We start from the raw sequence: 71916 nt of genomic DNA on the forward strand, positions 1-71916 counted from the left end.
TCCAACTGGATTACATAGAAAATTGAAGGCCAGCCTAGGCTACAGAGCAAGAACTTGTACCAGAAAGAAAGAAAGAAAGAAAGAAAGAAAGAAAGAAAGAAAGAAAGAAAGAAAGAAAGAAAGAAAGAAAGAAAGAAAGAAAGAAAGAAAGGAAGAAAGAAAGAAAGAGAAAAAAGAAAGAAAAGAAAACAGATCATTAAAGTTCAAACAACAAAAGGTAGAAATTACAAATGACAAATGTATAAATGTCAATTATAAGACTAAAATGTAAAGGTATAATAAAACAAATAAAAAGTGAGGCAGGTCCAATTATCATGTTAAAATAATAAGCAACTTTAAACTGATGCCTCATTACTGCACATGAATAGTTAAATAAGCCACTTTAAAAAAAAAAACTCACTGCTTTCTCTGAAAATAGGAATTTCATATAAGCCCAAGAGATTAGGGCATGACTTTATATCAGAGACTAATCACAGAGGAAATCAGTGACTTGAAATAACCTTTATGTTTTTATTAACATTTATCTATTTACACATTTTGTGTGTGTGTGCCTCGGGGCACACATGGACGTGGGACACGTCCATGGTGTGGGGCACACAGCTGAGGGATATCAGTCTACTCCTTCTGCCATACGGACTTCTGGGGTCTCAGATTCAAGTCATCAGGCTGGGCAGCCCGTGCTTTTATCCACTGAGCCATTTTGATAGCCTGAGTGACCTTTATTTATTATAACAGCAGTCGACAAGACACAGAGGATCTAGAAGCCTGAAAGGAACACTTCTGCCTCACGCTTCCTCGTTTTCCCACTGAAAAGCAACCGATACCTAAGCCTTCCTCAGACTTGAAGACCCTGAGGTAAAAAGGTCACCTCACCACACATCTCACACTGGCTGTTGTAGAGCGCCTCTGTGTCTCTCCGGAAGGATCCAGACCATTTGCATAAAATCGAGGGGTAAAGCTGGGTTCTGCTCTGTTTCTGTGAGTCAATAGATCACCTTTGGGAGTAGCCACGAGGGCCAGTTGGGTTCCAAATTCTATTTCTGTTTAATAGAGAGGCTGAATGGTGCTGGAAGTGGTATTATATAATGACTGCATTTCTCGAACTCAAGTCGTAAGCATAGACATGAATGTATGCCATTATAAGTTGTATGATGTTTTCATTAATATCAACAAGCTGTTTCTACAAGCCCATGCTATATTTATTCTTAAAGGGGGAAAATGACTCATATAAATGACTTGCTGTTATCAGGAGAGCTGTTGAACTGCTTACAGCTTCTGTCATGGGAATTCCAAACCTGTAATCCACGGGCAGAAAACCCTCCTTTCTCAGGACCTGTCTGGTCGAATAGGAAAGTACTTGTAATGGCAAACTACACATTCAGTCTTCTCTCTCTCTCTCTCTCTCTCTCTCTCTCCCCTATCCCCTCCATCCTTCCCTCTCTTCCCCTCCTCCCTCTGCTTCTCTCCTTTTCTCATCTCTCTGTCTCTGTCTCTTCTTTGTCTCTCCATCTCTGTCTCTGTCCTCTCTCTCTCCTTCTTCTTCTCTCTCCCTCTCTCTGAGTCAGGCTCTTATGTAGCCCAGGCTGGTACTGACCTTTCTCATACAAAGGTCAACCTCAGATATACAAGAGGATATCCTTGAACTTCTCACCTTCACTCTACCAATTGGACTGCAATCTCCTTTATTTTTAAAGTTAGTAGTTAGTTAGTTAGTTAGTTAGTTGGTTGGTTACTTGATTAATGATACATGTTTGTGTAACTGTGTGTGTACATACAAACACATATATGGTGATTGTGTCTGTGCACATGAATAAACGCAAGAAGAGGTCTTCGGGTGACTCCTCTATCTCTCTCCACTTGTTCTATTGAGGCAGGCCCTTTCCTAGATTTTGAGTCTGAAATTTGCTCTGCTATAATGGAAGCCAGCAAGACCAGATGATTCTTACATGTACACACACACACACACACACACACACACACACACACACATACAAACATAAACACACCTACCTCAGAGATGGGGTTATAGGCATGTGCAAGACATCCAGCTTTTTACAAGGATACGGGTTCTGAACTCCAGTTTTCATGATTTAGAACGACTGTGTTTAACTGCTGAGCCATCTTGCCAGCCTTTTATTTCTTGCTTTTTGAGGGTTTTATTCTTGTTTTTTTGTTTTGTTTTGTTTTGAGGTAAGATCTCGTGCATCCCAGACAGGCCTTAATCTTTATATAAGCTTTGAAAGTTTTTATTTTTAATTTTAGTTTTAATTTTAATTTAACTTATTATCGATGTGTGCCTATGAAGAGTACGTCTGAGCACAGGCTCACGAATGCCACAGTAAGAATGTAGAAGTCAGAGGACAACTTTCAGGAGTCAGTTCTCTCCTTTCACCATGGGTTCCAGAGATGGAACTTGAGTTGACAGGGGCTTAGGAATCCAACTCATTAGGCTTGGACTGAGTCATTTCATCAGCATTTTTTTTTCTTATTGTTTGTTTTGGTTTTCGTTTTAGTTCATTTTAATTTAGCTGGCCTGTATCTCTTGAGTTCATTTGTATATAATATTTCTTTTCATTTTTCATTTTACTGTGAGTTGGTTTTCATATTGAATTTTCTAAAGATTTGTGTGTGTGTGTGTGTGTGTGTGCATACATGCGCATCTTTGTGCAGCTCATGTACTTTAAGCACACGCACAAAGGCTAGAAGAGGCAATCATGTGTCCTCATCTATATCTCTCTATTTCTATGAGGCAGAGTCTCTCCCTGAACACCAGCACATGGAATGGCTCCACCCACACTTAGAGCATGTTTCCTGAGTGCCGAACTTTCATCCCCATGGTAGTACAGCAATTCTTCTTGACTACTGAGCCATCTCTCCATCCTTGTTTCAAAGGCTTTACGCTACCTCTTTGCTGTTTCCTGGGCTCCTTTTATTTCATTTGGCTCCCTTATTTTTTCCTGTGACACCCACCAATCCCATTCCAAATACTTGAATTTAATGCCTACAAATCTAAAATCAAGGGTTCTAGTTCCAGCTTACTGCCATCTTCTGCTGCCCTTGACCTTGACCTATGTTCTTTGATGAGAACAAGAAACAAGAAAGCTTTGCTGTAATGCTTATGTTAATTATCATAATGAAAGAAAAACAAAAATATCCAAATTTTAAAGAGTGTGTAAAAGGAAAGACTGAAATATCCTATAGTGTAATAGTGTAATTATTCATTTGGGTATTTTTTTCATATGTTAAGCAAAAAAAAAAAAAAAAAAAAACACAATCCTAGAATATTCTTTCTTGACTTAAAAATGTAGTATTCTTGTCTGACGAACAGTATAAATTCCATCGAGCAGATTTGGGGTGGAGGGTTGAGACAAGGTTTCTCTGTATAACATTGGCTGTCCTGGACTCTTTTTATAGATTAGGCTGGCCTTGAATCCTCAGAGATCTGCCTTCCTCTCCTGCCTCTGCCTCTGCCTCTGCCTCTGCCTCTGCCTCTGCCTCTGCCTCTGCCTCTGCCTCTGCCTCTGCCTCTGCCTCTGCCTCTGCCTCTGCCTCTGCCTCTGCCTCTGCCTCTGCCTCTGCCTCTGCCTCTGCCTCTGCCTCTGCCTCTGCCTCTGCCTCTGCCTCTGCCTCTGCCTCTGCAGTGCTTGGATTAAAGGCATGTGCCACCACACCAGCTCATGGCACAGATTTTTTTTTTTTTTCAGTTTTTCAAAACAGGGTTTTTCTGTTTAGCCTTGGCTGTCCTAGACTCTCTTTGTAGACCAGGCTGACCTTGAACTCTCAGAAATCCACCTTCCTCTGCCTCTCTGAGTGCTGGGATTACAGCCATGTGCCACTGTGCCCAGCTCATAGTACAGATTTTGACTGTGTCTTTTCTGATGTTTCTAGAGACTAAATAGTGCCCAGAAAAAAGTAGTAAAGATCTCCTGAATGAACGGACATGACCTTTCTCCTGTCGGGATGACTTAGACATTTCACAAGGCCAGAAATGTGGTTCATTCTGTTGTCCCAGTACCAGAGTGCCTGCACATTGCAGCCACTTAGACATATTTGTTGCCAGGCATGGTAGACACAGCACTCAAAAGGAAAGGCAGGAAGATTAGAAGTTCAAGGGCAGCCTGTGATATATGAGACCTTATCTCAAAAAACAAAAAGCAAAAAAAGCAAAAGCTCTCAGTAAAGCTGCCTAGTTCTTTTTAACCATATCTATACTGTGTTTACTGGTTACTTTCCCAGATGCTATGACAAAACTGCCAACGAAAGCCTCTTTAAAGGGGAAAGTTTTATTTTGGCTTATGAGTCAAGGGGATATGGTCCACCATGGTGAGAAGACATGGCAGGAGGAATAGGGGTATGCTGATCTTACTGCAACTACCGTGAGGAAGCAGAGAGGGATGCTGGTGCTGAACTGGCCTTCTCTTCTTATGCAGTTCAGGACACCAGCCCACAGAGTGGCCACACCCACGTTTAGATGCAGTGGCTCTTCCCGCTCCCCCTAACCTAATCTAGGAAATGCCTCACAGACTTGGCCAGAGACTCATCTCCCAGGTGATTTTAGAGCCTTTCAAGTTAGCAATCAATAATATAAAGTGTCGATATAGACACGTAATGAACCATCCTCCTATTGATGTAAAAAGTCCCCTGCAAATACCAGCCAAGTGGTCATCTTTATATATATGCCCTTGCTTAAAGACTTTGTCAGGTAAGAGCCTCAACAGAGGAAATCATTAATCTGCTTTAAATGTGCTCAAAGTCCTTTCCCAGGATACTTCTATAACTTTACAGCATTTGCGATTAGTTTTCCCACCTGCATGAGAGCTGTTACCTCTAATTGTCAGATGGTCTCCTGTCCATATCCACCTAAGGAAGCCACAACTAGCTAGGGGCAGCCTAAACAACAAAATTCATACAAGAAAAACTTGGACAAACAGGCAGGTACCTGTGTCCCTGCTGATGAATGTCTTCTGATGTACACAGTAGCTTCCCAATGCAAAAAGCTTGTCAACACAGCCACCATTCTGCTCGTTTAACTTTTTACACACTATTTAATTAGGTTCTGTTATATATGGAAACTAACACAGACCAAGGTTTTGGGCAGGCAGCCGTCAGCCAGATGAAATTGGTCTCCACCAGCTTGGAAATTAGGTTTGTTGACCTTCTACCAAAGGCTCTTTTGCTGACTATGTAGATTGCTGCAAGGCCTCTTCCTTCGCATATCCCAGTCACTGGTTCTTCTTCTGTGAAAAGCACAACTCCAGTTTCCTTCCTTGAATGGGGAAGTTGTCTGAGGCAGTTCCTTTTGAGCACACAACAGGCAAGATTCATCTTTTGAAAAGGGTTTCTTTTTAGTCAGCAGGCCCGTGAGCAGCCTTTTTCTTATGTGAGGGAGAGTCCAGCAAGGAAGCGCACGATGCTTGTAAACTCTCCTGCTTCAACCTTCTGAGTGCTGGAATTAACTACAGGTCAGCACCACCATGCTCCCAGGCAGAAGCAGTCTTAAGAGAGACAGAGGAGAGTCACGTAAAGATAAACATCGTGGAGAGGCAGCAGGCCCAGAGAGGACCTTCACTGTTAGTCCTGTTCTGGTCCTTCCTTTCTTCCTTGATTTCTTTCAAGTGTGATTGCACGCATGCGTGTGTGTGTGTGTGTGTGTGTGTGTGTGCATTTCTGTGCTCAGGTACTTAGGCATGTGTGCTCAGAGACCACAGGGCAACCATCATTATCATTCCTTAGAAACACAGTCCACCTTATTTTGAGACACAGGCTCTCACTGACTTGGAACTCAAACTTTGCTAAGCTGACAGAAAACCCAGCCCAAGGGATCTACTTTGCCTTCACCCCGCCCCATCTCTTGAGCATGCACTACCATGCCTAGCTTTCTCAGGGGGGTTCTGGGGATCAAATTCAAGTTCCTCAGGATCAAGCGTTTCAGTGTCTGAGCCATCTCTCCAGCCTCCTGGTGTGTGTATGTTTCGTTGGTTTTTTGGTTTTTTTTCTTTTTTTGTGTGTTTGAGAGAAAATCTCATGCTCAACACACTCCTGCCTCAAGCTCCCAAGTTATGTGATTATAGGTACGTCCCACCTGGTTCTTTCTTAATCTTTCAAGGTCAGAAATCTCTGGAAAAGCCAGAGCCTCTTTAGATTTTCTGCATCAATGCCTGCACCTACCTATCTTAGCCTATTATTCCCCCTATCTGTTCAGGAATCCTGTGGGCACACCTCAAACCTGAATGTCTCAGAGCTCCAGAGACATCATGCTAAGCCTTCCTAGTGTATGAAAGCACACATGAGCTTCAACATCCATGAATTCAGCTCCTGGGGTTGGATAGAGATCCTATCCCTGAAACTCAGAGGTACTGGTACATTTCAATGTAGTATAGGTTACAGCTGAATCTCCCTGTGGGCTCTCACCACCCGCAGAAAACAGGAACGCTCTCCTTGGGGGCTGTGGACAAAACCTTCAAAACATGTCAGGTGACATATCTCATAGTTTTCAAAGAGGAAAATACCAAAGTCAAAGGTGAAGGAGAGCCTTTATAAGTGACAGCGCGGAGGTGGTCAGGATGGCTGCCTGCTGTTGACATAGCAGTAGTACTCGTTTGAGCTCTCCATTTCATAGACGTTCTCCTCAATGGTGTAGATATTTTCCTCTGGCCAAACCCTGCCTGCTCCTGCATTCGTCAGCCCCACTGGAGGGAAGTTGGCCAGTGTGATGAGGCTGTAAAAATAAAATGCAGAAGTTGATAGAAGAATTTGCCCAAGACAACAGAGAATAGAGTTCAGAGGGTAGGCGTCACTGATGACAGCAGCCGAATGACTGGATACTCGCTGTCAGAAACCCAGACGGTAATTTGGGCAAAAATCAAAGACATGTAAATTTTCTTAGGAATTTTTTTTTTTAATTTTTCTTAATTTTCTTAGGAAACGGTAGGTCGCTATTCTTAGAAGTCACAGGCTGAAGTGTTTGGGAGGTGTCAAGATGCCTGAATCATACTGACAAGTAGTTAAGAGAAAGCCCTACACTTACTGAGAATTAGACAACACGGGTATTCCAGGTGCCAAGCAGGAGGTGAAGGTGAAGGGCTCCAGTGTCCCTTGCACTGTTGTTTTAACCCTCTGTGTGCTCCAACAGTTTCAAAAGGAGAAGTGTGAATGTGTTATAGACTTAATCGGACTTGAGTAGGAATTCTTTCTTTCCTCCCATCATCATGGCTTGGGTGAACTCATTTTTTTGTTCATGGTTGTTTGCTTGGTTGTTCGTTTGGTTTGAGGTTTTGCATGGTTTTTCGTACTATTTGGCACATAGAGTATACAAAATATGGGCTTCGTGATAACCTTTTCTAGCTGTATATTCTGTGATCTACCTGTAGTCACACACCTAATCTTCATCTCTTGTGCCCCTTCTCCTCTTCCCAAATAGTCTTCCGTCTGTTTTCATGCCATTCATATACACATGCAATATTTAGTTCAAGACAGTTACACGCTGTCTTGTGCATCTGTAGATTACAGCAGTGAACAAAATACATGTATCCATAGATGTCATGTGTTAGTAAGCCTCGAGCCTCAAGTGTTCTCACATCTAGAAAAAGAAATAGCAAGAGCGCTGCAGCAGGGCTGCTGCGGGGAGCATTAGATCATTCATTTATTAGAGCTGATTATTGAAATTTATCGGACACTGTGCTAGAGTTACAATAGTCAGCATAGCATTCTAGGTCATAGTTTGCTGTCGGTTTATAGCGGCAGGTAGAGCTTAATACTGAACACATCATTTCACAGATACTGAGTTGATGCCTGTCAGAATTACCTATGGATATCATGTTTTCCATTTCACTTCTATTGAAGAATAATGACCCTGATAAATTAAACCATATATTTGGATTTACATGACTTTTCACTTTATATTATTTTGTCCTTGGAACATTCTGAATGTTGTTGACATCTTATCTAAGATGTGATTACTATAGAATTCAGCAGATAATATTTTCCCTTGAAATACATTGCAGTTTTTCAGGTATCGACTCTTACTGAAACTGTAAACTCTCTCTCTCTCTCTCTCTCTCTCTCTCTCTCTCTCTCTCTGTGTGTGTGTGTGTGTGTGTGTGTGTGTGTGTATTTGTGTGATGAGAACAATACCACCTCAGGCTCCAGATCCTGATTTATTTGCTCTAGGTATCAGCAAGATTTAGTTGCTCTAGATATGTCCTGTATTAGCAAGATTAGTCCCCGGGTCATGCTAATATGCTGCCAGAATAGGAAATGCCTGGGCTGGGCAATAAAAGCCCTGACCATAGCTGCCTTTGAGGGTCTCTCTCTCTCTCTCTCTCTCTCTCTCTTTCTCTCTCTCCCTCCCTCCCTCCCTTTCTCCCTCCTCTCTCTCATTTTGCTAGCACCATAGAAATAGTAAACACTCAGTGAAAGGTTCAGTTCATTGGAAACTAGAAATAAGTATTTGATAATAATAAGGAGGCAAATTATGCATCTCAGCTTTAGAAATGAGGAAGCTAAATGTTCGAGGGGGGCAACTATTGAATTTTCCCTTCATAAACAGAGAAAACCTAACCTGAGGTATCAAAGCTCCAACTAAGACTTTCTCAGAGAAAAAAAAATAAAACCACATTGTTCCCTTTTCCCTTTTTTCCAATACCCCTTTCCCTCTTCTATTATTCTTACCTCAAATTCTGTGTCTTCTTTTTCTTATAAGAATACCCTGTATAATGGGGGTAGGAAAATCAATTAGATAAATTTTCTAAGATAACTGTGATAAGAAATAAAGTGGACTGGTTGGAGGTGAGAGTTGCTAGTGAAATTTGATCTTGCCTTAGAACAAATTAAATCAAACTACCAGTAATATCTTAGGATTATGTTAAGAAATAATGATAATGTATAACTCTTATTTAACAAATATGAGGCTTTTTCTGTGTGTGTAGCAGTTTGGTAGGCACAAAGGACACACAGTTGGAGTTGTGAGCTCTGACTCCACCAAGCATGCATCTTAGTGAGAAAAGAAGGAGGGAAGGAGGGAAGAGTGGAGAGAGGGAAGAAATGACAAAAAATTCAGATTGCAATGCGTTATCAAAGAAAATCAACACTATATACTAGCATAAAACTAGAGAAGGCTAGAAGAGGGCATTAGGACATGATGATTGAGGTCTGTTCTGGAAGAAAAAAATTAATCACTTATATCAAGAGCTAGGGAAAAAATTAGAGGAACATAGAACCCTCAGGAAAGGTTCTGCTTGGTGTCAAAACCAAAATCATGACTACAACAAGAAAGTGGCCCCCAATAAAATCTGAGAGGTAAAACTATATAACTATATAATCAGTTATAATCCTGTAATCACAGCCCTTGGGATGTGGAGGCAGGAGGATCAAGAGTTCAAGGTGAGCAATCAGTACATGAGACCTGGTCTCAACAAAACAAACTAACTAAACAACAGCAAAAATAATCTGTAGAATATAAGACAGGAAAACCTCTATAATATCATTGATATTATAGTATCAGTATGTTACTGATACTGATCAGTATGTTCACAGTATGAACCTACCCGACTACTGTGTAGAGAACTGATTAGAAGGAGAAATAAAGAAAATGGTTGACCAAACAAGGTGCAGAATAATGAAGCAATTTGAGATGTATTCTGTACACAGACTGAATCTGAAGTTGATTACATATAAAGACATTGATGTCCGGGATGACTTCTGCATTACTGGCATAAGCAACCAGAGAGATGGCAGTGAAATGACGTAGAAGTCCAGGGCTGGAAAGTTGGGTCCTGGGAGAGGAGCACAGAAGCAGGAGCCTTGTTTCTGACATATGAATTTATGAACCTCCAAAATAGAGTATCGACTGGACAGGGAGATGAGCTACATCAACATTTTAACAATTAAAAAGATTAAGGAGAATAAATAAGTCCATAGAATATATGTTACAAACTAGAAGGTTTACAAAGAAAAGAAAAAGCCCAAATCTGAAGGAATTTCAGCTTCTAAACACCAGGCAGACGAATAAATATCTACATAATGAGAAGTACTGACCATTCGAATACAATGAATGATATTTCCAAAGCCATTTTAGAACAAAGTATGGAGTTTACTTGGGACATTATCACACAAAGATTAACCACAATAAAGACAAAGCTATCTGGGTTTATTAGAAAAAGGAAAAAAAATTTTGGCTTGACAAACATTATATCTATGGCACTTCAAGGATAGAAGTGAGATTAGCTGTTGGGGGGCCGTGACTCCAGCGGCCTGCTTTGATATTTAAATCTCTGCAGAGAGATGGCTTTTAGGAGGCCTTTACTAATAGCAGAGGAGAACTTACAAGTCCATCTCCTTTTGTTTGTGACAGCAGGTGGGATAGCTTGTGAGGGTCACACCTCTTCCTCAGGTTCCTTGTGCAAATTAACCTATTGTTCTGAGATGTTTTACTGGCTAAAAGTAACTCCTGACAATTAAAGTGGTCAGAAGACTGGAGGTAGAGGAGGAGGCAGAGACTTGAGGCTTGCTGCTGGCACTGCTTGCTGCAGCATCCTGCCTTTTGCTGTGGCTGTTATATGTATGTTATAATTTCCTCTACCATCATTTCATGGCGTCTAGATTTTATATTCACATGACCAGTCTCAAGTGTTTAAATTGAGTCTCTGGGCAAACCCATGTGAATATGTCTGGTATTGTTTCTTTTTTGGAAAAAAAATCCATTTACCAAAAAGTGGAGAAAACAATCAGGAGAAGTAAGGCTGATTTCATTGCCTATACCCATTAACTAACTGATGTATTTGGGTGTGTTGCTCAAACTGGCAACATGCTAGTTGCCCAGCCAAGTATCAATTGTATCTACTATATTTGATATTGTATGTCATAGGTATAGGGCCTGACCTCCTTAAAGCCCTTGACAACTTCAGTTCACAGTCAGGGGGACACAAGTCATCCTGGTTGTTCCCAGATGGTCCTAGCTTTACCATTGGAAGCTCCATATTTTAGGAACTTCCTTCAGTCCTGGGAAAATCTGAGAAGGCTGATCTCCCTCCAGAGATAGTCCCTGTTCTGTGTTAAGGAGAAAGTCTGCTATAGTGCATTATACTCTGGTTAATGCCTTCTCCTCTGCTCTTAGAGAAAAGAAGTATATGACAATTATGAAAGGCTTTGGGCTGATGGGAACAGTGGGATCTTGAGTGTCATAATGGTGTCCAAGTGCAGTAACCAAAGTGAAAAAAAAAAAAAACTATTTTTCTGAGACAGGTTCTAAAACTCACTGTGTGGTTAAGGATGACTTTGTACTTCTGATCCTCTGGTCTACCTCTAGCTCAGTGGTTCTCAACCTTTTTAATGCTGCGAAACTTTGAAACAGTTCCTCATGTTATAGCGACCACAACCATAAAATTATTTTGTTACTACTTCGTAACTGTAATTTTGCTACTTTTATGAGTCATAATGCAAATATCTGATATGATCTGACTACAGGTTGAGAACTGCTGTCCTAGAGAGTTCTGGGATTTCAGAAGTATGCCACCACTCCTAGTTTTACCAGCCTCTAGGGCTTCCTGCATGCTATGAAATAATAACTGTACTACATGCCAAGTTGTTTGTTTGAATGAAGACAATATGTATACTAGAGAAAACCTAGCTTCGGTATACAGTCATGGTTCAGTGTTACAGAGACATGCATGAGAAAGCAACATAGAAACCCACACAGAGAGGTAGTATTGTTGGGTTTCCCAATAAGCATACACTTACTTGTAACTTAAATAGTGTAGCTTTTTCAATTAGTTAAATACAGAAAAGGGAGGTGAGAAGAGAAGACAGGGGAGAAGAAACAAGGGGAGGGGATCAGAGGAAAGAAGAAGGGAGGGAATGGAAAGGAGAGGAGATGGAAGGACAGGAGAGGAGAAAAGAGGGGACGAGAGGGGAAAGAAGAGGAGGGGAGTGTTGGAAAGGGGAGGGCCAGATGCTGACACTCATAACCAAACCTTGGGCAGAGTGCAGGGAATCATATGGAAGAAGGGGGAGTTAGTAAGACCTGGAGAGGACAGGAGCGCCACAAGGACCAAATATAGCTGGGCACAGGGGTCTTTTCTGAGAATGATTCTCCAACCAAGGGTCATGCATGGATATAACCTAGAACCCCTGCTCAGATGTAGCCCATGGCAGCTTAGTATTCAAGTGGGTTTCCCTAGTAAGACAACAGGACTGTCTCTGACATGAACTCAGTGGTGGGCTCTTTGACCTCCCACTCCCCCACGAGGGAGGAGCAGCCTTGCTAAGCCACAGAGGAGGACATTGCAGCCAGTCCTGATGAGGCCTGATAAACTAGGGTCAGATGGAAGGGGAGGAGGACCTCCCCTATCAGTGGACTTAGAGAGCGGCAGGGAGGAAATGAGGGAGGGAGGGTGGGGTTGGGAGGGAATGAGGGGAAGGGGCTACAGCTGGGATGCAAAATGAATAAACTGTAATTAATATTAAAAAATAAAAATTAAAAAAAACAAAAAGAAAACAAACAAACAAAGACCTGGAGGGAACAGAAACTCCACAAGGAGAACAACACAATCAAAACACCTGGGCTCAGGGGAGCCAGCAGAGACCGATACTCCAACTAAGGACCATGCATGGAGAAGACATAGAACCCCTGTTCAAAGGAAGCTCATTGGCTGCTCAGTTTCCAAGTGGGTTCCCTAGTAAGGGGTACGGGGGCTGTCTCTGACATGAACTCAGTGGCCAGCTCTTTGATCACCTTCCCCTGAGTAGGGAGCAGGCTTATCAGGCCACAAAGGAAGATGATGCAGCCAGCCTTGATGAGACTTGATAAGCTAGGGTCAGATAGAAGGGGAGGAGGTCCTCCCCTATCAGGGGACTAGGGAAGGGGCTAAAGGGAGAAAAAGGAGGGTGGGTGGGACTGGGAGGAGACTAGGGAGGGGGTTGCAACAAGGGTACAAAGTGAATAAATTGTAATAAATAAATATATAAATAAAATTAAATTTTAAAAAAGATTGTATTTCTATCTATGTATGCACTGGTTCCTATAGTAACAGTTCTTTATCAGAAAGAAAAAATAAGCAACATCTAGCAACTCACATTTAAGGACTAAAACAGCAAAGATAAGTGCCAGGGCCAACCCAGCAGAGACTCCCACTCCAATGTAGACAGCAGTTCTGATGGTTTCTCCGGAGTCTTCCATTTCATCAGCTAAGGTGGAAATCTTCTGGAGGAAAGAAAGCAGAATTCAAGTTTGTGATATCCAGAAATTGGTCATATGCTCAGCCAGTCTCATGATTCAAGGGTCATACCACTATTTTTTATGGCTTCTTGGGATGGCAGGAATGATGAACCCACCCTTGATCTGTCTCCTTCCAGACAAGCCTCAGCCACCAAAGAAATGAAATGCATTAGCTTAATTTTTGTAGTTAACAGGGAAGTAAAAGCATTCCCTTCAGTGCTGTAGGTGTAAAAGTCACTGTTTACCCTACCTGTCCCCATCCCAAAGGATGCTTTATAGTAGAACCCAACTGCTTCAAAATCGTGTTCAGATGGAGGGAGTTTCAGAATGGCCTACATATGATGTCTTTCAAATAAACCTCCATTCACACAGAGAAAGTGGTATTGGCAAGAGCTAGGACTTTGCAACTACGCAGTCCTGGGTTCAAATCTCACATCTCCAAGAGCTTAGTGACCCTGTGCAGGTATTGAGAAAATTATCAAAGAGCCTGTTCCTTAATGAGAGCTCAGTCAATGGTAAGCGCTACTGCTGTTTCTCTTGTTTCTGATGCCATAGAGTCACACACATCCTTGTATTTTAAAATTTAAGTCCACATTTCACCTTCAAAGACAATGATAGTAGAGATACTTTTAAAATAAATAAGGCCAACCTGTCACAGTGATGAACATCCATAACCCGGGAAACTCAGGACGCTAAGTCAGGAAAGCAGCAAATTTGAGGCCAGCTTGAACTACAAAAACCTAAAGCACCCATGCCTCTATGGGAAGCCTAATTAGAATCCATACGTTATGAACAACAACGACAAAAAGAAGACACATACTTGGGAGGAGACATGAGAGGGATCTAGGAGGAGTTGGGAGGGGGATGAAGTGAATATTGTCGAAATTCACTGTATGCATGTACAAAATAATCTAAGAATAAATAAAAACTACATTGAAAATCAATCAACAACACTAAACAATACATCTTGGAGGTTATGTCCTCGGTTTAACCAACACACATTCCTTCTGCAGAAGCAGGAATCTGGCGTACGAAGCACCATAGGCTAAGCACTTGTGGCGGACAGAAGTTCTTAGACATGATCATGTCTCAAAGAGAGGAAAGATAAGCACACGATGCCAGGCCCAGATCATGAGCAGACAAACAAGAGATCACGTTAATTGAATGCAGGCTTCAAGACGTGGCCCTACATGATGGTTTTTACTATTGTTGTCTCTTGACTATTGGTGTTTGTATGCATGTGCAAATGTGTGCATCCAGATAGTGGTACGTGTCACAGGAATGGTGATCCAAGGACTACTGTCAGGAGTCAGCTCCTTCCTTCTATCATGAGTTCCAAGAGTCACAGTCAGATAGTCAGGCTCTGTGGCAAGTGCTTTTACCCATTGAGACACCTCAAAATCCAGTCATCAAAGAATTTTCAAGTTGCTAATGCTGGTAAGCTTTTTAGTGTTTCTCTCTCTCTCTCTCTCTCTCTAGGTCAGTATATAAATTCTTGGCTGTGGGCATTTCTAAAGGGTGTCTTGTTACAGAAAAAAAAAATGACTGTAGAAAAAACAAATACAAAATGTAAACTGGCCACCCCAGCACTGTGGAGGTGGAGGCAGGAAGATTGGGAGTTCAAGATCATCCTTAGCTACACACTGAGTTTAAGACCAGCCTGGGCTACAATGACAGCTTGTCTCAAAAGCACAGCCAAACCGAAGTGGAAAATCTGAAAAGGAAGTCAAGGAGCCTTCCACGGTGATGCACAGTGGTGACATTTGCAAAGAGAGATGAACGTTCATTTCTTGGGGCTTTTCCACACTCATCAAGTGCCAGGAGCTTCACACCCATATCGTGCTTTTATCAGTGACAGGCCTGTGTGGTCAGGCCTGTCATTGTCCACACATGAAAGCCACAGAATGTGAAGCCAAGGAGGGTAAAAGCTTTCCCACAGAAGGGATGGCATGGAGAAAGAAGTCTACAGCCAAGCACAATGTTAGCATACACACGAAAGGTACTTACTGTTTGATTTTTATCAACGAGGGTCCCCAGAGTCTGTGTCTCTGCAACACACACACAAACAAAAAAGAGGAAGTAGACAATAGTTAAGAATGTTTTTTTTTTTCCTAACTCCAAATCAAAGAAAAACACTAAACACACCGGTAACCCTGTTTACTACTAATTCTTCTCCACATGCTTCACAATAATTAGAAGACCAACTAAAGACACTGAATGTATACAAACAAATCTCAGGGTGAAGTCCTTTCATATAGATAATGAACCCTACTACCTGTTAGGTCTCAAACCAGGGACAAATGGCTGAGGTGCCTATTAACATATCAAAAGAGATCTGACCTCCAGGTTCTCCCAGAATCCCTGAGTTCCTACCTGGCATATCCAGCTCCTACCCTGAACTCTCCAGCCATGGGGCTGGGCTGTCCTTCCAGTGGTTCTTCCCAGGATAAGTCAGCCATTCGGGCTACCCTGGTCCTTTTTCACCCTTTTACCTCCTGGCCTCTTGGTCTGTTGGTCTCCCAGCTCACCCTTCTCTTCTCCCCCATCTCCTCACATGTCTTAGCTCAAGGTCATGTTCACTCTGGACTCTCCCAGATGTCTCTGCCTCTTGCTGTGCACCGTACCTAGCAGTCATGTCCTCCTTTTATTTCCCTTTTTCATCCATTGGGAGACTTATAATAGGTATGTTCTTGGTTTTGTCCAGAGGTCCTAATGAGTTCTACAGCAAGTCAGTAACATTGAAAATGTCCAGTCATCAAAGAGCCAGCCACTGAGTTCATGTCAGAGACAGCCCTGTTCCCCTTACTAGGGAGCCCATTTTGAGACTAGGCTGCCATGGGCTACATCTATGCAAGGGTTCTATGTTATGAAGACATAAAACTCTTGAAAAAGTTTTACATTTACTTATTGCCAAGTATTTAATTGTTTCCAAATGAAAACAATAGCTACAGTTTACCAGGAGTCAAGCATTTTACCAAACACTTTTAATGAACTATCTAGTTCAGTATTAAAAAGAACTATCCCAAAATCTCAAACTTCGTGGAAAATAAATGACTGAGTAATGAATCCATCAAGACTGAGTGATAAATTGGTTATCAAAGAAATTGGGAGGGAACTTAACAAATTCCTTGAATTGAATGAAAGTGAAAATTACAGTATATCACAACCTGCAAAGTATAAAGAATGCAGTTATAAGAGGAAAGGTTATAACTATGTAAAGGTCTATATTTTAAAAAACAGAGAAACCCTTAGATAATAATGTAATGATGTGCCTCAAGGTCTTAGTAACAAGAACAATTAAACCCAAAAAAATAGCATATGGAAACAGTAGATACTAAGAAAGAAAGTAATGAAATAGAAACAGGAGGACCAGTAAAAAAAATAATAATAATAATCAATAGAAACATAAACAAATCAGCAGACTCTTAGCCAAATTATCCAAAAGAAAGAAAAAAGTTAGAGATGAAAATGGAGACATTCCAACAACTAAAAATGGTATTTAGAAAATCATTATGACATACTTAAAAAACATATATTCCACTAAACTGAAAATCTAAAAGCACGGATTGGTTTCCAAATACATTTGACCTAACAAAATTAAACAAAGAAATCTAAACATTTCCAGTGATTTATAACAAACAATAAAATTGAAGCAATAATTTGTTAAACTCTTCCAACTAAATAGAGACCAGATGTGTTCACTGCTAAATTCCACCAGACCTTAAAAAATTAACTCCATGTCCCTCACATGACTTCATGAAATACAAATGGAGGAAATGCTGTCAAACTCATTATATAGGGCCAATATTGATTACCCTGATACCGAAACTAGCTAAGGATATAACAACAAAAAGAAAAGGTCATTCTTTCTGATAAAAATTAGTGCAAAAGTAATTATCAACAAAATATCTGCAAACCTTCCAGAACAACCATCCAGGGCAACACAGTAAAACCCTGTGTCAAAAATAACAATAACAACAAACAAACAACTTGCAAATCAAATCACTCACAAAAAGATTTGTATCATGATCAAAATGGCTTCATCAACAGAGGCAGAGATGGTTCAACATAGGCAAATCAGTAGTTGTAATAAATCCCATAAATAGATGAAATGGCTTCTCTGGGCTTTTGGCTAAGACTGAGTTTACATTGTAGGGAATGGAGTAAGCCCTGAGTATATGTGTACTGTTAACATGGATCTGGGCATGTCAAGGGCTCCAATGCCTCAGCCCCATAAGAGCCCCATGGCCAAGCCTTCCCTGGGTGAGCCTTGGGGATGGCAAAGCCTTCCTCAGGATCCAAGTATAAATATCGACCCTGTGTTCAGAAAATGTCCACAGTAGCTTTCCCCCAGCCTGATGTCCACAGCCTGAGGACTGCCTCCCCTCCAGAGCCTGTTCCTACTGAGATGAGCTGAACCTGCCTCCTTGTGCAGCTACATGCAATAACCCCACCTTCCTGCTCAACTCTATGTAATTAATATGCTGAGCTTCCCAGGTGCTGAGGCTTCCGCATCCAAGACCCCAGTCCACTCAGTCCCAGCTTTTCTTTGTGTCTGTGTGTTTGTCTTTTCTTCATTTTCTCAGTGAGGTCAAGTCCCTGGAGCTGTGCAACGACATGGCATGGCATAAAAAGAGTCAAGGACAAAAAATGAGACGGTCATTTCAGTAGGCTCAGGAAGGACCTATGAGAAAGTTTAATATGTCTTTATGATAAAAAGTTGAGCTAGGAATAGAAGAAAAATACTTCAGGATAGGGGCTGAGGAATGGGCCGGTCAATTGATAGAGAACTTGCCTAGCATACACAGAAACTCCATGTTTGATCACTAGCACTGCATAAATTAAGCATAATGACCCTGTGATCCCAGAGCTTGGGAGACAGGTGGATCAGGAGTTCAAGGTCATCACTAACTACAGCAAGTTTGATAACAGCCTGGGCTCTATGTGACTGTTTCAAAAAAAAATTTTTTTAAGGAACATACCTCAAATATAAAGTTTATATACAACAATCCTACAACCAATGTTGTAATAAATGGAAAAAGAGTAAAATAAAACAAACAAACAAAAAAACTTTCCACTAAAATCAGGAACTTGGCAGGGGTGTCTTCTTTCTCTATTCTTATTCAATATAAGTTTTGAAGTGTTAGCTAGCAAAATAAGAAAAGAGAAAGGCATAAAAGGAATATAAATAGAAAAAGGAGTCAGCAGCATTTCTATTTGCAGATGACACAATCATGTACATAGGAAACACTAAAGACTGGAGCAGACACTATCCATGTGGGTTCCCTAGTAAGAGGGAAAGAGATAGTCTGAGATGAACTCGGTTGCCTGCTCCTTGATCACTTCTCCCTGAGGCAACCTAGACAACCCACAGAGGAAGAGGATCCAGGCAGTCCTGATGGTATCAGATTAGGCTAGGGTCAGACAGTAGGGGAGGAGGACTTCCCCTCTCAGTGGACTGGGGGAGAGAGATAGGGGAAGAAGAGGGGCGGACTGTGAGACAGGGTGGGAGATTAGGGAGGGGGCTACAACTGGGATACAAAGCGAATACACTATAATTAATAATAATAGCATTAATAATAATGGAAAAAAGAATTCTTAAATTCCAGTCATGTCATGGTATTGCATAAGATCTGCAGGCAAAGAACACTCAGTAGAGAAATCACAACTCCTTTTAGTTATTGCCATCATTTTTGTTGAGGTCTGTGGCGGGTTAAATAGATATGGCCCCATAGACTCAGGTGTTTGAATGCTTGGCCCATAGGGAATGGCACTGTTAGGTGTGGCCTTGTTGGAGTAGGTGTGGCCTTGTTTGAGGAAGTGTGTCACTGTGGGGGGTGGGCTTTGAGGTTTTTATGCTCAAGCTATGCCCGTGTGGCACAGTCTTCTGCTGCTGCCTTCCACTCAAGATAAAGAACTTTCACTCAGCTCCTTCTCCAGCACCATGTCTGCCTTCATACTGCCATCCTTTCTGCCATGATGATAATGGACTAAACCTTGGGAACTGGAAGCCAACCCCAATTAAATGTTTTCTTCATCAGAGCTGCCATGATGGTGGTGTCTCTACAGAGCAATAGAAACCCTAACTAAGAGAAGATCTAGAAAAGTGTATTTAGACTCTCAGCTCAGGGCTCCCTGAGGGCCCCATCAAGACCTCTCCTCCTTCTCCAAGCATCCAGCAATAGAGCCCCAAGTACTAACAAGAGGAGGATAGACTAAACCTCTGAAACTGTAAGCCAGCCCCAATGAACTCTTCATAAGAGTTGCTGTAGTCATGATGTCTCTTCACAGCAATAAAACCATAACTTTAAAAAAAAAAGACTGGAGCAGAAAACTATTAAGAGTTGATGCTTAGCTATACAATCAGTACATAAAACTCATAGCTTTTTTTATATGCCAATAAAAAAAAACACGATGAGAAATCAAGAAAACACGTCAGTCCCATAGCTGCAAAATAAAATACTGTTGGGTGTGGTTGCACACACCTTTAACCCCAGAATTTGGAAGGCAGAGGTAGGCAAATCTCTGTGAGTTTGAAGCTGCCTTGATTTAAACTATGAGTTCTAGGACAGCCAGAGCTACATAGTAAAACCCTGTTTAAAAAAAAAAAAAAAACTAATATAGAGGCTACAGAGGTGGCCCAGTGGTCAAGGGCACTTGTGGCTCTTGTAGAGGACCTAGATTTGGTTCCCAGTACCCACATGCTCACAATCTTCTATAACTCTAGTCCTAAAGGATCTGGAGCCCTCTTCTAGCCTCTGTGGGCACCAGTCATGCAAGCAGTATACTTACAGATATGCCTGCAAAACATTCACACACACAAAATAAATATAAACAACTTTTTAAAAAAATAAAAAGGCGCCGCCTCAAGTCCACGCTCGCACCCGGAGTGCCGTTAGCTCGCATCCAAGGCCTCCCTGATGCTCATTTGGGTCCCTCATACTACTTATTTGGTCAATTTCATCTTCTCCTACTTCCATCAGGCACAAAATACTGGCCACAGGACTTCCTACCTGACCCTTCAACAGGCTTGTCCACAGCTCCTCAGGAACTCTAGCTCTGCATTCCTGGTGTCTGACCCTCATTCTTCTCGCTGCTGCATGGGCTGTTTTCCATTGTAGCGGCACTGCCAGTCCTGCCCTCCCCCCGCCCCACCCCAGTATGACTTATCCCCATATCCTATCCACTCTCCACTCCCCCATCCCTTGGTGACTCATCCCGAGCTTAAATTCTTAGGAATAAAATAAAATAAAATAAATTCTTAGGAATAAAACTCACCAAAGAAGTAAAGGAGCTCTATACTCAAACATTTTAGAAGAAAATTTTTAAAACACCAGAACTCAGAAAACCTTCTCAGAGATCAGCAGAATGTGAAAATGTCTATCATACCAAAACCAGTAAACACATTCCACACAATCTCCACTGCAATCCCAAGGAGCATTCTTCTCAGAAATGGGAAAAATCCCCAAACTCATAATGACCTCTGATAGAAGAGCAATCCTGATCTAAAGTCGTAAACAGAGATGCGGTGACAAGCAGCATCAAACTCATACAAAGCAGATACGCACCGAAAGACAAAGCTGCAGGACTGCAGGCATCTGCTTTTTAGACAAACATCTCTAATACATGCACAGAGGCGGGGAGACAACAGCCTCCTCATTGGAAGGGACTGGGCAAATAGAATTTCTATGTGCGAAAAGACAAAATTAGACCTTTGTTTCTTACTCAGTACAAAAATCAATTAAAAAATGGGTCAAAGGACTTCAGATAAGAAGTGAGTCTCCGTGAAGTAATGAGATCTAGCTTGAGAACAACCAAGAAAATTGGGAACACTGGGAACTTTTCACTAATTGCCAAAGTGCAGAATACACCCTCCTCCCTCTGCCCTCCTTCTCCCGGGACTCAAACCTCACAGACAGACAGTTGCTGGAAAAACTCCAAGGACAAAGAGATACAGGCAGTCCTTGGAACATTCACACCGACCGTTGCTGGAAAAGCCCCCAAGGACACAGGCGGGTGTGGGCAATCCTTGGAGAAACTGCAACGCGGGCAGCTTAGTCCTGGTACCCTGGCCCAAGCACGGAGCTAGAGCCAAAATAGCCACCAATGAAAAACTGTCCTGTTGCTATTTCCAAAGTTGCCTACAAAAACCCAAAGATTTTTTTCCTCGAGGTCACCTCTCCTTACGGTGTAGGAGACCCCAACATGTTGGTTTCGATAAACCTCTCGCTGTTTGCATAGATCCTGGTCTCTGTGCCTCACTCAAGGGCCTTTCCCGGTAACAGACAACTCCCACGAGTCTTACTGTAAATCTTCAAAACTTACAGAATAGTTCCAGATACCAGCATAGGCCAAATTTCCTCAAAGAGTCCCAATCACGGTAACAAAACAAAAACTGACAGATAAGATTGTTGAAATTAACAAGCTTCTATAATGAAGGGACAGCCTAAAGAATTAGAGAAAAATCTTTGCTACCTATGTATTTCACAGAGTGTTTATACATAGAACACATAAAAAAAAAACCCTCAAAAATTAGATACCAAAAGAACAAACAACATAACCAAGAATGGGCTAATGTCTGTTCACTACCTGGAAAGACAGTACAGGGCCAATAAAAAGGAAAAATTCGTCAACATCCTTTCAGTTGGAGAAATAAAAATTAAAATGGCATAGGGACTTGTTCATGTATTTTATTATTTAAATTATTTATGTATTGTGTGTGTGTGTCACTTGAGCTCATACCATGGTATGTGTGTGGATATCAGAGGACTATTTGTATGCTTCAGATCTCTCTTTCCAACATGTGGGTGGGATCCAGGAACCAAACGCATCACTTGGTGGCAGGGTGCTGACCTCATATTGATATTCTCTGTTACTCTAGTCAGCATGGCTGTCATTAAGAAAATAAATAAGGCCATGTGTGGAGGCCCACACTTTAATTCCGGCACTCAGGAGGCAGGGTCAGACAGATCTCTGAGTTTGAGGCTGACCTGGTCTATAGAACAAGTTTCAGAACAGCCAAGGCTACACAGTAAAATCCTGTCTCAAACAAACAAACAAATACATACATACATACATACATACATACACAACAAATAAACAAATGCTAGCAAGGATAAGGAGAAAAGGTAACCCCTTATACTGCTGATGATCATGTAAAGTAATGGAAATCAGTAAAGAAGTTCCTCAAAAATAGATGGATGGATGGATGGATGGATGGATGGATGGATGGATGGATGGATGGATATCTCTGTCTCTGTCTCTCTGTCTGTCTCTCTCTCCTTCCTGTTTCTGCTTCCTGTGTATAGATAAGTGATATTTCTCCATTTCTTCTTCCTACTACTTTCTAAGCATTATGAACTCTATCCCTTGGGAACTTTAAGCTGAAATAAACTCTTTCTTCCCCAAAGTGCTTTTAGTCAGAACATCAAGCTAGAAATGATATATAAAATCATTTCTACATATGGAATGAAAACAGAAGTGAGACTGTATCAGGAAAGAAGAGCACTAATGGGGGTGGGAAGAAATGAGAGGGAATGAAGGAGAGATGTCAGAATAGTTGACATCCTTGAATAAAAATGTTATTAGAAAACCTGTTCTAGGGACTACTTCTGACAGGAACTCAATGGCAGGCTCTTTGACCACCCCCCCTCAAGGGAAGAGCAGTCCTGCTAGGCCACAGAGGAGGACTTTGCAGCCAGTCCTGAAGATACCTGATAAAACAGGGTCAGATGAAAGGGGAGGAGGTCCTTCCCAATCAGTGGACTTGGAAAGGGACAGGGAGGAGATGAGGGAGGAAGGGTTTGGGAGGGAATGCGGGTACAGGATAAAGAGTTAATAAAATGTAACTAATAATAAAAATATATAAAATAAATTAAAAAAACAATGCTTAGTAAAAATTTAAAAAAAAAAGAAAACCTGTTCTACATACAATGAATATACACCAATCAAAACCTAAAATTAAATTTAAAAAAAAGACAAAGCTATTGTTCTAAAGAGTAGAGATGGTTAGTCATTTTGGCCAAGGGAAGAAACTGAGAATGAGGGTTACACCCCGCTTTGAGTAAGAATGGTGTCCCACACAGGCTCACATGGCATTAAACCCACATTCTTAATATCAAGGCTCTCAACAACTTCACCCAGCAATGTCACCAACTTGAAGAGGGTCACATCGCTCATATGCCAACCACCATCTCTCCTTTGAGCTCATTTACTCCATCTGTTTATCTAGCCAATGACTGTACTAATTCACACCAGGTAGAGGGGACAGGACCACAAGCAAGACAGGACGAGGAGGGAGGCCTGCAGACATTGCATTATGAAAACAAACAGTTGTCAGCTTCCAAAAGAGCTGAAGAAACTCATTCATTCTGCTTCCTTAGTCAGAGATTGTGAAAGCCACAGTCTCACTTCTGGGCCTTCACTATTTAAATTCTTCAAGATCGAAAAAGGCATCCAGTAAATCTAAGTTTAATAGACTGTGGCTTAAATATTATAAAGAAGAAAGTCTCAACTTAAAATTATTTATGGAAAAAACAAACATGCTCCAGCTTTGTTCTCATTACCTGAAAGCAACTTTAAGCATGAAAACCACAGGAGTGGAACTTCAAAGTAAACAGGAATCTTTCACCACATGCAATGTTTGAAATGGAAATCTCACTTCTGCTTCTGCCATCATTATGACTCTCGGTCTAAGTGAAAAGACTGAGTTGTTTTCCTTCATCTTTCTCTGTGTGTGTCTCTCTCTGTCTCTATCTCTGTTTCTCTTTCTCTTCCTTTTTGAAACAATGTCTCGTGTAACCCAGGTTGCCCTCAAACCTTCCCTATAGCCAGGATGACCTTGAACTCTTGATCCCCTCTATCTCCTTAGTGCTAGGATTACAGTCCTCCAGTATTGTGTACTTGATTTAAGTGGTGTTGGGGATTAAACTCAGGGCTTTGCATGTGTGCTGGACAAAGATTCTGACAATTACACTAAAACCTCCAGCCTTTACTCCTCCCCCCCCATTTCATTTTGCTATAACTATGAACAAGAGATAATGTTTATAATGTTATTTTTATTTTTTTTTCTTTTTCTGTGTGTGTGTGCCCATGGGCATGCTATGGTGTCCACACTCAGGTTGTCAGCCTTGATGGCAAGGAGCTATGCCTCCTGCTCTAACACATCAACCCAGACACAGGTGTTTAGAGAAGAATTCTGCCCATGACACAGACTATGGATTAGAAAGCCGGGATTCTGAGCAGGCCCTCTCCAGAGCTAAAGACTTCTCTATGATCCAGTTTTGCCTCCTTCAATAAGAGCAGAACAAATTTGTTCTCTGTTCAATGTGAGTTTAGGAAATTCCATTCTCTCTTTTAAAGGCTCCACCATCCTTATATTCAAACATTGAATACACACACATTCACAATAAACAAAATGTGTACACAGCTATGTAAATTATTTATCCATGACTAATTTAGTATAACATAGTAGACAAAGCCTTTAAATATCCATGAATTTCAATTTTCCATTTCTTTTCCTGTTTTGGAACAGTACCCATTTTGTTGTTGTTTGTTAAGTCATTTAACTATTTCCTGTCTGGCTCTTGAAAGCCTTGGAGACTCTATCTAGGTGATGTGCCAACATTGCCTGATGCGTGAGAAGACCCTGTCTTTGCTGTCCTATGTAGAAATAACAATCAATATCTAGAGGGAAGGAGCCTTCTGCTCGTCACATAGATAGCATAGATAGATACAAAGGGGATGCTCTGCCCTGTGTGGAAGGGAGTTCCTATGCCTCTGTTTCTTTGCACCTGTAAGCATACACAGATGCAGGTCAATGATGATGGAAAGTGGGACTCAGGGATCCCTTAAGTCCCTTCCAGGCCAGGTCTGTAGCTTCTTCAGAATAACACAATGGCACACAGTGACAGCTCAGAAAGACTCCACTAGTCCCCGCAGTGTGCTTTCCGCCGCATTTCCTTTCCTTGCTAACGACACAGTGGAGCCTACCATTCACTACAGAGCAGCTGGCCAAGGAAGGGAAAGTTGAAAACTGTGGGTAATAGCAATGCTGATGAAGACCTGAGTGACATCCGTGGACCTGTGCCTCGCTGCACGCTTTACAAGGGTTCTCCTGTTTGATCTTTGCAACAGCTTTCTGAGGCAATGCACTGGCAGCCCCCACTGCCGTGATGAGGAACCTGAACTTCAGAGAGTTGGAGCAACGTTACTGGGTTGAGAAACAGGAGGAAGATCTGGACTTAGGACCCAGTCTAACCTCGCTGCAGCACTGAACCTTTTTCTCTCTGCCTCCCGGCCTTACTGACAGACAGTATTAGTGACAGGAGCTAACACACACTGAGAACACACTGTGACCACACACCGGACTAAGCATTCTGGACTCATTTTCTGAGTCATTCTGAATTCATTTCATTGAAATCCCTTAAGTTCTAGCTTGTGAGATGTATGACGTGATTACATGGGACTTAAAACTATTTTTCCCTCCAGTTACAGAAAAATAAGAAGAGCTTCCTAAAGTTCAAGAGCAGAACTCCACCCAGAAAGAAGCTGAGATTAACCTCCCTGGTCAGTGTGACCCGAGGCCAGCTTCTCCTGTCCTGTTTGTCTCCTGGGACAGCTTGCAACCTTGAGCCCTTTGAGGAATGTGGCTCCTCCTGATGCTGCTGAAATCTGAGGAAGCTGATGGTCTGCATCCTGCGAAGGGGCCTAACCAGCCCAATAGCCAAAAACATAAGCAATACCTTCAGCCCAGAGCAAATCAGAAACTAATGTAGACAATGCTGTGAGCCCTCCCTTTAGATTAAGTTTACTTAATATTTAACTAAAATAAGCCAGGTACCGTGACACACACCTGTAATCCCAACACTCAGGAGATAGAGACAGGTGTATCTCTGTGAGTTCAAGGCCATTCTGGTCTACAAAGTGAGTCTAGGACAGCCAAGGCTACACAGAGACCCTGTCTCGAAAAACAAACTATATACATATACGTATAAATATATATGTATTAAAGTAAAATAGAATAATTTCTTATTAGGTTTTTTAAATTAAATTTTAAGTAAGGGCTAGCTAAATGGCTCCATGTATAAAGACATTTGCCTGAGATCTGAGTCTGATTCCCTAGTCTTATACAGTGCAAGGAGAGAGCAGGTGTCTCCAAGTTTTTCCCTTACCTCTACATACCATTTATGGTGTATGGCACATGACCACGCATGCACATAGAGAGACAGAGAAAGAGAGATTAATTTATTAAAAGTAATAAAATTAAAGTGTTCTAAGTAAGATAAAGCCTTCGTTGGTTGTGAGCTGTGGCCTTTAATAGCTGAACCATCTCGCTAGCCCCAATAAATTCTAAATAAAATTATGGCAATAGATATTTCTCTTCCTTTGTATAGCAAAATAATTCTTCCACAGGGAAGGGGTAGGGGCATTTTCTGGGGCAAGGAAATCCAGAGGCCTTGGAGCCCCTCCCCTGGGACAAAAGAAGGAGCAGTGACCTAGAGAATAAAAGGCCTTGGCCCAGGTCACCCAGATAGCTTGTAACTTTTAGAGAATCCTAACTCAGGATGCCAACACGTGTGTCCACCACCTCACTCACCTCAAGCAACATGTCAACTGCTGAGGGGGAAAAAAGTGATCTTTCTTAGCTATTTATCACATTCAAAACTAAACACATCTTCTGTGCTTAGGTTTTACCTGAGCCATTTAACTCCGTGGTTAGCATTCTTGGAGAAGCTGTAGCAGAGGCTCCATGGGTAATCCCAGCCGGGGTGATCTTGGCTTGAATCAGAAAACAATATTAAAGATTGAGCTTTTTTTTTTTTCTTTCTTTCTTTCTTTGTTTAACAATTAGTTATCAGGGAAGGGGGCAGATAGAGGTGAGAGAGCGACTTTCAGGAATCAGTTCTCTCCTCCCACCACGTGAGCTGCTAAAACAAAACTCCGGCAGTCGGGCTTGGCAACAAGTGATTTACCCACCGAGCCGTCTCGGTTGCCCAAGAATGAGGCTTTTCTGAGCAGAGAGTTTATGTCAGGGAATATGGACAGGACAGCAGAGAACACGTGAAAGATGATAAACGAAGAGACACCTGACCTCAGCATCAAACCTGCGTGGACACGGTCACTGAGAGTGTGACACACACTTCGGATGCCTAAGAGCGGTAAGATGAGGTTGCCATTGCGTGGTTAGTAACGAAACTAACAGCCGTGTGAGAGGTCGTGCTGAAACCCTGCTTAAACAACACCTTGTAGAATCCTTCCGAAGGCCTTTGGGAGTTAACTCCACTTCACAGATGAAAAGGTCAAACATTTGCAATAATGTTCCACTATTACACAATTAAGAAGAAGTAATTGGAACTCTGCTCCATATGGCCACAAAGTAAGTATTATAATTTATTTTTTTGATGTGTGAAGTCAAACCCAGGGGTTTTTTATTTTGCTAAGCTACATACCTGACCCTACGTATTATAAATCTTAAAACACAAGAACATGCACATATATATCTCCTTAACACACCCATGTAACCCAGTGGTTCATATTCCTGGATTGCCTGAAATAGATTTTTGTGAAAGAGAGAGAGAGAAAGAGAGAGAGGAGAATCCAGGAATCTATCTCCAGATATGTCTTTGGTTTGTAGGTGGGGCCCAAGCCCCGAAGAGGAAGTGGAAAGATCTGAATGCCAGGGTTAGAAGATGGCTCCTAGGAAACAAGACTGTGAACTCACAGAGACGGTGATACCGCTCACCAGACATGCACAGACTCACACCAGACAAAACCCCATCTCTGAGAAGGGGAAGTGGACAGGGGCTCCCACTTCTAACTAAGAAGCTATTCGCAAGTGATGCTGCCTGGGAAAGGGAAAATCCAGTTCTCTCCTATGGCATGTCACTAGGCAAAGCAGCCACATTCAAGAGCAGGCCCCTGGCCCAGAATTAGTTGGCTAACATAAACAGAACTCCATATAACTTCATGCACTTTGCTTTGTTTGATATTTTTTCATATTATTGATTACATGTGTTTGTTTTAACTGTGTGTGTGTGTGTGTGTGTGTGTGTGTGTGTGTTTGAGAGAGAGAAAGAACATGAAGTTGTGTGAGTAGGAAGGTGTAGAAAATCTCGTGAGAATTAGAAGAGGGGTGAAATATGATCAAAATATATTGTATAAGCTGGGTGCAGTGGCACATGCCTTTTATCCCAGCACTCGGGGAGGCAGAGGCAGGCAGATCTCTGTGAGTTCGAAGCCAGCCTGATCTACAAAGCAAGTCCAGGACAGCCAAGGCTACACAGAGAAACCCTGTCTCAAAAAAAAAATGTGTATGTATATACATTAAAACAAAAAATCAATTAAAAACAGAAACTTTCCATGTGATGCTAACGATCAGTCAGGGTCTTGAACCTCTGGTCTAGGTCTTTCTTCCCCTTCTATTTTTAGACTGCATCCCTGAGTTTAAAAACATGTGGAAGGTACATCACTGGCCTTCACAGGTGAGGCCTGTTAATTCAGGTCTTCCAGTCCCACCCCAAGGACTGTAGCTAGGGAAGTCAGAGGTGATAATCCATGTTTATTATGAGATCACGATGTCATAATATCATGATAGTTGATTATGATGTCACGACTCACAGGTGATTCTTATGAACAATGAGTCCATGGAAAGGTCTACTCACCTGGTTTGATGATGTCCAATTCCAGGTTCAATTTTACATCATTCCATAGACCAGGATATTGTATCCTGCAGCAGTAGGTCCCACTGTCAGCTAAAGTCACATTCTCTATGGTCAAGGACACATCTCCTTTGTAGAATTTCCCCGTTAGCCGGTATCTTTTGGATTTCTTATATGTCACCTTTTTTTCATTGGTGCTGAGCACTCCATTGGCACATTGTGACAAAGGACAGGGTCCCTGGCCCCAGCACACAGGCACAGGTGTCCCAGAAGGAGGTAGAGTGTAGTTGCAGGGCAGATAGGCATTCTTACCGACTTCAACTTTATACATAGCTTCCAAAGACCCTACATAGAAAGAGAAGGAGGACAAGATGGTGAGGGAGGTGGGTCCATTTCTGCAAGTAATGTGTCAAAGGATAAAAGAGAAAACTATGGCTTTTCTGTTGGAAAGAGGATTGGGCATGTCACTGATTCTGAGACTGAAGTGGCAGCAGGAAACCCATTTCAAACACCTCCTACGGCTGCACAGGCCTCTAATTCTGGGGCTTTGCAGGTGGAAACAGGAAGATCCCAAACTGGAGGCCAGAATGAACTATATAGCAATTTCCCGGCTAGCCTGCGTGATGAAACCATGTCTCAGAAAACAAATTAACAGGCCAGAAATGACGGCTTAAGCCTGTAATCCCTGTCCTAAGGAGCCTGAGGCAAAACTGCAGTGATTTTTGAGGCCAGCCTGGGCAACCCAGGCTCATTCCTTAAAATGCCTACCTCCATCAGTCTGAGATAGAACAGGAGAACTTGCATTTCCCTTAGTTCCCATGGGCTGTGGGATCTTGATACCCAACTCCTTTTCAGAATTACAGTCCTTGAATTGTGAACAGTTTGAGCTAATGTGACTCCTGAGATAATGGAGTCAACACTCGCAAAGGGGGGGGGCATTGTTGGCCAGGAAAATAACCCATCTTTCTTCACTAGTTGTCTGATCATTAGCAAAGGAAAAGTCACATAATTCATTTCTTTTTCTTTCTTTCTTTCCCTCCTGTGACTAAACCACCCTGAAAAAAAAAAAAAAAAAAACCTAGTAGCTTGCATATTTGAGATTCCTCGTATTTGAATCATCTCCTCCTTGTATTGAAGTTTAAAATAAATCCTTTATTATAACACAAACATGTATATGACAAAGCAGTCAAAACACATGAAAGATATGTGCAAGCATGACCCCTTCTCCCAACTCTTCCCATTCCCTAGCTTTCTGTCCTTGAGCCCAACCATGAAAAGATAGTCACACACAGCTGTTCCTTGGCAGTGCTTGCACACATCATTGGGCACCTTGAATTTCTCAGTAGTACTGTGATTGCCTGCAATCTGTATGCGGTTGTTCAATTGGCTCACTACTTAGACCATAATTATACCAAATTTACTTACCTGGTCCCCCAGGTTGCTCCCAAATGTATACTATTACAAATAGCATCACTATGCCCATCCTTGTATCTCTGGCTTGCCCTCTGTAAAATAATCTTCCTCCAACTGAAAAGGTCCAGCCCATACTTACTTGCAAGTAGTAGGTGCAGCAGCAGCAGGACACTGTTGAAGGTAAGACATGAAAACATGAGTACTTGGCAGGGAAAAATCAAAGGCCAGCTCTGTGTAGGCACAGCTTTAGTTGTTCAGTGAAAATGGTACTTCCTCTAACTCCTGATTACTCAAAATCACAAGTGCTGACCACACCCACTGAAGGCCTGCCTGCTCCCCAGGGTGTCTGGTCACCAGTGATTCCTGTGTTAGTGCTGCTGATCTAGCCACATCAGAGAATGTTCCAGTGTTCTCTCATGTCTCTCATGTCACACAAGACACAACCTGTAGGCACTCTCACGTATATTATATGAAATCAGCAAACAGGAAGTAGTATTTCTGAGAAAGAAAAGGGTTAGTCCTGGAAGGAGGCGAGAGTCTTATAGTATCTCGGATAAAATAGCCTGAGACAGTCCATGTACAAACTCAGCCGGTTACCAGGAAACAAAATCATAAACATGGCACTCAGTGTCTTCTGCTGTAGTCAGGTCAGTCTCCATTAATCAGGCCTGTGACCAATGTTCTTGAAGGACTTGCTTTGAGCAGGCAATGGACTAGGAGCTAAAGAATAAAACAATGAAGCCAGGTGTGGTGGAGGGGATGCACCGTCTTCAATCCCAGTGCCTGGGAGGCAGAAGGCAGGTCTCTGACTGTGAGGCCAGTCTGGTCTATAGAGCAAGTTCCAAGGCTGCAGGGGCTACACAGAGTACCTTGTCTGGAAAAAAAAAATTAACTAACCAGATAGATACATACATACATACACACATACATACATAGGTACATAGATACACAGACAGATAGATAAACAAAGTGATGCATGTTATATCCATATCATTATACTTATGAACTACTTCCTTGCCAGTTGAGAGCCCAGTCATCATCCCTGGTCTAATATACTTTTGGGTGTAAGCTTATTGTATCTGATTTTCCTTGCTTATAATGCTATTCTGAGGCAAGGAAGTTATCAAGACACCATTAAAAGTGGTGCAGGCTTATAATTCCAGCACTCAGGAGGCTAAGTCAGGAGGATCACTGAATATGAAGCCAGCCTAGGCTATTTAGTCAGCCTCTGTCAACAAGACTGAAGAAGTTGTGTCAGTAATGTATGCAGAGCTCCACAATCATTCTGACTTTGACCTTCAAACTTTCAAAATCTTCCACTTAGGAAACACACTATCTTCTGCAATGCTTCTTGTCCACTATTTGGATAGAGCTAAATAAGCTTCACTATTCCAAATACCATCTCATGTTCATGAGAAGTCCCCTCTTCCATTCCCCAGAAGGGAAGGACGGCTTTGAGGATGCGTGCCACGTTCTAGCCACGTCATTTATGACTAAGGTCGTTGATGACTTCAGCACTCTCAGCCACTGAAGAGTGACATTTATCTAGACACCTTCAAAACCAAAGCTTTCCCACAGAGGGAAGTCAACTGCCAGCAGGGTGATTTCTGTAGACCCAGTGGTTTCCTCTGGGTCAGCCCTTCCTCAGCTTGCTGTCACTCAGCCTTCTGCCTCAGATACATTTAATCTGAATAACTAATTTGTTCAGTGTGTGAACTCCCTCAGCATCATAGACCAAGGACTACTCAAGAGATGCTATTTAATTTCCTCATTTTATAGACAGCAGGGACTCAAGAGGAATGACTGGTCCCAAGGCATGTGTTTAGCAATTTAGAGTAATAACAAGCTCCCTGAGCCCTGCACTTGCACTATAAATTATGTCACATGAATTTAATGTCTTTGCTGTCTGCCTATACCACTACTAACAACTTGAAAAAACATATTTCAGTATAATGGAGATGATTAATCCTGAAGTTGAGGGTCATATTTTACCAAGACACCGGCATGTATTTCTGTGAGTTATTACATGTAGTGTCAGGCCCTAGAACTGCTACTGAGACCAACTTTTACTGCTTTTCTCAATCTTTTGTGGTTCTGTTTTGTTTGACACAAGGTCTGATATAACCTAGGCTAACCTGGAACTCTCTATATATCGCAGGCTAGCCTCAAACTTCTCATCCTCCTTGATGCTACTGCTCAAGTACTGGCATTATACATCTTTTCCACCATGTCCATTCTGTTAGCAGCTCTGTAAAAAAACTGACTTTTGAAAAATGTATTACAGTGCAGCCATGAAACAGTCTGTAGAGGTCTGCCTAGTCCCTTTTCTGTTTGTGAGTAAGGGTCTCATTTCTGGTTTTTTTTTTTAAACATGTTATTTTTTTAATTTTTTACTTATTAGTGGTTTGGTTTTTTTTTTTTTTTTGTCATGTTCAAACACAAAGTCAACATCATCTATATAACAATATACAACGAGAGGGGGAAAAAAAACCAGAAGTACAATAATGCCCTCTGTGGAAACACTTTATAGTTTCTACAGAACAGAAACTGAAATAATCTGTTAAACAACTAGTCAAAATTCCAGTCTTAGAGAGCTTTTTGCCCACACATGTTAAGTATTGCCTAAAGGAGATAGTCAATGCTTTATTGAGTTACTTATTGTTTTAAAACTTAAGTGATATTTAATTCATTTTTGTTTCATTGTTGTTACCTTTTTTAGTCACTTATTTCGTGGTACAGAGTGGCAGGGGACAATTTGTTGCAGTCAGTTCTCTCCTTCCATCATGTGGGTCCCAGGGAACAAACTCAGGTCTTTGGCTTGATGGTAGATAGCAGATTGCCTCTATCCACTGAGCCATCTCCTAGACCTGCCTTTGTTAGGATTTGTATTGCTGAGATAAAACACCAGGACCAAAGAGCAAGCTGGAACAGAAACGGTTTGCTTGGCTTATGCTTCCAGTGTCGCTGTACACCACTAAAGGAGGTCAAGACAGGAACTCAAACAGGGCAGGATCCTGGAGGCAGGAGCTGATGCAGAGGCCATGACAGGATGTTGCTTACTGTCCTGTTTCACACGGCTTTCTCAGCCTACTTTCTTATAGAACCCACGACTACCAGCCCAGAAATGGAAACTCTCTCATTAGGCAGGACCCTCTCCCGTGGATCAGTCATTGAGAAAATGCTTTACGGATGGATCTCATGGAGGCATTTCTTCAATTGAGACCTCTCTCTCTTCTGTGTTAGGTTGACAAATAAAAAGCAGCCAGGCCCTTGTCCATTTTATTTATTTATTTACTTACTTACTTACTTTATTTATTACAATTTATTCACTTTGTATCCCTGCTGTAGCCCCCTCTCTCTCCTCCCAGTCCCACCCACCCTCTTACTTCTCCCCCTATGTCCCTCTCCACATCCACTGACCCTTCTATCTGACCCTAGCCTATCAGGTCTCATCAGGACTGGCTGCATTGTCTTCCTCTGTGGACTGGCAAGGCTGCATCTCCCCAGGGGCTGCTGATCAAAGAGCTGGCCACTGAGTTCATGTCATAGACAGCTCCTGCTGCCCTTAGTAGGAAACCCACTTGGAAACTGAGCAGGGGGTTTAGGTCCTCTCCATTTTTCTGTTGTAATGATACTCAGATGAGGTAACATAAGGAAAAGAGTTTTATCTAGCACAGTTTTGGAGGCTCAAAGTCATGGCACCAGTATTGGCTCAGCTCTGGGAGGACCTCATGGAGACTGGAATCACGGTGATGGGAAGGCGAGCAGGAGGGTGAGATCATGTGGTGAAGCAGCAAGCCAAAGGCAGGTGAGGAGCCCACCTTGCTCTCCGTGTAACAGCCATCTCTCAGGAACTCACTCAAGTTTCTATAATAACTACTTTTAGTCCCTCTAAGGCTGGTGTCCTCCCTGAGTCCTACCCAATTTCCCCTTGGCTTCACCTCTTGAAGGTCTCACCATCTTTCAAATACGTATTGAAGAACAAACAGCATCCACCCCTGCTACATGTTCAAATGGATAACAAGTCACAGGAACATAAAAAGCTTACATTAGGAGTCTGTTCCCACCCCTTCCTGCCTAGCAATCCTTTAGACACCTACCTTCCTTAAGTGTCTGGAAAAATACAAAAAAAGGTGAAATATATTCTTAACCCTTTTGGTTTAAAATTTTTGTTATTAAATGTATGAGGGAGAGAAAGAGACAACAAAAAAGGGGAATAGAGGAGACACACAGAAAGAGAAGGGGAAGGAGGTAAGAAGGAAGGGAGAGTCACATAGAGATAGACATGGCATCAGGAACGTGTGAACATACAGAGGTTGGAAGACACCTCTGGGAGTTAACTCCTTTCCCTGCGGGTTCCAAGGATTGGACTTTAACTGTCAAGCTTCTGCAAAGGATACTTTGAACCACTGAGCTGCCCTCTCCCTTTTCTTATTTAGACAAAATACTACACCATGGATACTTTTTATGCCTGGCATCTTTTGTCTTTTATTTGCCAAAGTAATTTTAAAAGAATCATAGACACATTAAGCCACGCTCTCAGACTTCAAGGTGCATCTACTCCTGAAAAGAGTAAACCCTACTGTGTGCCCATGCTAACGCTACTACTCGAAATAAATAAAATTATTGGTGCTTTTCTATATCTCATATAATAGACCATAATCACATTCTCCTACCAAAAAACAATTATGTAACTGATTTGTTTTGATCCAGACGCAGACAAGGTGTCCTCGTGCATCTGGTCGTCATATGCCAACGTCTCTTTTAATAGATGACAGTCCTCCCTTCCTTTCTCAGTCATCCACTGGTTCTATTCACTGGTTCTCTTTGAAATGCTCTGCGCTCTGGCTTGTCTGATTTCTTGTGGTATCATCTGCCTTACTTCCTGTTTCTGTTAAAGTTCCTGCATGTGAATTTTAGCTCTAGAGGTTTGGTGAGCTTCAGGTTGACTGTTTTAATGCCTCACAGATGACCTTATTTTTGATATGTTGCAATACAACTACCTGATTGCGGGACATCTAGGGATACCAAATTGGTCAGCCTACAGCTTTCACTTTTAGCACTGAAAAATCTTTTATCTCCTACAGTATATTTTCAACCTTTGCTACAGATCCATGGATTCCACTGCAGGAAAATAAGCTGGGTGTGGTGGTTCATGTCTATTATCATCTCAGGAAGTTGAAGCAGAAAAACTCCCATGAGTTCAAAGCTACCTTGGGCTACACTGTGAATTTTAAACCAGCATGAAGTACTGAGCAGGATTATGCCTTAAAACGGGGGTGGGGACAAGAGAAGGGAGACATAGACATAGCTCAGTGACAGAGTGCTCACCTACCTGATCCCTAGGATTACATGAGTTATGAGTGGTGGCCTACAGCCTTAAGCCTCCAGCACTCAGATGGGCAGAAGGAGAGGAGGATCAGGAGTTCAAGGTCATCCTCTGTTACCTAGCAAGTTCAAGGCCAGCTTAAACTACATGAAACCTGTCTCAAAATAAAAGGGTGGCTCCTTTGAAATTCACACTTCACGTCTGTGTTCATTTGCAAAGAAAATCAGAAAAGACCCCTCCCCTCCATACACAATGATTCTGTGACTACGTGCAATGAAAGCCTGCTGTTTTGAAGAGTCCCTGAATGCGTTTTGGATACTTAAGCCTTTTATACGTCGTTATATCCTAAATGTGTCATAAATTGGGCAAGGTGGACTGTGAACTCGAGGCCAGCCTGAGCTATAGAGTGAAGCCCTGTTTCAAACAGCTGAAAGGAAAAGAAAAAATGTTAAGGGCCACGTGGTGCGTGCATCTATATCTGAAGGATAGATATACTACAGATTAAGTATGAGTTTATGTTTACTCCTTAATTCCTAGGAAAGGTGGCCGAAAACCCCAGACTTCTGAAAGATGGCCTCCGGGCTTTGAATGAAACTACTAGAATCATCTATAGCTTGATTTACGCAATAATACGTAATTAAGGGCCCCTTGACAACATTCAAAAGATGGAAGTTACAGAACTTTATCCAGTTGAGGAGACAGGAAAACTTGGTGTGATCCCAGTGGGATTACCTGGTCAGCGTCTATGCTGCATGACGGGGGAGTACCCACAGCGACCACTAAGGGTGGGGTTCCTGTATGCTCTTAAATCAACAAGCCGTTCATGTTTAGAACAGATCAGGGGATCACACAGACAATTACTATGACAGCTACAGAGATTGGGTTTTTAAGGATAAAAGAGTAAGCTAAGTAAATTTAAGACAGATCTCCTGACTTCCAGATTGCAACTAGCCACGGCGTCTCTTCAGAAGAGCTTGATATCACCTATGCACCTTAATTTTTTTCTTCTGTTAATGTGTGTGTATGCATGTCCATGTGTAGATGAATGCATGTGTGTGTGCAAGTGCATTTGCCCACACCTGTGTTTGATGAGTGTGGAGAGCAGAGGAACATCCTTAGGTGTCACCTTTACAAAGAGTGTCTTTTGAGGTTGGGTCTCTCACTGTCCTAGAGCTCATGGAGAGTGGCTGAACATTGAGCGAGGTTTCTCCTGCCTTCATTTCCACAGGGCTGAGATCACAGGCATGCGCCAGCATGTCTGGCTTTTTCCATGGGTGCTGGAGACCAAACTCAGGTCATCATGCTTCTGAAGCAAGAACTTTACCTACTGAGCTAACTAACTCCCCAGTCCCTACATTCCACACACGGTGTCTTATAAAGACATTTCTGAAAACTATCGATAAAAATAAATAAAACAAAGGCGTTCACCCTCACTACCATGGAATAACTTCTTTCAGTACAATGTGTTTTCCTCCGGATTATTTTTCTATGTACATCTCTGCATTCAAACACATGGCTTCTTTATGTCGGTATACAGGAACAGAGAGCTTCACTCCTGTGTAAATATAAACATTATGAGCATACATAGAGACCAATACGAGATACAACCCCCCTTCACACCCACTACCTCACTCAGATGGAAATACTTTATGGTTTTTCATCTAGTTATTTTCAACACATTTACCCCTCCACCAGCACCCAGCACTGAAAGAGAAATTTTAGACACACCTTGCCAGTAACCACCTCCCCCAGTATGGTTTCAGCACATTCCTACCTTAGTTTGCCAACATCACCTCACTAAAGACTCAGTATTTTTTTTATGCTGTAAGAGGCAGAAAATCCAACTAAAATTGGCTTCAAGATAATACATATTTACTGACTGACAATACTGAAAAACAATGGACAAAATCTATTGGTTGCTTCCATGAAAAGATGGTAGATTATACTTATTCAAAGACCCAAATTAGATCACACATTCATTCTTCAACAATCTCAGTCTCCAAAAATTCAAAATAAATAAATAAATAAATATACAGCAAGAAGCGCTCGTCAGCTTCTGCTTGAGTCACCTACCGAAACTTAATGTCTTGAAAATAGTACAAGTGTGATGTTCTCAAAGAAAAGTTGCAGTGTGAGAACAATAAAGGGGGGATAAAGCTAAGTATGGTCCTCTGGCCATGTCTCCCCACAGACACACCAGTTAAGGAAGCTTCTCATGCACCAAGGGTTAAGAAAGCCATGTAAGAAACCAAATTTGATAACCTGAAGAAACAGAGAAATTACTAGCACTGTACATTTTACCCAGACAGAACTAGGAAGAAATTGAAAAGATGAATGGGTTATTAACAAGTAACAAGAATAACTCTGTAAATGTCACTTTTATTTCCTCAGAGGAAGTAAGGAGATGAGAGCCATGCCCACGCTGTTTGAAAATGACACACACACACACACACACACACACACACACAGAGACAGAGAGAGCCACCACCACCACCAGCAGGAGCAACAACAACAACAGCCACCACACCACCACCATTTCTCTCTCTCACTGCTCTTAAGTAGCCTCTCTTCCTTGGCTGTTCTCATGTGATTTGGTCATATCCCATCTCTTACTTATTCTGTCACATCTTCCTCTGATTTGTCACTTTGTCTGCCCCTCAATTAGACATCACTTTCAAACATGACTGCTTCCTTCTACAAACTAACTTTACCATCATTGTTAGGGATTAAAGGGTCTGTATTATAGCCAGGGGTAGAGTGCTTGCCTACCATAAGTGAGGATCAAGGTTTAATCGTCCAACCCATAGTACCATCCTTAACACCACCCCTCAAAAAGATGGAATTATGTTTGAAGAGTGATGCTTTGATCTAAATATTGAAATATCACAAGGGATGCCATAGGTATGAGTAATTATTATGTTTCCATTAAAAAGAAATAGATGTTTTAAAGCATTTTTTTTTTTTAAAAAAAAAATTGTAGTACAAGGCTAGGGATATAGCTCAGGGGCAAAGCACTTACCTAAGACATACACAAGGCATTAAGTTTGCTCTTTAGCATCATAAAATAGTGAATGAATGAATAGACAGATAAATACATAAGTAAATGTACATTTCAGGAGCAGTGGATGCTGGGAAGCAAAAAGAACCATCCCCTAGAGAACCCCCTCCCAGAAAGGAAGGAGACGGAGACTCAGGAAGAAACCTGCTATCATGGTTACTTTTGGTTGGTAACCTGATAGGATTTTGAAGCATTATAGAAACAAACCTCTGAGTATGTCTACTAGAGAACTCCTAGATGAGGATAATAGAGATAGAAAGATGCATCCTAAATGTAGGCAGCACCTTTCCATGGGCTGGGGTCCCATCCTAAACAAGAAGAAGGTAAGTTGAACACCAGCAATTCATTTCTCTCTGCTTCCTGTGACTACAATGAGACAAGCTGTCATGATTTCCCTGCAGTGATGGGTTGTACCCTCAAACTGAGATAAAACAAACCCATCCTTTTTCAGGTTTTTGGTTTGGTGTTTCACTGCACCAATTAGGAAAGCCAGTAACATGACCACCTTTCCAAATTAAGTGTGGATCTTCGACCAGAGCAATAGCTAGGTTGGTAAAGTACTTGTCTGGCATGGATGAGGCCGTTGGGATAAAACTCCAAGTGCCCAACAATCAAGCACATGCTTTTAATCCTAGCACTTAAGAAGTAGAGGAAGAAGTATGAAGAATTCAAGGCCAGCCTAATATGTATAAGACCATGTCTCAAAAACAAACAAGCAAAAAACCTACCAAATTATGCATGCTTGCTCTTCTTAAAGGAGAAAGAAGTGTTGTATGTTTCACAAAGACTTGGACTTCGCAACATTAAGGGGATGATAAATCTCTTGTACATGTAGGGTTTTTATATCTTGTAATTTTGAATGGATCATAGGGAGATTAAGCATTAGGTCAAAGTCAAGCTTATACAAAATAGTTACAGCACTCTCTCCTGTGCTCTTTACCCAGAAGCACAGAAAACAGTGGTCTGGTGAGGACAGCTTGTCTTCTCAGCTGTCACATAAACTGGAGATTCTGAGAGAAGTCAGATCCTTTCTGAAACAGCAAATGCCCTCATCATGGAGGTGATGAGAGGGCTGTAGAAAGACTGCCCCTCATCAGCTCGCTCACACTCCAGCAATGCAGCTGCAAATGATGAGAAGCGTCATTTGCTGGTGAGAACATTCTGCGGAGCTGTGACTCACCATGGGAAATCCTGTCTATAGTCTCACCTTGACAATGGAGGTTCCACTATTGCCCACAGAGGCTGTGCAGATGGGAAGTGGTGTGACTGGTCCTTTATACTGCTCCCCAACATGGCTCACTTCCTTCTGCCAACTTACTACGAGGTTGCAGGTTCAGACAGCTAAGCTTCCACTGCAGATCACAGACACACTCGCTGTCAGACTGTCCTGATGAGGTCCCTTTTATGCTTTCATCTTACTATTTCAGGTCTTCATCCCTGCTTCATGTGCTCATTTGTCTCTGATCAAAGACATCTGCTTCACAGGAGCAGGCTTAGCTGCTTTCCAGAGTGCCTACTCTGCATTACCTGTCCCAAGAATTCTTCTGATATTCCACGTCATTGCCAAAATCTTGTCAGACAATTTTTTTTCCCCATAAAAGAGCCTGACAATGATTTCACAACATGGCTTTTAAGTTTTAAATTTTGTTTAATGGAAATGTTGCATGAGCATGAATTTATGGATCATTCAATACTCCCAAAGCAATATTCAAGTAATCTGGACTCAGAAATATCTCCGCTCTGCTAAAGCCCATTCCTGCTAAAGTCCACTATAAGTCTTCAGCTCTTTTCTGACCACCACCCTTTGCTTCTTATAGCTAAGTACTATCTTTGAGATTCCAATTTGGTAGCAATACTTTTTTTTGACAGTCTTACTTTTTTTTTGGCAGGCTGGCCTCAAGCTGTCTATGTAAACTAATATGACTTTGAACTTCCTTTTCATCTGCCTCCCTAATGCTTATTAGATATGCGCCACCAAACCCAGGGCTTTTAGCATGATACACTGTCTCTCCACCACCTGTACCAATCACCTCTTTGTCTTTTTTAATGTTTCACTGCTTAAAATGCCCAAATCTCAAAATTATGTATATAGCTTTTCTTGGTTTTGAACACTTTATGAATGAACTCATGTGAACTGCGATGTTTTTGCCATTCATTTAACTGGACAATGCATCTCTAGAATCCTTTCTGGCTATTTGTATCCTTGTAGGTTGTTATTAAAAAGTTTTCCTGGGAGTGGATGTACCTCAAATTGTCCATTCTCTTTTTTACTTCATTTTTGAGAATTTCATACAAGTATAAAAAGAAATATGATCGTATCTTTTCCCACATCCCCCTTCCAACTTCCTCATGTCCTCAACAAGCGCCCCCCCCCCCCCCTTAAAATGTCTTGAGGCTTTTGTTTTGTTTTACAACCTACTAAGTCCAGTTAGTGATGCCCTTATCTGCATGGGTGTGGGCCTTAATTGGAGCATGAGAAACTTACTAGCAGTCACATCCACCAAAAAGTCGATAGTTCCTCTTTCAGCAGCTATCAAGGGCCAAAGGCTCTTGTAAGGCTCAGTAAGGAGTGGGAACTGGAGGCCACCTACCCCATCTATGCTGGGGTTTTGGCTGGCTTGATTTTGCATAGGTCTTTTTCCAGTAACCACTGAGGCTTTGAGTTTATGATTCCCATTGCCACCTGGCGTCTGGAAAACAACACCCAACATTTCTCCCAATCTTCCTACTCTTAGTGTCTTTTTGTCCCTACTTCTGAAATGTTCCCTGATCCTTGGGGAGGGGTCAGCCATTAATAGAGACAGCCTGTTTAAAGCTGAGCACTGGGTCTCTTATTCTCAGCACTCTGACCCCATCATACATCTCTTCTTTATTACTGTGTTGTGCACTGAAGATGCTTCTCCGGCCAAGCTTGAGAGCAGCCTGGGCCTGTTGGCACCAAGACCTAAGCTTAGCAGATGAGGCCATATTGGTTTTCTTTCTTTCTCTTTTCTCTTTCTTTCTTTCTTTCTTTCTTTCTTTCTTTCTTTCTTTCTTTCTTTCATTTTTAAGGACTGTTGGAGTTTAACAGATTTTAATAGGTTTTAAGAACTGGGTTTAAGATACGAAAGGTGTTCAAGAAGAAACTAAGGCACACTTCTGAACATGGATTCAAATGTCTAAAAGGAGTTGTTGCCCTTTCTATTTTAGACAGTTCGTTTTCATTTCAGCTACATACAGTGCCACTCTGGACATTCTCACAGACAAATGTTGGTTTCCTGAGTCTTTAAAATGTTTTTCCAAAAGGAGAGCTAATGGAACAGAGGGTATAATTATCTGGAATCTTGTTAGATAATGTCCAATTCCTTTCAAAGTTTCTCACCTACAGCATATAGAATATATTTTGCTGGGTGGCAAAGCACACATCCATAATCCAAATAGGGCGATCAAGAACACGGTTTGAGGAAATGCTGAGTTACAAAGTAATACCCTGTCTCAAGAGAAATAATTACAAATCTTTTTGAGCTATTGCCATGATTGGCTTTTGTGTGTGGTTTTGTTTTGTATGTTTTTTTCTCAAACTGGTAAGGATGTGGGAACATGTCATATGACTTTAACTTGCATGTTCCTTGTTACAAACAAGTTAAGCACCTCTTGTTTACACAGCATGTGAATTTAATTTTAGAGAAATATTTGTTCAGGTCCTTTACAGAATCTGTTGAGTTTCTGTATGTTTCATATTGACTAATACAAATAAATGGGGTAATGGAAGTTTTGACTTCTTTAAAAATTCAGTTACGTTGTGTAAATATGTTTTTGTTTTAATCCCGTGAGTGGGATTTTAGTTTGGGCTTTAGTTTGTCGGCAGCGGATAACTTCGGGGCACGGTCTTTGCCACTGGTAATGGCCTGCCTCGTGCAGCATGGTCTAGAATTCTGAGGGATATAAATAGGAGAACTAGAAAGAAAAGGTGTGGAAGTTTGGAGAGACCAGAGAAGGACAGTGTGGTGGTTTGGCACAGGAGAGACACTTCCTGGCACAGTGGCTTGGAGGAGATAGACAGAGACTGCTTGCTGCCTTTGCTGTTGATGGAGATTGGAACAGCCCCAAAAGAGCTCATCGACCCTAAAGAGCCAGGAGAAGTGAAGGAGTCTGCACCTCCTCTCCCCACTAACCTTCACTCTCTTACTGAGGGTTAAAGTGGGGTAGAAGCTTAAATACCTCAAATAAAATACTTTAAAAAACGAGCACCACATATTTGTATCTTTTGGGTATTTGTCCTCTACTGATTTCAACTGTTGCAAATATCCCCACCACCACCACACGTACACACACTGTAGCATTTCACTGTATGGTTTGTTTTTGTGAACACAATCGCTCTTTTTTAAAGACTTGTATATGAATGGTTTGCCTCACATGTGTAGTGCACTTTGTACATGTCTGCCACATGTACAAAGTCAGAAGGTATCAGAACCCCTGGAACTGGAGTTATTGATGGTTGTCGGCCACCATGTTGGTGCATCCTTATTTTATTTCTGTTCTCAAAGGAAAGGTCTCAGGCTTTCACCTAGGACATAAAACAGGCTGCAGATACTTTTTTTAGAGCTGTTTCTAACATGGACTCTATTGCCTGCTTTTGCATCACTTCCACCTGGCAGGGCTGCTTTGCCTCTCCTTCCGAGATGAGGATATGCTCAGTGCTGATGTGACTTGATGTAGTGAGGTGGGTTGATACAGGAGGAAGGGCCTTTCCTTTCCTGGAGAGAAAAGGAGAGGGGAGGGAGAGGAGGAATGGGAGAAGAGGAAGGGGCCACCCTTGGGATGTAAAGTAAATAAACTGAAGTAAAATAAAATAAAAACATATTACTGGTTCCAGTTTAATATTTTGCTTATATTAGCTTTATAATTGGGAAATGTTTTGCTTTTCTATTCTGTGATAGTCTGCAAAAGATTAAAACTTTTTAATTCTTTGTGTATGTACACAACATGTGTGACAGTCTGTTATAAATAGCCAATGTTTATCAGGCTTATTTGTCACAGAAGCTATTACAATCGAAGCATTCTTTGAGCTCTCCACTTCTAGTCCTTTTTTCATAATCCTTGGAGAACTGTTCCCTATCAGTGCTGATAATTTCCTAAGGATCTGCCTATTTTCCCCAAATCTTCAAATGCATTAGGATAAAGTTATCCATGTTCTCTTACTTGCTGCCTATATTTATGTCCTTCTTTGTTTCTGCTATTAGTTGTATTCCCCCCCCCCTCTTTTTTTTGTCCCCTAGCCCAAAAGTAGTGTCTCAAAGCCCAAGGCTAAAGCACCACCTCTGGGGCACCCATAAACCCTTTCAGATCAGATGATTCTGCACATGACTAGTTTGTCTAAAGCTTGAGCTGCTTGGGGCCAAATGGTTTTCAGAAGGAATTTAGGCTGGGTGTTGTCTTTTACCTACAGCGTTTACTCTGGGATGACTAAGTGCCTGGGTTAATGAAAATGAGCATCCACGGATACTAATTACCAAATCAAGTCTACACAGCTGATAAGTAGCAGTACCCAAATTCTAAAACTGAAGGTTCCTTCTGTTTATTGGGGGAGGGGGGAGATAACAAATATTTATTGTGTGTTGTACTTTTGTTTTTTGAGATAACGTCTTTCAAGATAGCCTTTCACTGGAAATCCCACCCTCTTACCTGCTTCACCCTCCAGAAGGCTGAGATTCTAGGTTTTAGCCACTATGCCCAGTTACATTATGGATGTTTCAACAGCCATCTCTGATTAACAGGATGAATCAACCTGTAAAGACCTAATTCAGTTTTGAATGAGGGTAACTGAGGATAAGCTCTGAAGCAGTGCCTCTGGGTTTCATTTCAATCCTCTCTGCAACTGGCTACAGCCTCCTAACACTTAAGTAAGACTGCCACTTATTGGTGGCATCATCACATTACAATATGAAGCCAGTTTTAAATTTTTAATGCTAATGTAAAAAACAAAATACTCAGTACAGGGAATATACTTGCATGAAAACATCAGTGAGTCCCATGAACATATCCAATTATTTACAAATGAAAAATGTAACCAGAGCTGGACATGATGGCACACACCTGTAACCCCAGCACTCAGGGAGACAGAGGCAGGCATATCTCTGAGAATTTGAGGCCAACCTGGTCTACAAAGCAAGGCTACACAGAGAAACAAACAAAACAAAAAAGAGAGAGAGAGAAAAGAAAGAAAATAAAAGAGAAGAGAAAAAAAGAAAAGAAAAGAAAAGAAAAGAAAAGAAAAGAAAAGAAAAGAAAAGAAAAGAAAAGAAAAGAAAAATAGAACCAGAAGCTGAGTGTGGTGACACCTGCCTGGAACTCCAACACTCAGCATGCTGAGGCAGCAGGATTACTGTAAGCTTGAGGCCAGCCTGGTCCACAGTATGCTTCATGCCAGCCAGGGTTAAATAAGAAGACCTTGTCTCAAAATGCCAAAAAAAATAAAAATAAACCTTTATCATAAAAGCAGTAGTGAGAACATTAGCTAACCATCCATAGCTAAGTACTACTGCATAGTACACCGTGGCCATTATCTCATTCAGTCATTAAAACAATCCTATGAAGATTTTGTCATTCTTCTTTCTGTCGTATATTTACTATTATCAGCATGTGAGATGTGTGTAGAAATCAGAGGACAACTTTCAGAGTCCACTCTCTTCCTCTACTATGAATTCCGAGCAAGCACTTCTATTGAGTAATTCTCCTGGCCTTAGATTAGTGTCTCAGTGACACTGCTTCCAGATAAACTTCTAGGATAAACACTTTAAAAGAAACCATGCAGTCCATCAGCCACATTTGCTCTGTTGTCTGATTTTAAACCCCCAGTGTAAAATTTTACATTTAAGTAGTTCAGAAACTCCAGAGAATACGTCACAAAATGCTTGAGGTTCAACTTCATTGTTCATATTTTATCCCTACTTCATATATAAAATTAGATTAGAGCAGAGTGCTTTCATTTACCTATTGCTGTCAAGCCATAGTAGACAAGTGTATGAAACAGAAATTGTAGTTCTCAGAGCCTAATATATTAAATGGATTTACACTAAGTTTACCACCAGATGGAGAAGACAAGAAAGCAGTAAAAACGAGAGGAGGGGAGGTGTAAGTACAAAAATATCTTTGCCAGTTTCTTAACCCTCGTAGATTCTGGCCCAAGCAAACCATAAACTTTAAGCTTCAATTTTTCATGAGTCTTAAGGAACACTGAGAAGGGGTTTTAGGTAGAGTAGGAAGCACCCACATCTTCTCCATACAGATGCCTTAACCAATGCACCATGCCTCCTCCATATGTTCAAAAAGATATTCAATCTACAAATGTTTCATTCTCAGGCTAGTGTCACAAGTATGTTTATATCTACAAGTATGTACTTCAGGATTAAAAGCTGGAGTAGCTCTATTTACTTGGATGATTTACAGTATGACAGACTAGAGGACAGAGAATGAAGCTCAGTGCTTTGTATATGAAACTAAATACCTACTTTCTAACCTAATTCTTCCACTTACTAGTTCTATAACCTTGGTTAAGTCAACCTCCCTGAACCTCTACACTTTCACCTGTAATGAATGAAGATGGGTTGAATTGTGGATAACTAACTTTGTATGTGATTAGAACAGCACTACCAACATATTATACTTGTCTTTACAAAAAGATATAAACTAGATAAGGTGTTCTGAGTAAGCTATATTGGAAGCAAGACTCTTCTGAGGGTGATGTAAACAGCTAAGTGACCAAGATACAATCTTAGCAAACATACCAGAAAAAAAAAATGTTAAGACTGAAGAGCAGCTACTCAACATAAGTTTCTACTTGGGGAAAGCCTGTATCATTTGTAAAGGCAAAGTATGTGCACTTCTCATAGAGTTGTACCACAACCATTTTAAATTGAACTCTGCCAGCTCCAGGGCTAACCAAATAAAACCTGCTGAAATCAGGGAGAAATTGTAACTGTTTACCTAGGAAACCAAACATATTACATCTATGGGTGAGTTTTAATTTTGAGCTTATATCACAATCACATGAAAGGCTTGTTCATGCTATTTCAAGAGTTTTTGGTTCAGTTGTAGTATGAGAAACTTTGCATTTCTAATAGAGAAGTCCCCAAGAGAAGTTATGTTGCAGGTCCAGTGACCACATTTTAAAAATCATTATCCTACATTAAGAGAATGACCGGCAGGCAGCCTTTAATGCAAAGTTATCCTCTTAAGACCTTGGATGAAGAGGATGAGCTAGAAGATGAAAAGGATGAATTAAAGTGAAAACAAAAATCAGTTCTCTAAAAACTTTTTTGCTCATATAAAAATTAACTAAGAAAGAAATGGAGTTAATGAAAGACCTATCCCTCACAGTCATTCAAACCAAGGAGTCAATTTAACTTTTACCATCTTAAGTAGAATATAGTCACACGGCCTCACAAACATGTATGGCACTGTGTGGGGAAATGTGGTACATGGCTGGCCAGTTACATCTCAGCCACATATCTCAAAAGAAAACAAGAATGTTCGGTAAACATTTAGCAGTTTCTCCCACCAAACCTTTTTCCATTGCAGGCTTCCAGATTTAAGAGCTAAAATCAGTTTTGAAGGAATAATGTAGGGTCTGGAGAGTGGCCCAGTGGGTGAGAGTATGTACTGCTCTTGCAGAGCACCAGTTTGGTTCTCAGCAGCCCTAGAAATGGCTCACAACCACCTTAACTCTAAGGAATCCAACACCCTCCTTTAGCCTCTGCAAGCACTGCAGACACACACACAGGGAGAGGGAGGGAAGTAGTGGGGGAGAGAGAGAAATAATTAGAAACAAAATAGTTAGTACATAGATATATTAATGACTAAAAGAAAGAATAAACTTAATGACCAAAGATTTACCTGCCTGGGGCAAAGAGTGAGCCCTAACAAATATTCTATGATGGGGGGAGGGGGAGCTTTCATTAGGAAAATAAAGTTCCTATATTGTTTTGGAATAAGTCTAAATATTTTATAATTTCCCATGTATATCTCGATGCCCTTTAGTAGTCTTAAAAACAAATAACTTTTTTCTAAGAATGACAGTTCACTATCACTTTGAGTTTTTATTACAAATCCAAAAATAGGACTATCCCATACAATAGCAAACATTCTGCTTTATTACTCAAATATACTTGCTTACCTATGTTTAATGTTAAATTACCACCTACAGCATTTCAATTGAAAAAGTCTCTTTATATCTTTAATATACCTGCTAAGACTATCCGAAAGAAAATAAACTAATATATGATGCTTCTTACTAAAAGGAAAAAAAAAAATACTCTTCATGGTCTTTCATTCATTTCATCAATTAAGACACATAAGGCAGCATCTTTTTCTATAATCTGGTCCTTTCTGTGACCTGAATTTTCTCTTTGTTGTTCATTCTGTCCAGTGCAGTTACTGTTATCATCAGTATCCATTGGCTCAGCTTTAACTCTCATCCCCGCTTCTGAATGGGGCAAATCATCAGGTAAAGAAGCCAAGCAATTTTGAATCATTTCAATTACTCGTTCCAGGTGTTTCTGAAACCTCTCAGCTGTTTCAAGACGTTGACGTTTCTGGACCTCCATCATGACTCTCAAAGTCTCTCGTGCTTGGTGGGGTCGATATTCATTTATAAGATGATGCACATGTACGAACAGCAGCTTAAGATCTTCTAGCTTTTCTTCTCGTTTTATACTCCCAGGGCTCCTTATTAAAATATCTAAAAGGTCCAAGAAATTTACCAGTATAGACATATTGAGTTTTCTCAGTTCTTTCTTGTGATCAAATTGCAAAGGATGAAGCCGTTCAATGCCCTGACTTTCCAAAGGGCGAATGATGAGATCATCACATTGGAACTGGTTGCCGAACATCATGTAACTGTCTTTAATTGGAGGGGGAGGCTTGGGAGCTAAGCCTTCCTGAATATTTTCATCTGTGTATTCCTTGATGTACTGCATTGGAGGTGGTGGAAGTGCACTCACTTGCTGGGGTTCACCCATTGTGGACAATCAAGAACCTAAAGAAACAGAACACAGATTTAGAGCAGATTCATAACCCCCCATTAGTGACTTCAGCATTATGTTCTTCCTTCTTCTTACAGTATAGGGTCCAAGCCAAGACAATCAGACTGTAAAGTTAACATTTACAATAAGGAATAGTTACTAATTCTTTTCTAATTAAATATTATGTTGTTAACACCCATAAAAGACCTCCAGCACCTGTCTATTTCTCAAACATAGACCTGGGAAAAGTATACTGAAAAATAAAAGAGGATGGACAGCATGGAAGCAGAGGCTCTAGTGGCGTCTGTCACTGTGTCATGAAGCTTCACTGACGAGGAAAAAAAATTACACACCTATGACCAGGTCAGCCTGGTCAACACCAACTACGATGTTTGTAAGTTCACTAAGACCACATTATCTGCAAGCTTCCTAATGGGAGATATGCCTTGAAAATTGCGAACTTGTCAGCTAGTCAAGACAACAGGTGTTCTAATTTCACCCTAGAGGGGGAGGAAGACGCATCTTCATGAAGGACAAAAAACAAAACAAAACAAAAAAACAGTTAAGCTCATGGGACAGAGCAGGGAAGGTACAGAAAGGCGTACACCAAAGTCTGTCTTCCAAAAAGGTCTGCCCTCTGTCCACCTGGTGATAGCAACAGTTATGATTACACAGGTTTCAAGCCATCCTGGTCTACAAAGTGAGTCTAGAACAGCCAAGGCTACACAGAAAAAAACCAAAAAATAAAATGCTGCAGTCAATTTCATTACAGTGAAGGTAACAGCAATGAGAGCCATGAAATAATCTCTAGTATCTAAATATATATGCAAGTGGAGGTATGTGAACTTCACCTATAAAGGAAATTTCGAGAACATAAAACATAAAAGTGTCACTTGGAAATCCTACAATTGTTTTGAATCTCTTCAAGTCCTTCTCACCTGTTGTTCCCACCTGCCAATAAGATTTGCTTTGCTTGTTTAGAAAAGAGAGATGCTAGCACTAAGGATACACGTGTTCTAGGTAAGCTAACAAATTTTGGAAATTAGACAAAGTGGGAAAGCATGAAGCAGAGTCCACCACAGGTTTGGCAGGACTTTTATTGCTATTTAACTTTTTTTTTTTTTAAGACCTAACTGCCCTAGATAAGGTGGCTCATGCTGTAGTTCTAGTGATTGAGAAGCATGATAGATGTGAGTTCAAGGCCAGTTTGGGCTACATAGTGAGTTTTGGGCCAGCCTGTGCTGAATATTCATCTTTTAAAACTAAGTAAATAATTTAAAAGTACATCGGTTTGTGAAGATATGGTGATGATCTGTTAAGTATTACAGGAGAGGTGGGTATGATCAAAACACAGTGTGTTTGTGTATAAAATTCTCAAAGAACAAATACACTAAAAAAAGAGAAGGGTCTACATTTGGGGTGCTTTTGTATGGTACGTGATTACTATTCTTCATGTTTGATTTTTTTTGGGGGGGGGAGGATAGACATCCCTTGGAACCTACCCTGAGCAAGAACATTAATGTGCAAATGTCACATGATTTATTTACTACACTTTCCCATAGCCAAACTACATATGCTGCCTCTCAACCTCATATACAATCAATTTTCTTTTCGTTATACACTGGTTTCCGAAACCAAACACTTCAAACTCTGTAAACATTTTGATAAAAATCACCATTGTTAAATTTCATACTAGTACTATCCAAGGTTTCTGAAGGAAGCCCCAGGTAGAATTTTATTAACACGTTAGCATTTTGCACCTTTCCCTGCATAAACTTAAAACCTAAGTCCCAACGCTGCAACTTCAAATGGTCAAAATAACCTCTACTTATTGCAGTTTGAGTTTAACTATATTATCCAAAGAGGAGATTCCTGAGTGTGTTTTCACACTGATCCGAGTTTCAAGATAACACCACTGTCCAACAACTGGGTACTGAAGTAACATGGGTTCCGTACCAGTTTTACACTTGGACTATTATCTGAGGACAGCCACTTCAAATTTTTCAGATTGTCCAACCGTCTGGACTAAGTATGTCAGGGTGTATACCTAAAACACGAACGTCGATTTGCAGCCAATGCAAGTCGACACTGGGCCTGAATTTCATTCACTGGGGGGCTTTTGAAGTTGGGGATTTGCGATTCGTTTCACCACACCCACACTACACCCGCAGTTTCTCAAAGGTCTCCAATAAGTGAGCCTCGCTTGATCTTCGTAACGGCACAACTATTCCCAACTTGACTTGAGCGACAAGAAGCCAATTCCCAACGCGCAGAACGGGGGTGCGTTAGACCAAAAAACGCTGGTAAACGGTACAACGGGAATTCTTATTTCAGGTTTTTTCTTTGGTTTAGAGCGAATGTGCAAACCCCCCTCGCCCGTAACTTTTTACTGAAGTCTCGAAGCTCCCAATGGAAGAGCCCTGACTTACAGAAACCGCCCATCGCCGGTTTAAACTGAACTTTTCGAGGCTGCTGGAGGCCGTAACTTAGCAACACTAACAGAGTTCACACTTTCCAGTGCTTGCACTTTTGGGGGGGAACTTGTCCCCCGTGATTGGGACCCCTCCGAAAGTCCGGAAAATGATGACCGGGATCCGCTCGGGGTTCCCCTCCTCTCCCGTCCCCTCCCCCGCGCCCTGACCCCGAGCCCCCAAGGCGGCTAGTCTCATTTTACCAGTGGCGACAGGGCACGGTCCCGGCTAGGACCACGGAGCGCTTAAAAGCCGGCGGCGTGGGGACGAGAACTCCGGCCTCCCAGCTCCGGTCCGGCTCGTCGTCCTGAAGGCGGGAAGCCCGGAGCGGCCGCCTCAGGACCCCGGAGGCTCGGCTCGGGCACGTGGGAGGAAGGCGAGCCCGGGCTGCCCGGGCCGCCCCGCGCCGGACCTCGGCGCTCCACGCCCGGAGAGACGCAACCGAGGGGGCGGAGAGACAAGCTCGGGCTGCGGTCGCCGACCGCCGCCGCCGCCGCTCACCTCGGCTCTTGCTTTTCCGGTAGCGGCTTTTCCTCAGCGCAGCGGAAGCACAACTTCCGGTTGCCTTCTCAGGAAGAAGCCTCTGACGCTGGCTTTTGATTGGCTACTGTGGCTGTCCTATAACAAGTCCTAATCCCGCCCTAAAGATAGTGCGCACGCGCACTCCCGCATCTCCCGCTCCTCCAGGGAGAAGATCTGTTTATTTAGGTCAGGTCAGGGGAGTCCTTGTTCGTACTTGCTGTCTGTAAAAGAAAGTACTGTCTATCAGTTCCATTCCCCGCCGCTCCCACTTTTAGATGAGACTCATAAAAATTAAACAAGGAATTCACTTGCCTCATGAAAACGTCGAAAAATACAGATAAACAGTATATTAAAAATTATATCAATGCTAACCTCACCGTGAAACGTGTTTTTAAAACAAGATGGTACTCTGATACATTTCGTTTATGTATATTTATTTTTCTGTATTTACTTATTTATGTGCAGATATTTGTGAACGGGATTGAGAATAACATCCAAATTCTCCACTTCCCCTCTTCCGTTCACTTCTATTTTCATTTAGGAATTCAAAGATGTCAATCACAATTCTTTCACAAATTAACAAATGAAAAAAAAAATGAAATGTGGTTTTTGAAAACGGAGGGAGGGGTCAATTTCACTTGTAGTCCAGGCTGTCCTTTCCAGCCACAGGAGAGCTGGGACTATAGAAATGTGCCATCATCAGGCCCATCAACAAAACTTTCCATTTAGGCTTTTTTTTTTCCCTCCCACAAGCATTGCTAACAAATGTCCTAATTCATGGGAGTCTTAAGAATGCATGTTACAAATTAAAAGATAAGAATGTTCTGATAAAACAGCTCTGCTTCACACACAAGAATTTCCCAGTTTCTTTCTTTAAATATGTGGAGAATTGCAGGCATAAAAGCAAAAGAACAGTCTACTCACCACCAGCTTCAACAGTAATATGCTCCACATAATTTCATCTCTAGTCCGGTATGCATCTCTAGAAGGTAAGGGCTCTTTCTTTTTTTTTCATCTACCCATAGAATTATTATCTTACTGAAAGTGTTTTAGTATGTTAGTATATATTAAAGAAACAAAACTGATAAAATGAATGTGTGTATACACATATACATATATGAGTGTATGACTTATTACAGGATACAGTCCAAATAGTCCAACAATGGCTGAAAGGCTGAAAATCCTGTAGTTGCTCAGTCCAAGGGGCTGGATGTCTCAGCAGACCCCCTCTGGCATTAGAAACCTGGAGGATTCCTGGAGAACTGCAGGTCTTCAGTCTATGTTGGAATCCCAAAGAACTTTTGGTTCTAATACTGTCGAAGGAATGACACAGCAACAGGACAGGTGAAGTTGTCAGTGAGAGCGAGGGCAAGCAACCGAAAAGCCGTTTCCTTGCTTCTTGTCCTTTTATCTGGGCAGCTACAAGAAAATGCCACCCAGTCTTCCTGCTTCTAAAAATCTGATTATGAAAATTCCTCACAAGAGTTCACAGTAGCTAGGGTTTTAGTTGATTCAGACGCAATCGCGTTCATAACCAAGATTAGCCATCATCTGAAGATAAGTTCATAGGGCTGGGATGTGGCTCAGTTGGGAGGGAGCTTGCCTCGATTGCCCCTAATCGTGGGTTCTGTCTCCAGCACTACATAGGGGTAGCCATGTCATGATAGGAGCTGGTGAAAATATGGGTATAATAAACACTTATTTTTTTCTTTAGTTTATTTATTTAATCACTTTACAGCCTGATCACAGCCCCTCCCTCCTCTCCTCTCAATCCTACCTTAACGCCCCACTCCCTCCATTCCCCTCACCCTTTGTCCTCATAGAAAGAAAGAAACACCCTTCCCTCCCCCGTACCAACCCAGCCTGATGCATCAAGTCTGGTCCAAGCACATCCCCTCTCACTGAGGCCAAACAAGGCAACTCAACCAAGGGAAAGGGATCTAAAGGCAGAGAAAAGGGTCAGAGACAGTCCCATTGTTAGGGGACCCACACGACCATACTGTGGGTGCAGGAAAGCAAACCTAGGTCATCTGCAAGAACAACATGCCCTCTTAACCACCAAGCCAACTCTCCAACCCTATCACTTAGTTTCTTGCATGGCATCCCATCCAAGAATGTTTGCTGAACCAAACACTATAAGGAACTGTTCTTTTTTATGATTTTAAGGTTGGTTTTATGACTTATATTGAAGTTTTTAACTCTGGGCAGATTTGTTTTTATCAGGGTTCCATTTGTTTATTATTTTTGTATATAGAAATCTAATTTTCCCAACACCTCGCCGATTCTGCTGGGATTGTACCATTGATAGAAAGACAGGTTCATAAATAATAATCTGTGGGTTGTCAGATCTGTTAATGTAATCTGTTAATTACATTGTATTTTCAGCCTGTTAATAGGTCTCAGTAGGATTGGAAGCTAGCAAATGTTGTTGTCAGCATCTGCTTATTCGCATCGTGTAATATATAGTGTGCATTTGTGTGTGTGTGCATTTGTATATAAACATACAGTCATATATAATCTAAAGGATGCACTTCCAGTGAAAATTGTTAGCAATGAATTTTCCTCTGATATCTACAGTATAGTTTTATTCCATTCTAACTGTTTTTGTTGCTGTTGCTTTATTGGTATGAGCAAACTTATCACTAGCCTCAATCTGCACCTGGTACAGCCCTTTGGTGGGAGGGACAGTTTGCTTTGCTCCTTGCGTTTTCTTACCAGCAGGGGGCAGCAGTGACTAGATCAGCTACATTCAGGCTGTGGGGCTTCTGTACTCATTTCCCCCACTGTCTCCCACTTTCCATCTGTTACACACAGGCGGCTGTGTGCTTGCTGCTGATGTGCTATTTCTCACCCTCTATTCGGATAACTAGGCTCTGTGGATCTCTCCACTGTCTGGCCAATAATAAACTCGAGTGAATCGCCTCAGGCACCCACCTCAAAGAGAAGTTATTTTCTGGCTTTGTGGTTCCAAATGCAGAGAAAATGGAAAGTACTAGAAGGGCTTCTATGCCACCCTCATGGCTCCCTGTGTTGTCTTTGTATCCTGCTCTCCTGTTTCTGCTAAGTTGTAGCTGTGCACCTGTTTTAGTTCTATAGCTATAGATAAGCTGACCTACCTTAGCCAGCTCGAGCATAGCCACGCAGCGTCCAAAGCCAGTGTAGAATATCGTTTTGGTGAGAGTGAGAGATGGATTATGGGTAAAAGTGAAAGTATGAAGGAAACCCTTCCATGTGTCCTGAAGAGCAGGTGTGTACAAAGATGAGCTGCCTGGCCTTGGTACCACTTTATATCAGGGCCAAGTTTGTCTCAGATTAAGGGGAGGGAGAATGGGGGTATAGCTTTGGTAGGGTTGATCACCATGCTTGAGATTCTGGGTTTAACTCTCTAACACAACCAAAAAAGGGGCAAGGGACGACACTCAGTAATTAGGGCAAACAATATTTTAATAAAAATTCAAACAATAAAATTTAAGACAAAGAGACTATATGATAGACAAATATGACCACTTTAAATAAGGAAGAGTTCCATATTTACTTTAATGCCACCACTGAAAGGGAGTCTTCACATTTGAAGACTGGAATTACTTTCCATATGGCATCGGCGGCAGGGCTCTTAGACTTTCAGGTTTTTGTAGTGCACTGATCTCTAGTGCTCATTCATCAAGTATTTATTGCTCACCAAGTAAACGGCAGCCACTGTCCTAGATGCTGCAGAAACAGTGTTCCAGCCACTACAAGCCCAGTGTTCCTTCTACAGTTCTAGGAATCTTCACACACACACCCTTGAAATGCTGTGCTTCAGATCTGCAATGCAAGTTTTTCAGAACCCTTCAGTGTCCCAAGGACAAGGACAAATTTTATGATACAGGCCCTTACAGTTTGTTTACTCTATTCAGACTCCAGCATTAGACTCGCCAAGATTTAGCTATCTTTTTTCTATAGATACTTTTCATCTCCTTTTTTTCCCACCAATTTATTACCAGTTTGGCCTCCAGTATCTATAAATGTGGACGGAGAAACTTCCTGTTCAGTCAGGGTGGAGCAAAGTACAGGAAGTCCCGGCCTGGGTTCAGGAGACCTGATTTCAGCTAATGGGATGGGTAACTCCAGGTGAGCTGCACCTCAGTGAAATGATAAGCTTCAGGCGAAGCCAGCCCGTACTTACTTCCTGGAAGTACTGGCAGTGCTGTCCAGGTGTCAGCTGGGGCTTAGGGTACTCGCCTTGTGCCTACTTTCACTAGCAGCCTTGCTTTCTCTTTAAGATTTCATCATTTGAAAGGTCATTGGATAACTAAAAGTCCTTGAAATTTGATGTTGGTTCATTCTAGTAGAACGTCCCCCAACCCCCGTGTATGTGTTATTGACAACAGAGAAATATTGCAGTCTCTGCAACTTCATGGAGCCCTTGAAGAGTCATGTCTGACGGAGAGAAAAGCTTTCCTTCCCAGGAGTCAGGGTAAAGGTACTGAAATTCTCTAACCAGTCTTCTGTTTGAATTTTATTTATTTATGCATCCATTCATTCGTTTACCTAGCTATTTTCTCAGTGTTGAGGACGGAAGTCAGGGCTTTGCACATACGAGGTGAGCTATGTACCATTAAGCACATCCCTTACCGAAGACCAGTGGTTCCCAACCTGCCTGACGCTGGGACCCTTTGATACCGTTCCTCATGCTGTGCTGACCCCCAACATTAAAATCATTTCATCGCTACTTCATAACTGTAATTTTGCCGCTGTTATGAATCATAATGTAAATATCTGATACACAGGATATCTGATATGCGATGCCCATGGTGGGGGGAGTCATGACCCACAGGGTGAGAACTGATACCCTAGTCTGTTTTGTAGAGTACTTTTAGGGTAACAGTATAAAATAGTTAAAAGGCAGAAAATGCCTTCCTTCCCAGCACACACCCACAGCCTCCCCAACCATCAGAGTCCCATCCCAGATTGGTACAGTTGATGCTGGGGAACCAGCATTTACACATCATCAGCACTTTAAAGTTCAAAGTCCACTTCAGGATTTACACTTGGTTCTGTACGTTCTGTGGGTTTTGACAAATGTATAATGGCATATACCCACCCTAATATCCCAGGAAGTAGTTTCACTGTCCTAAAAATCCCCTGAACTCTACCAGCCGTCCTTTCCTCTCCCCACGTCTCTGGAATTCATTGACCTTTTTCCTATCTGAATGAATTGGCCTTTCCTAAAATGTCACCTAGTTGGAGTCATATACAGTGTTTTCTGATAGTGCTCTTCTGCTTAATTTAATATTCTTCCATTTTCACGACTTTATATCTTCCTCTTTCACCATTTAATAACACTCTACCATGTAACAGTATCCATTCACCTGTGGAACAGCATTCTAGTTGCTTCCAGATGTTAGAGATTGTGGATAAAACTTCTGTAAATCTCAGTCTCTAAGTTGTTATGCAGATGTAAGTTTTTATTTTGATAAATTTCAAGGAGTGTGATTGTTGGAGCTATGGCAAGAGTGGTTTGTTTTGTTTTGGTTTGGTTTTTTTTTTTTAGCTTTGTTAAAAAACAGAATGAACAAACAAAAAACCACTCTGAACTGTCTTCCACATTAACTGTAAAGCTTCATTCCCCACAGCTATGACCAAGAGCTCCTGTTGTCTTTGCTGGTATTGGTTTAAATTTTAATAACTCCAGTGGCTCCACAGTTGCATCCCCTTATTGTAACTTGATAATATCATAAGATTCTGACCTCTCTGTCTCCATCTCTGTCTCTCTGTCTCTGTCTCTCTTCGTATCTGATCAGGTCTTTTGGTCCTTCTTCAGTCAGAATGTTCTTACTCCTTATTGTTTAACTTTTCAACTTTATTTATTGATAAATATGTGTATATGATGTGTGGGTGGGTGAGTGCTTGAATTCCAAGAGCACACGTGGAGGTCGGAGAACAACTCTGTGGAGTTGATTCTCTCCTGTTTCTGTGGTCTAGAGGGATTGAACTCGAGCTGGCAAGCTTGCACAGCTTTCATCTTTACCTGACGAGCCATCTCACCCACCTTTACTGTTTGCATTTAAGAATTCTTTAACAGTTTGGGTAATAACCTTTGTCAGATATGTCTTTTGCAAATTATTTCTCCTGCTCTGCAGTTTATCGTCTCAGTTTCAACAGTGTCTTTCATAAAGCAGATGGGTTTTGTTGTTTTAATCCAGACTGGCCTGAATTTTGATGGGTTATATGTTTGATAGTGATATAGTTTCACATTTTACAGGCAGACATATCTCTTGGTTTTTGTTCATTTTTATGATGAGTTAAGGTCTTTGGGTATCTAGTTGCTTCTATTTACTGATAAAACCATCCTGCCTCCAGTGAACTGCTTTTGCTTCTTCACCAAAAGTCAGTCTTTTTCTGGGCTTTCTCTTTTCTTGCATTGGTTTGTCTACTGTTTCAGCAACAATGTTTTGTGCTATTACAATAATTTTGTGATGAATCTTAAAGTCTAGTACTGTTCTCCCAGTATTGCACTGGGCACATTCAAGATTCCTTGCCTTTTCTTTTAAACTTCAGAATCAGTTTGTTGGTATGCTCACAGTAACTCCTAAACAAACTAGTTATTAAAATTGTCGACGATTACAGGTAATTAGATTACAGGTACTTACATGAAGTAATGTAATAAGACCCCTTGAATACCTTGTCCAGGTTGTTCGAATGGTACATCTTGTGAATGATAGTAGAGCCCGATTATTACAGCCACAATACATCACAGTCAAGGTCCCTTTCCATTACCTGTCATGGTGCCCTTTCATATAGCTGCTTCCCATGGAACCTGGCACCCCCTAGCCTGGTGTCCATTCTGTACCATTTTTATCTTGAGAACACTGCATCAATGGAACTAACCAGTACGTAACCTTTGGGGCTAGCTTTACAAATGGAACACTTCTCTGGAAGTCAGGTAGGCTGTCTCACACATATACCTATTTTTTTTTCCTGAGTATTACTCTATAACATGGATGTAACAGGGTATTTTAACCACCGAAGAGCATCATTCAGGGCTGTTTTTTATTATGTAGAAAGTTACCATAAACATTTGTGTAAAGATTTTTATGTCGATATATATCTTCATTTCTCAGGGGATAAATATTCAATGACAAAATTGCTATATGATATTTGCGTAGTTAGTATTTAAGAAACTACCAAACGTTTTCCATCGTGGCTGTGGAAAACATGCCCACTATCAACACATGACAGATGAGTGTCATAATTTCTCCTGCTCTGCATCACTCTTTTGCATTATTTTAATTATTTTAACTATTTTCATAGATACATAGAATTATAACATTGTGATCTTAGTTAGCATTTCCCTAAAGGGTTTTATGGATTTATTTAAGCTTATTTTCAGGTGAAATTTTTCCTTTTTATGCCCATTCTTTTTTTGCCCATTTTTATTAGAGGGTTTGTTTTAATTATTTTTTAATATTTTATTTTTATTTGGGGGTATGTGTGTGTAAGGGGATTGTGCACATGAGTGCAGTGCCCAAAGAAGCCAAAAGAGGGCATCGGATCCCCTGAAGCTAGAGGTGGCGGTGGTTGTGAGCCACCTGAAGGAAGTGCCAGGAACCACACTCAGGTCCTCTCTTTGATCGGTTTATGCTCCTAACGGATGCGCCATCTCTATAACCCCGGATGTGTTTCTTGCTGTTGGTATTTGATAATTTTAAAATATAGAACCTATGCCTTTGCAGGCTGTTTGATTTACAAATATTAATATATTTTGAGTTTTCAGCTTGCTTTTATTCCTTAATAAAGTCTTTCAAAGGACTAGTAATTTGAATTTTGAAGAAGTTTAAGTGATTGATTTGTTTTCCTTTATGGGCTAGCTACATGTTCAACATCTATGGTTTTTTTTTTTTTTTAAACATTTCTTTTAAGTCTATGCTTTATTTATGTATATCTTGAATAAGTTTTGACTCACTTTTAGTGCCTTTTGATAAGGCTTGAAAATAAATCAAAGTCTATGTTTTCTATGTTTGTTACTATGTGTATGCTGAAAGTGTTCTTTCTCCCATTGGATTGCTCTTGTACCTTTATAAGGAGTGTGTCAGCCATCTCTATACTGGTGTTCCTCAGCGTTTCCCATTGTGTCACATCAACACTGTGTGTATCCTTCCCCGTAAGCCACATAGGCTTGGTAACTACACTCTACAGGATCTTGAAATTAGGAAGGCATAGTCCCTGCTCCTTAGTTATTTTTTATAGTTATTTGGGGTGGTTGTATTTATTTCTCATATACATAAATTTGTAATTTTGCTCTGAATATCTTATTAGGGTTTTAACTGATACCACATTAGACCTATTAGACCTATAAATGACTTTGGGAAAGACAGAAACACTGCAACTTTAAATTCCTGAACTGGATATATCTCTCCATTGACTTCAATTATTAATTTTTCTTTCCTCAATGCTGTGGACAGGGCTTATGTAGATTAACATGTAAATACTTGTGTTTCGTACTCTGTGAACTTGGTGAACTCACTATGAGTTCTTGGAACTTTATTGTAAATACCTAGGGAGTTCCTGTATAGCACTCCCATTATCTCCTCCCAAGGATTTTATGTTCCTGCTTAGGGCCCTGCCCACAACCCCCGGCACTCTGCTGCGTAAGTGCGGTGCGTGGACATTCCTTCTTTGCTTCTAATCTTAGAGAAGCATGGGCCTTCAGCGCTAAATACAGTGTAGTTCAAGGCTTTCTGTGCTGTTTCGTATTGAAGTTCTGTTTCTGTTATATGAGAGTTCATTTTGAACAGATGTTGAATTTTGTCATCTATTCATTTTCAATAATTGATGTGATTATGTGACTTTTTTCCTGTAGTTTATGTAGTGAATTATAGCAATTGATTTAAGCTATTTCTAGAGTAAGAGCCACTTGGCCACAGTATATAATTTTGTACGTTGTAGAATCCTATTTGCTAATAGTTTGCTAGCAGTCTGTCTGTATACATGGGGGACATTAGTTCACTCTCCTCTTCTTTCTTCTCCTTTTTTTTAAGATTTTTTAAATTTTAGGTGTACAGGTGTTTTGTCCACATGTATGTATGTGTACCACATGCATGCACAGTGCCTGCAGAGGTCAGAAGAGGTATCCGATCCCCTGGTACTGGAATTATGGATGGTTGTGAGCTGCCATGTGGTCTTTTACAAAGACAGCAAGTGCTCTCAATTGCTGGACCACCTCTCCAGCAACTTCTCGACTTTGTTGAGGCAAAGTCTTTAATAACATCTTGATGACTTCATCCCCTTGACGTTGGCATTACATATGCCTAATCATACCTAGTCCTTCTTTTCATTAGTCTCTTTGGTTTTGGAATTAGAATACACCGATGACACTATCTAACACAAGGATCCAGGTAGCGTTTTCAGCACATCATAGGCAGAAAGGCTTTATTCTCAAGTTGCTACAAAACATGTATCAAGACATTCATATTCTAAGCCTTAGAGATAACCTCAACACACCTCAAAGAGTTGAAACTGTACTGTATATTATCTGACTGCAATGAAATCAATCTAGAGATCAATAACAGAGAGATGATAGGAACCAAACATTCCGTATATTCAAAATCTCAACAGCGCAGAACCAGAACTAGCTTGAGATAAATGAACAGTAGCCTGCCTTTTGGAAGGTGTCCTGTTAAGCTGACCTTCCTCCATGCTCTCCCCTCCACTCCTACCTCCTACCTCAGCCTCGCCTTCTACCTCAGTGCTTACTTATTTTAAATGGTGGTGTAATTCTCCATCAAAACTCTCTTGATTAGATTTGTTTTAGAGGGAGTTAAATCAGAATACCAGTTTAATATCTATTATGTGTTTGTACCCGTGTAAGAGTTTTTTGTTGTTTCATTTTCAATTTCATTGCCTTTTTGCTTTTGTCATACTATTTCTTCTCTATCTGGGCTTGACTTTCACTTTATTTCTTTGGGTTTTCTCTTATGGCTTTAGTCTTAGGATGAGAACTTAAGTCACTTTATTGAGGCTTCTATCCTCTATTGTACGCAGATGACATGTGCACTTGTCTCTATACTGGTTTGGCTATGTTCCTCAAATTTCAATATTATTTTTATTGTTTAAGTCCATCTATTTCTTATTCCCCTTTGGACTTTATAAAGACTGAGGATATAGCTCGGTGGTAGAATAAATTGAGTCTCCGGCAGTGAAAACAAACACAAAACCTGGACCACAGCCTTCCTTTATGATCATGTATAGTTAGAATTGTGCTGTTTTTACTGATCTCTAGATTGATTTCATTGCAGTCAGATAACATACAGTTTCAACTCTTTGAGGTGTGTTGAGGTTATGTCTAAGGCTTAGAATATGAATGTCTTGGTACATGTTTTGTAGCAACTTGAGAACAATGCCTTTCTGCCTATGGTGAGTGGAGTGTTCTAAAAGCACTGCCTGGATCCTCGTGGCGGATATCATTGATGGAGTCTGCACACGTGCCGATCTTTGTCTGGTTGTTCATCATATTGTTGAGAGAGGAATGTAGAACTACAACTCTAAATCCAACCACAATGGTAAATTTGTTTCTTTCAATTCAATTAATTTTTGATTTCCATATTTTATAGCTCTTCTGTTTGAAGAATATAATTGTAAGACTGTTGTTTTCTTGGTCACTTTCATGTCCTTCTCTCTTTTTTTTCTTTTCATCCCACCATGTCTCACTACATAGCCCAATTTATAACGGGTTAGTGGATCTGAACATTTTACATTTCCTGTCACCTGCTTCTTTCCCTCCCCTCCCCCAGCATCTCTCTCACCATTCTGACCTTGGTAGCCACTATAGCTCGCCTCCAGTATCTTGCTTCTGCAGTGTTTTTAGCATATGTCTCTTCTGCTTTAAGCATTCCGTTTCATGGCTGGATATAGCAGAATGTTTCAAGTCTCAGCATTTCAGAGGCTGAGCTGGGAGGCACATGACTTCCAAGCCTCCCTGAACTACAAGTTCCTGAACATTCTACACAGTGAGAATTGTCAAAAAGAAACCACACAAAAAAGTAACTAAATATGTAGACACCACTCCAACATTCCAACCTGTGAGTGATCTTACTGCTCTTCCCAAAAGATCCTTTGTTATCTTTGCACTTCTGTGAGAGTATACACTGCTTGGTAATGAGCTGCCTGTTGTTTCGCTGCACTTGCAGCAGAATTGCTGTCATGGTGATAAATATTGCTGTTAAGAACATCAGCCTTTATCTGATGGGGTCTTAACCTGATGGCCCAATTGATAGCTGTCTCCAGAGGAAGAGACCTGTAGCTTTGAAATACGTAGACATTTGTGCACGTTTCCTTTGATGGCATATCAAGATAGAAGAGAAGATGCAGAGAGGATGCATGGCAGAGCATGCTGTGGTGGGCAAGTCCCTGCCTCCATTTCACTGTGTTACTTGTGGGTCTGCTTAGCATCCTTGCTGTAGTCACGATAAAGACGCCCCATGAAAGGCAAGCGTGCCTAAACCAGATGAGGAGGAGAAGAGAAGATGAAGTCAAGAGACCAAACTGTAGGTAAAACAGTTTAGCCTCTGTACATTTGAACTATGGACTGAAGACTTGGAAAAGGCTCCCTCTACTTTATCTTCTCCTTTTCCCTATATGCCAGCTTCTCTTATTTCCCAAAGGCTCCTCCAAAGGCCTGCTCAGAATTTTAAAGTATGCCTCTCTCTTTCCATCTGTACCTATTGTTGAAGGATCAACTCCAAGGTCAAGTATTTGTTGACCTTTGAAAGTTGAAAATCACAAGGTTAGATTTTCACAGGTACACCCCTGTGTGGCTGTTAAAGGTTCTTTGTATACTTCAAAACCACCACTCCCTTTAGAAAACCTTGTTTCTCTCTCTCTCCACCTCCATAAACACATTTATTCTTTTTTTTAAATTGAGGTTTATTTTACTGTATGTTTATGAGTCAAAGGTTCTCAATTTTCCTAATGTTTCAACCCTTTAATATAGTTCCTCATGTCGTCATAACCCTTGACCATAAAATCATTTTTGTTGCTGCTTTCCAACTATAATTTTGCTACTCTTATGAATCATAATGTAAATATCTGTGTTTTCTGACGATCTTTGGCAGCCCCTGTGAAAGGGTCATTCAGCTCCCCAATGGGGGTCACAACTCACAATGTGAGAACTGCTGCTTTTGTACCAGTTATGTGTTTGCAGCATGTGGTGTCCTCAGAGGTCAGAAGAAGGTTTTGGATCCAGTGGAACTTGAGTTACAGATGGTTGTGAGCTGTGTTGTGTGTGCTAAGACTCAAACCCAGGTCCACTTCAAGAACAAGTGCTCTTAAAGCTGTCTCTTCTGCCACAACACATTTACTCTTCAGAGAAGGTCCCCAGGTTTCCCTGAAAACCCAGCTTCACCATGCAAGCAATATTTGCACACATGGGTGTCACAATTTTCCTCAAGTTCAACTTTTGTCATCTTTTTAAAAAATATCTCATAGAATTATGAGCTTATCATTTGTTTAAAAATTAAACAATTTGTACTACATATGTCAAAATTTTATAATTCCATGTATAATATAGCATACCTTAAACTTTTAGAATTACTTGTGTTGTATGCATAATTCATACCCTTAAGTAGTATACATTATTGTGGAATAGTGTTTCCTTTGGAGGGAGGAGTGCTGTGAATTGGTCTCAGGACTTCACTCATATGCTAAACAAGTCCTATACCTCTGAGCTATACCCCCAGATCTTTCTTGTCTCTTGTAAATATGCTGAAATACTCTCCAAGTCTCCATATTATGACCATTCCTTTATAACGTCACTTACAATTTTTCATTTTATATTTATGAAAGATATTTCAGAGTTATATGTTTTATGTGATTTGACATAAACTTTTGTCTATGTTGAAGAGAGCTTTATGGCACCCTCTTGCTTAAGAAACAGGATTATTTGCCGCTGCTGAAATACTTATGCATTTGCCTCTCCTATCACACATTCCTTCTTTTCACTCTGTAAGTCATTTCTGTCTTGAATTTTGTGTTTATCGTTTCTTTGTTTTTCTATATGGCTTCAGCAAGTATGGTCTTCCAGTCACTGTTTGCTCTTGTTTATTTTTTTCTGTTTTAAATTTTATTTTACGTATATGAGTATTTTGCCTACATGTGTCTGTGTATCATGTGCATGCCTGGTGCCTGCAAAGGTCAGAAGAGGCCAACAGATCACCTAGAACTGGAGCTACAGATGGTTGTCAGGTGCCACATGGGTGCTTAGAATTGAACCCCAGTCTACTGAAAGAGCAGCCAGTGCTCTGAAACAATTGGGTCATCTCTCTAGCCTCTGCTCCTGTTTTCAACTGCTCTACAAGTGGAATGCCATGCAATCGTTCTGTCTGAATTTTATTATTCTGTGTTATATAAAATTCATGCTAGCATGAGTAACTGCTGTTTGTTTTCACTGTCGAGTAATAGGGCCCTGCAGCCATATATCACAGTTTATGAATTTTCCTGTTTGATGAGTATTTGATCTGTGTCCAGGGTCTTGTTATTACAGATTGTTTTTCTACAAACATTTTTCTGGCTAGCTCGTGATAAGTGTTTCTCCAGGGCATGTATACATCAGAGGAAGGAGAATGGTTAACAATCCCTAGATGAAAGGATAACAAACTTCCTTCTCTAAAGGGCAAGATGGTAAATATTTCAACTCTGTGGGCAGTACAGTCTCCATGCAACAACTCAGATCTTCCATTTTAACATGAAAACAGCCATAGACTATGCTGGCTATAGCTGTGTTCCAGTCAGACATTATCCAGGGCCAGGCAGATGGCTCAATCCATAAAGCACTTGCAGCACAAGCATGAGGATCTGAGTTGAGATCCTTGGCAAACACATTAAGAGCCATCTGCTGAGACTAGAAATCCCTGACGTCCACTGGCCAGCTGGTCTAGCTTAACAGATGCGCTTCGCTTTCCGTGAGACACACTGTCTCAAAAAATAAGGTGGAGGAAGATAGAGGAAGACACCTGACCTCAGGTTTTGGCCTACACACACATACATATGCACACACATTTACACACTTACACAAACACATGCAAACAAACTTGATTCACTTTAACCAAAAAGCCAGGTTAGGCTTAAACGCAGAACAAATAGCTGAGGTACTTCTTAAACGAAGCAAAGTGGACCAGGCTGCCAGGTTCTCCCAGCATCCCTTGGTCCCTTCCTGTTACAGGGTATGGCTGGCATATCTCTTCCCCTACCCTAAACTTCTCCAGCCCACATCTAGGCTGCCTTTTCCTATAGTGTCCAGCCATTTTGGTTACCTGGCCTTTTTTTTTTTTTCTACCCTTTACCCTCCTGACCTGTTGGTCTCCTGGTCTCCTGGCCCTACCCTCCTCTACACCACCTCTCATGGCCCAGCTCAAGGTAATGTCCACTCTGGACTCTCCCAGATGTCCCTGCCTCTGGCTATGCTCTCCCTCATAGCTACAATAAACCTTCTCCACCATACATAGGAAACAGTCATGTTTTTCATTCAGTCTGCAAGATTTGGTCATCTAAACATACCCTGCCAATCCTAATCTAGATGAAACCTTCTTAACTTTCATCAACCTTTTCTGCTTTTTGCCAAGAAATTCCTTTTTTTATTGTTCTTTTTTATTTATTACAATTTATTCACTTTGTATCCCAACTGTAGCCCCCTCCCTTGTCCCCTCCCTTCCTCTCTCATCTCCCCCCATCCCTGGTCCACTGATAGGGGAGGTCCTCCTCCCCTTCCATCTGACCCTAGCCTATCAGGTCTCATCAGGACTGGCTGCATTGTCTTCCTCTGTGGCATAATAAGGCTGTTCCCCACTCAGGGGGAGGTGATCAAAGAGCCAGCCACTGAGTTCATGTCAGAGACAGTCCCTGTTCCCATTACTAGGAAACCCACTTGGACACTGAACTGCCACAGGCTACATCTGTGCAGGGGTTCTAGGTTATCTCCAGGTATGGTCCTTGGTTGGGAGTATCAGTCTCAGAAAAGAGTCCTGTGCCCAGATGTTTTGGTTCTGTTGCTCTCCTTGTGGAGTTCCTGATGCCTCCAGGTCTTTCTATCTCCCCCTCTCTCATAAGCTTCTCTGCACTCTGCCCAAAGTTTGGCTATGAGTCTCAGCATCTGCTTTAACACCCTGCTGGGTAGAGTCTTTCAGAGGCCCTCTGTGGTAGGCTCCTGTCCTGTTCCCTTGTTTTCTCCCTCTTCCGATGTCCTTCCCATTTGGCCCAAGAAAGTCTGATGAAACGCCATGTATATAGATATTTAAAATAGGCATACACATAACAAATTTTGCTAAAAATAATTCATAAGAAAATTTATTTTAGTTGTGGGTAGGTATGGTGCGTTGATGAAGAAATTTCCCTCAAAGGCTCATATGCATTGGCACATCTGGTCTCTTGTTGGCAGTGCTGTTGGGGAAGGTCATGGAAACTTTTAGAAGCGGAGGCTTGCTAGGGAAAGAGCATCACTGGACATGGGCTTTTGAGATTTTATAGCCTTGCCTCACTTTCCACTCTTCCTCTCTTTGCCTTCTGGGTGTAGATGAAAGATGTGATCATCCAGCTCCCTACTCTGGCTTCTGCTCCTGCCAACTGCTTTTATGCCTTCCCTGCTTTTACGGACTCTTCCTCTAGAAGAGTAAGCCAAAATAAAACACCATGATTCTAGTCATGGTATTTCATTACAGCACCAGAAAAGTAACTACAACCGTGTGCTAACCAAAACTAAGGCTTTATGAAAAGCCTTGTGGAAACCTATGAGTTAGTAAGCTAATTTCAAAATATAACTTCAAAAGGTATTAATGGAATTGCCTTGCAGTGGTGGACAGCTTGCTCCTGGAAGACAAAGGGTTTTAAATGTATATCACAGCACAAGGCATAGGGATATCTCCCTTCAAGTTAGTGGTCACGGAAGTTGCAGTCGTCTCCTTAGTAACACAGACCATTTCCACTGCCCTTTTTTGTTGTCCTTCATAACTGTATGGTAAGACCCTACTGCTGAAGACTCCATACTTTGGCTACAAGACAGAGAGAACCATTCTCAAACTGGCTGAGAAACTTCCTCTGTGCTGGCTAGCTGGCTAGCTTTTCTAGCACCAGACAGTGCTCTACAGGCTGCTGGAAGAGAAAAGACATCAGTGGTCTTACCCAGCACTAGACCCTCATTCCACCCACTCGCCAGACAAGGTGTGTCCACTGATGTAATAGATACACTTTTGTTACAGAGTGGCTGATTGCTTTCTGATTGGATTTGAGGCCCGATCCACAGGAAAGATGTTGTAGTAACTAAAACAAGAAAATTGTCACGTCTGGTACTGGAATCTTGATCAAATGTGGGAAGGTCCTAGGTCTTAGGATAGGACCATAGCTTCATGGTCATGCTGCAAAATAGTCTTCTACATATTTATGTTCATATGATCTGGGCTGCCTTGGTCAGAGAAGCTTCTTTATGCCATGGGCGGTAGTCAATGGAGAGATGCCCAGCTAGTTATTATTCACAAATAAGAGACTGAGCCATCAGCCCTGTTTGGGGCATATATACCATATATTCCACCACTAATGCTCAGGGAACACTGTGTCTGCAGAAGAGGAAGGAATGCAAAAGCTGGAGGATGGGAAGAGTGCTGTGAAATAGTATGTGAAATCGGCAGCTGGCCCCGCCCCTCACTGGTCACGCGGTGGCATGGAATCCCCAGTGAGATGCTTCCCTCACCCCAACCCCTTGCCACAGGGTGAAGAGGCAGGATAGAGAGTTGTCCCTGCCCCTCGCTCGCTGTGCAGTAACTGGGAAAGTCATTCCTTCACCTCGCCTGGGCAGCACAGTAGAGCTGGCCCTGCAGGTGAAGGTGTGGGTGAACCCGGCCCCCAGGGCTTGAGAGCAGAAGCACTGGCATGGTTGTTATATCTGTAAACTTGCAGCAGCTGTGGTTATCTGCACATGCTCAAGCCTTACAATCTCAAGCCATAGGTGGGGCAAATGATCTCCAGGTCCCACTCCTTGTTGAGGAGCTATTCACAGCCGTTAGCTGCTTGGAGAGGGGGAATTATTATTTTTGGAGGATGTGTTCACTGGCAGGTTTTTCCATGCTACAACGGATGGTCCCACGCCCATGCAGATGTGGGCAACAGTAAGTAAACTTACTAGATTTAAAAAAAATAAAAAAAGATAAAGTTGAGAGGGTCACCTGTTGAGGAAGTTGGAGGAGAAAATAGGGAATAGATGTCATATTATGTACAAGTAGGAAATCTCAAGAGAAAAGAAAACTTAAAACATTATTTTAAAAGTTCTCTGGAGCCCCCGCCCAGCACCACACAGCTAGGTGAGCAGAACAACCGTGGGATGAACCCCACTCCATGCCATGTGGCCCAAGCAGGCAGAGCATGCCTGAGACAACCCTCAGCCAGAACCACGTAGCACAGGCAGTGCACAGAACTCCTGAGATGACCCCCGATGCCCAGAGGCTTTGTGCACTACTAAGATGAACAAGTACATGGGGCAGAGATGGAAGAGAAAGAAAAGAATGTGTGTAGCCCGACATCATCAGTGTCTGTTACAACCAAAGGCCAAGTGGACATCTCTGGTCCAGGCTCCTGCCTGGGGCCGTGTTGATGTCTGAGGGCTGTGCAGAGCTGGCCCTACCACATCTATGAACTGCAGGAGTGGGTGAAGGGGGGCATCTTGCAGATCCAAAGCTGCAGGATGACCATGACACTGGGCGACACTGGGATGCCTGAGAGGAGTCCCAGTGAAGATCCAGTATTGATAGTGTAGCATGGGGCAGAGGCCTCAAACCAGACCAACGACTCATTGCAATGAACGTTTGCAAGTAAGGATGTGTGGACAAAGGGATATACTTTTGACGCATTACAGCTTCCACAATGAGATGTTGTTTGTTTGAGGGTCTGGCTTTTATTTTCTTTGGGGGAGAGGTTGCAAGGGTGGAGGGTGGATGCTAAGGAATTGGGAGATGAGTATGATCACATCAGCATGATGTGAAACTCACAAGGAAGAGAGTAAAGCAAATCTGCATGTCAATGAAATGTGAATGTTATTTATTTTTACATAGAAATTAAATATTGGGCCTGGAGAGGTGGCACAGTAGTTAAGTGTGCCCTGCCTCTGCAGAGGACCTATGACTGGACCCCAGCATTCATGGTGGGTAGCACCCAACTGCCTGAAGTTCTGTGAGGATCTATCCTCCAGTCTCCAAGCATACCTGCACGTATGCACAGCCCCAGATGTAGAACACATGATGTAAAATCATGAAAACAAATCTCAAAAAAGTCAAATCTCGACTGAATATTTGATAGTGAAAGATAGAACATCTTCAACATCCTTCTGACTCAGACTGTACTTTGAATTTATACTGATCATTGCTCAGAGTGGCACTTCACATAAACACATAACTATAAAGTGACAGAAATAAGTTCATCAGGGTTGTTTCAGAAATCATGGGGAATTCATCCCGGTCTCAAGCCAAAATGCATTTGTCAAAAAAAATTTTTTTTAAACCCATATCAGCAACTGAAATAGCACTTTTCAAAATCAAGCCTACTCACACAATGCAGCTCAGTAATGTTTATATGGTGAAGAAGGGGGGGGGTAGAAAATGATTGAAGGTCTTCGTTTTCTTTAACGAAATCCTTGTTTTTATAAGAGCAGAAACGATGTCGTAAAAACACCGCATTTCCTAACTTACGGTGGCCTTTAGTCTGAGTGGTGTTTGAGATACCTTTCACTGGTATTGCGTGCTGTAATAGGGGTGCGTTGAGGTGTGTGTGTGTGTGTGTGTGTGTGTGTGTGTTTCGATAGCAGGTATACTGAGGAGTGTGTGTGTTGTGTGTTCAGGGCCAAGAGTGCATTGCCAAAGTTAGCTCAAGTTTATTAATTTTGATTCTGAATTTTTTTTGTTTGTATAAATTCAGAAAGCTGTTGTTAGTTTTTGGTTTTTGTTGTTTGTTTGTTTTGCCACTAGGATTTGCACCCACAGTTGAAGAAGCTTTGTTTTAGAGCATGGACTTCCTTATGCCAATTGCATGGTAAAGCCACTGCCTCATCTTGCCCTAGTCTTCCCTCAAATACGGAGTAGACTGAAAGTTTCCATTCATGAATGACCATCAGGGAAGGAGGGGGAAATGGGTGTACAGTTCCCCCAAGGGCCTGTGAACTTCACTTGGGGAACCAAAGACAGACACAGAAGGGGCTAAATGCTCTTGTTTCCTCATTGGCTTCTCTGGACCTGCTGTGGGAGGCTTTGCCTCACTGGAGCACTTAATGTCATAGAAGCCACTGTGAAGTCACTGCCAGGGTGTGTGACACCGGACCGCAAACAGAAGACAGAATTCTTTTGGAATTATGTGACTTTTATTATTGAAACTGCCTTTATGGAAGCTGGAATTGGCTCACTGGCTGCTCCCCTGAGCCCTGGTCTCTGCTGCTGCTGCTTTCCGCTCTGAATCTTATCTAAATGGATTTGGTTTCAAAGATGATCCTCTCCATTGTCTCAGAGGTCATAGTACCACTGTACTCCAAGTCCTTGACTTTCTCCATCGTCGCCTCTATGTTGTGCTTCTCCACGGTCTTCGTCACAATGTCTACCCCTCCTCTTTCATGTGAGACGGCTCTTGATTTTGGAGTAGGCTTTATTATGAAGCTCCTCAAAAAAGAGCCAATTTTACTGGATTTCTTACCCACAGACCCCGAGCCAGCTGATCGGCTCTTCCTGGGTTTGTGCGCAGTCCTGGACTCACTTTTGTGAGAGGAGCCGTGTCTTTTGCTCCTTTTGCTGCTGTGCCTTTTTCCTTTTTTGTCCTCTCTCGTTTTCCCATGGCCAGATGCAGACCGGTAGGAAGATGTTTTCCGGGTCTTTTCCTTGCCTGAACTGCGGTGACTTGACCCCGTCCTGCGATGATGGGAACCCTTCTTGCTTGCCTTTCTGTCCTTCTTGTCTCGCCTTTCTCTTTTTTCCTTGTGTACCTCAGAGCTAGAGTGGGAAACCTTCTGGCTTCCATCCCTTTCACACATGTAGCCTTCACTCTGCAAGGTTGACACGAGGGGAGCTTCAGGCTTATCGGCAGCAGCCCCCTTGGTGGTCAAGGCGCCTGCAAATACCACACTCAGGCTGCTCTCTGGGGAGCCACTGGCAGCACCCCCCGCAGAAGTCGACTCTGAGGAAGAGCTGATAGCTCCTGTCAACACCATGTCTACGCCTTCTGAGGAGATGTTTGCAGCAGCTGCCAGGACTTTGC

At 41.7% G+C, this 71916-nt stretch overlaps 3 protein-coding genes across 7 annotated transcripts in view; all 3 read right to left on the reverse strand.

Annotated features, from left to right (window-relative positions):
* Positions 1–5025: 5025 nt before the first annotated feature.
* LOC110554051 (hepatitis A virus cellular receptor 2 homolog) lies at positions 5026–30581 on the reverse strand. Of its 4 annotated transcripts, XM_021646411.2 has the most exons (8): positions 30425–30581; positions 28876–29217; positions 26909–26992; positions 15221–15261; positions 13072–13198; positions 8671–8707; positions 6510–6718; positions 5026–5495 (listed from the first exon to the last, which is right to left on the reverse strand). In XM_021646411.2, exons 1-7 carry the CDS (start codon positions 30480–30482, stop codon positions 6559–6561), a joined length of 849 nt encoding a protein of 282 aa, XP_021502086.1. In that variant the 5' UTR covers positions 30483–30581; the 3' UTR covers positions 5026–5495; positions 6510–6558. The 4 variants fall into 4 exon arrangements, with proteins under 4 accessions (XP_021502086.1, XP_021502085.1, XP_021502088.1 ...); XM_021646410.2 differs by having other exon boundaries at positions 5026–6718; XM_021646413.2 differs by lacking the exon at positions 26909–26992 and having other exon boundaries at positions 5026–6718.
* A 17142-nt stretch (positions 30582–47723) lies between these two features.
* On the reverse strand, positions 47724–51718 carry Med7 (mediator complex subunit 7). 2 transcript variants are annotated; one of them, XM_021646407.2, is made up of 2 exons: positions 51646–51718; positions 47724–48687 (listed from the first exon to the last, which is right to left on the reverse strand). In XM_021646407.2, the coding sequence occupies exon 2, from the start codon at positions 48668–48670 to the stop codon at positions 47969–47971; it is 702 nt and encodes a 233-aa protein (XP_021502082.1). In that variant the 5' UTR covers positions 48671–48687; positions 51646–51718; the 3' UTR covers positions 47724–47968. The 2 variants fall into 2 exon arrangements, with proteins under 2 accessions (XP_021502082.1, XP_021502081.1); XM_021646406.2 differs by lacking the exon at positions 51646–51718 and adding an exon at positions 51348–51639.
* A 19385-nt stretch (positions 51719–71103) lies between these two features.
* The window catches only part of Garin3 (golgi associated RAB2B interactor family member 3), a 3048-nt gene continuing 2235 nt past the window's right edge, over positions 71104–71916 (reverse strand). Inside the window, exon 2 of the mRNA XM_021646390.2 lies at positions 71104–71916. This exon is cut by the window's right edge and continues 355 nt beyond it. Within this exon, the coding sequence (XP_021502065.1) occupies positions 71132–71916 (785 nt within the window). The 3' untranslated portion in view covers positions 71104–71131.

The sequence above is a fragment of the Meriones unguiculatus genome, chromosome 11 (assembly GCF_030254825.1).
Source record: "Meriones unguiculatus strain TT.TT164.6M chromosome 11, Bangor_MerUng_6.1, whole genome shotgun sequence".
In the NCBI taxonomy this organism is placed as follows: domain Eukaryota; kingdom Metazoa; phylum Chordata; class Mammalia; order Rodentia; family Muridae; genus Meriones; species Meriones unguiculatus.

Coding starts and splice junctions, on each gene's coding strand:
- LOC110554051 (XM_021646411.2), bottom strand. CDS start 30,482: ATGTTTTCATGTCTTACCTTCAACAGTGTCCTGCTGCTGCTGCACCTA. Junction 15,262..26,908: donor CACGGAGTTAAATGGCTCAG/GTAAAACCTAAG, acceptor TGTGTGTTGCAG/AGACACAGACTCTGGGGACC. Junction 13,199..15,220: donor TCGTTGATAAAAATCAAACA/GTAAGTACCTTT, acceptor TCTTTCCTCCAG/AAGATTTCCACCTTAGCTGA.
- Med7 (XM_021646407.2), bottom strand. CDS start 48,670: ATGGGTGAACCCCAGCAAGTGAGTGCACTTCCACCACCTCCAATGCAG.